Source organism: Eretmochelys imbricata, chromosome 5, assembly GCF_965152235.1.
Source record: "Eretmochelys imbricata isolate rEreImb1 chromosome 5, rEreImb1.hap1, whole genome shotgun sequence".
Classification (NCBI taxonomy): Eukaryota; Metazoa; Chordata; order Testudines; family Cheloniidae; genus Eretmochelys; species Eretmochelys imbricata.
The window spans coordinates 107,659,207-107,731,295 of record NC_135576.1 but is presented as its reverse complement, the minus strand read 5'-3'; the positions used below and the strand labels follow the sequence as shown (position 1 = coordinate 107,731,295).

Here is a 72,089-nt window from a genome sequence, read left to right as displayed (position 1 = left end):
GCAAAGTTTCTTTTGTAAAGACTATGTGTCTATAGCTGCTGCCTGCCCTAATGAGAGGGGAACCTTGCAGGATTTAGTTCCTAAGCCAGCAAGGAGCTTAAACACATGAATAGTTCCCCTGAAGTCAATGAGACTACTCACATGCTTGAAGTTAGGCACATGCTTAAGTACCTAGCAGAATAGAGGGCCCAAGTTTGCAATGGTGGTAGCAAACTGATTTGGAAGGGGCTGGCTGTGAACCAACGTCTTAATGTTTGTTTGGAAGTTTGAATTTCTGAACTCAAAACTCTCTGGCAGCATTCCAGTGGAAGGGTCAATGTATTCACCCAACCGAATTTCACCAAGCCCTATGGGATTAGGAGTGAACAAATAAAACATTATCTAACTAGTCTTCCTTCTTCTTCGGGTAAGAGTAAGACTAAGTTATTGCTGGTGAAAGAAACCTATTAGTGCTCAGTAAAAAGCAAAGGCACCACAGATTTTATTTTCTTCTGGACTTTAATTTTGTCCTACTTGGATCTCAATAAGCAAAGTTGCTGCTGGATGAAACCCACCTACTGGGCACCACTTCTGATCCTGAAACTATAGCGTGGGAGTGCTGATTAATTTACAAAATTTAGTTCATGTTCTTGAGTATTGCATATGTGACCAAGCAAAATAACCCAAGAAGCATGTGGGGAAGTTTCTCATTGTCAATGACTGGCATTTCTTGAAATGAAAGATGAAAGGGGAGGTGCAACCTTTGTTATCCATGATATTTAAATAGAACAATAGAGAATGGAGACCGAAGTCTGTATTTTACAGTTAAATACCAAAACAACATGATCCAACAAATGGATGATGCATTTTTCTAAAACCACTTCGCACAGCTGAAAAAAAGAGAGTGAATAAGCCCTATTCATAGAACAAAAGCAATCTGGTTATCCAAAAATGACACAGCTTTGGAAGCTAAATCTCCAAGAAATTACTTTGGCTTAGTCATAAAAAAAAATAAAACAAACAAAAAACCCCAACCAAACAAAAAATAAACAAACTTGTTAACATTCTTTTATATACAGAAAGGATAGATTATTAAGAACAACTCAGATGAGTTCACTCAACATCTGGACTAGATTTTTGCTTGAGAGATGAAAACCATCAAGTCATTTTCAAGCAGAGAGGCAGCAACGCATTGGGAGGAAAGATGGCCTTATGGTTAAGGCACTCAGCCAGAATACAGGAGATCTGGATTCAATTTCTGGCTTTGACTCAGATTTCCTGTGTTACCTTCAGCAAGTTACTTAATCTCTTTTTGCTTCAGTTCTTCATATTAAAATGGGGTTCTAATACTTGCTGTCTCCCACCCTTTGTTTAGTTTAAACTCTTCAAAGCATGGAGTGTCTTTACTATGTGTGTATAATGCCAGCACAATAGGTGCCCCAAGCTGAGTTGGTGGTGCTACTGAAATACAAATAGAATAATAATAAATAGGGCTGTCAAGAGATTAAATTAATTGTGATTAATCACACGATTAAAAATTATTGAGATTAATTGCATGATTAATTGTGCTGTTAAATAGAATACCATTTATTTAAATATTTTTGGATATTTTCTACAGTTTCAAATATATTGATTTCAATTACAACACAGAATACAAAGTGTACAGTGCTGACTTCATATTTATTTTTATTACAAATATTTGCATTGTAAAAAAAGAAAAGAAATCATATTTTTCAATTCACCTAATACAAGTACTGTAGTGCAGTCTCCATCATGAAAGTTGAACTTACAAAAAATAACTGCATTCAGAAATAAAACAATGTAAAACTTTAAGGCCTACAAGTTCACTCAGTCTTTCAGCCAGTCGCTTCAACAAACAAGTTTTTTTTACATTTGCAGGAAATAATGCTGCCTACTTCTTGTTTACAATGTCACCTGCAAGTGAGAACAGGCGTTCTCATGGCATTGTTGTAGCCGGCATTGCAAGATATTTACGTGCCAGAAGCAATAAAGATTCATATGTCCCTTCATGCGTCAACCACCATTCCAGAGGACATGTGTCCATGCTGATGATGGATTCTGCTTGATAATGATCCAAAGCATGGCAGACTGATGCATGTTCATTTTCATCATCTGAATCAGATGCCACCAACAGAAGGTTGATTTTTTTTTTTTAGTGGTTTGGGTTATGTACTTTCCACATTGGAATGTTGCTCTTTTAAGATTTCTGAAAGCATGCTCCACACCTTGTCCATTCAGATTTTGGAAGGCATTTCAGATTCTTAAACCTTGGGTCGAATGTTGTAGCTATCTTTAGAAATTTCACATTTGTTCCTTCTTTGTGTTTTGTCAGATCTGCAGTGAAAGTGTTCTTAAATCAAACAACATATGCTGGGTCATCAGCTGACACTACCATAACACAAAATATATGGCAGAATGGCAGTAAAACCATGGAGCAGAAGACATACAATTCTCCTCCAAGGAGTTCAGTCACAAATTTAATGAATGCACTTTTTTTTAACAAGCATCATTAGGATGGAAGCATGTCCTCTGGAATGGTGGCTGAAGCATGAAGAGGCATATGAATGTTTAGCATATCTGGCACGTAAATATCTTGCAATGCTACGAAAGTACCATGTGAACGCTTGTTCTCACTTTCAGGTGACATTGTAAATAAGAAGCAGGCAGCATTATATCCCGTAAATATAAACAAACCTATTTCACTTAGTGATTGGCTGAACAAGAAGTAGGACTGAGTGGACTTGTAGGCGCTAAAGTTTTACATTGTTTTGTTATGGAGTGCAGTTATGTAACAAAAGAAATCTACATTTGTAAGTTGTACTTTCACAATAAAGAGATTGCACTATAGTACTTGCATGAGGGGAACTGAAAAATACTATTTCTTTGTCATTTTTACAGTGCAATTACTTGTAATCAAAAATATAAAGTGAGCACCATACACTTTGTATTCTGTGTTGCAATTGAAATAAATATATTTTAAAATGTGGAAAACATCCCCCCAAAATAATAAATTTCAATTGGTGTTCTACTGTTTAACAGTGTGATTAAAACTGTGATTAATCACGATTAATTTTTTTGAGTTAATCTCATGAGCTAACTACGATTAATCAACAGCCCTAATAATAAATAGTAAACTTGTTACTGAATGTTGGAATTATCAGAGCAATATGGCTAGACTTTCACTTCCTCCTCTTGGTTGTCATTATTAATCATTTATAACCATGGTTAAAGTAAAACAAAAATATATTTTTCAGATACAATCGCTCAGTTCCCTGTTCCATTCAAACACGCTCAAAGATGAGTGTTCCAGAGAGATGACTCAAAGTGCTGTAATGATACTGTTGAAACTGTAGTTCTATCAAACACTAATGTATGACTACAATGGTGGTTAGACTGGTTAAATGGGAACAAAAATAAGGCTATCTTCTGAGTCATGGCTGTATTGTATTAGTGTACCCCAGTGGGAAGGTTTTCCACCTCATTTAGCTTACCCAGTTATATAAAGCAAGTATGAGGCAGAGGTGATGGGTCTCAGTAATGGCCAATTCATACCTAAGGGACAGATTGTGCTCTGGTCTATTATGCCTGAGTGGGGGAGGCGGGGTAGAAGGGAGTCCCAACCCTTTCCTCTACATGGCCAAGTTAATGTTGTTAGGATTGCAGCTGTGGGGGGCAGTAAGGAATGCAGGAATTTTTCCTCAGATGCTTCCCGGTCTGAAAGCAAGTGGGATAGCAGAAGGTGGCTGTCAGCAGGAGGGGAAGGGGAGTTTCCTGTGCCCTGGTAAGGGTTCCAATTTAATTCTCTCTCCCCCACAACCTCCCCAGCGTAATGGGCCAGTAGTAGAAGACTGTGCTACACAGTAGTATCTGAGTCACAATGCAGCCCAGTGTGAAGAGCTTTGGGATCCATCAGAACAAAAAATGTGAGATGTTTCAGGATGAATAAATGTGAGTCACTGTCTTGATACTTCCCTCTTTTCATCAGTGTTACTACATTATCCCTTTGGTTTTCAATTTCTATCTGAAACTGACCCTGAACCAGCAGCATCTACTGCAGTTGGCTGAATCACATTGTCTTTTTTCCTCCCCAGCTCCTTACCTTTCTCACAAAACAGCCCCTCCCTTCTCAGGCTCATGCCAATAGCCTCTGAAGTTTTGCATCAGATAATCTGGCACTGATGGAAGTGTGTGTTCTCTTTCCAGGCCTGCTTGTGAGAAAGCTCTGCAAAGAAAGCCACACGTTTATTTCCGAGAACATGGCGTCTGTCCAACAATGTGTCAAAGTGCTCAAAAGTGTCTGACTGAAACCCTTTATTATCATACACTGGTGATTTGCCTGAAGGGGAAATGGAACATTAATAAAGGGAATGAATTGCACATTGTTCAGGGATGCGTGTGCTCATTTAATTTCTTCTGTGTACTGTACATTCCTTCAGCCACTCTAGGTCCTCTACCTGGTCAATAATCATGTGTATCAGATCATAAGAATCACCTTTGGATTGATACAAGTAGGTAATTTCTGAGATATCCCATGGGAAATTACGCCCCACTGAGCCCTTTGAGCTATACCAGAGCACTAGCTAATCCTTACATTGGAAATGATTGTTCAGCATGATGACATGGCATACTAGCAGTGCATGCCCTTTGAACATTCCTATCATAACATTGTATTGAAGAAGAAAGATATCATTTCCTGTTTTGTCTCCTAGCAACTTTAAAACTAGAAATGGCATTTTTGTTCTTGCTCTTGTATGCATGCATGCTCTGACTGCACTGGCATCTGTGGGAGCTGGGCACAGGGATTTGAGGCCAGCATTTGTCTGAATTGTTGCACACATTCCCAGTTGAAAAGACCAAACTATATTTCTTCATTATAGGAACTTTATGTCAATGTCTTGCTAATGTACAAACCTCAGAAACAAGAATTGGATTGGCCCCATTACACAGAGCTTGAACTGAGGAGGAACAAAGTTCCATTGTTTGACATATGTGAGGTTAGTGCTGCAGTGAGAAGGTAAGTTACCCTTGTAAAAGCAAAAGAGTATCTCATTTCAGTATAATGTGATCATCCTAGATTCAGGAATGACCTTGGCAGACTAGTACTGGTGAGGGCCGTGTTTGATTTCCTAGACCAAGCGTGGTTCATATTAAAAGAGAACCAACCCAAGCTATCAACCAAAAAGCAACTTTCATGAACCCTCTCCATTGCCCTACATAAAGCACCAGTTTGTAATCTTTCAGCAGGGCTCCACATGGCCACAAGGATCCACAGCAGCAGATCCTGAGGTAGTACCAGTGCCCTAGTCCGTTAATAGGAAGCATTCTCCTAATATGGGCCCCTTTCTCTCTCGTGTGTTTCAATTCAACCAAGTAACTATATTCCACTATGAGGTTTGTATTCTCTCCACCAGAGGGAAAATGCTAAGCTATATATTACCCTCAAGCAGAGCCCAAAGTTACATTCTAGATTTCAACTCCTTGAAAAAAATCCAACAATTGTTCTAGATTTGTAGTCTTTTTGTCTCTTCCCCTTTCTCCAAATGGTCCAATTAATCAGACAGGCTCTTCATTGATTCACCTTGTAGTCCTGTTAGAAGAATCTTAAGCTCACCGTCAGGCTTGCTTTAGATGCCAAAATAACTTGAGCTGAAGTGCTGAAAAGCAGAAGTGATAAGATCAGAAACTGAAGTCTTAAAGTAAAGACTCTTCCTTTTTAATCTGCTTTTTTTAATCTGCCTTGTCTGACAGTGAGCAGCTGAAGGGGAAATGGTGTTTTACATAAAGTATAACAGTAGTTAGTAGCTTCCCAGCTCAACACTCTGATTCATTCTTGAAATCTCCATGCTAATACCAGCATGTTGAATACCAGCAACTGTGACCCAGCAATGACTTTGAGTGACTTCACAAACTGAAGCAAATATTTACATTACTTCAGGCTGTGGGGTGGTGGATGGCACATTGAAAGCCATATTTGTCCTAAGGATTATGTCACCGTTCAGAACATAGCCTCTCTGTGGAAAAGGCAAAGGAGTATTTTAATTGCCCTTCTCCTCCCCCATCCCCATCATCAAAATATTTTTAAGATTACTCTGCTGAGAAAATCGTGTGATAGCAAATAGTAAGAAAACAAAGGGCACTGTATTCCCAAGGGAAAGAGCAGTTCTCTTCTTGATTAATCATAACACTCATGAATAGAAGAGACATAAATGGGGATTAGGAACACTCCTTAAATTTTTCTTTTTGTGGAATCAAAAAAGTATGAAACAATGTCGCTTAAAGGACTAGTTTTAACAATATCTAATGAATTAGGGAATAGTTCATTTGTCCACAGGAAAAAAACTGGAATTCTAGTTTGAAATAAATAATTTTAAAGAACCATAAGATCATTATTAACTCGACAAACTGAATAAGATGTGGGCCTTAAAAGAAAAAGACAAAAGGAAAAACAAATGACAAATTTCCTTTGTTAAATAGTCTGTAGTCACTTCTGCATTTTTTCCTATGGATTACTGTGGCATTTAATTATGTGTCCAGTTCATCAGGGTACATAAGCAGATGATAGTCCCCCAGATCGAGTCTCAAATAAAGAAATCAAACACTTAATGTTATGCACAATTTTAATTAAAATTAAAATAAAATAAAATAAAATTAAAAATAAAATTAAAAATAAAACATTAAAATAAAAACAACAACATACCAGCCATAGATAGAGCAGAGTGAATAATTTGCAATAAAAAATGTAAATAAGGAATTCAGCCTCCTTTTTTGCTGGTGGAATATCCATGGGCAAATCATGATTTAAGCCCTGATTCTGCAAGCTGGTCTGAGGAGTCAGACCCCTGCACCCACATGGAGCCCTATTGACTTCTGTAGGGCTGCAGGATTTGGATCTTATTCCTTATTCAAACATATTCAATTATTCCCCCCCCCCCCAATGTTTTTCCTTTATCAATAAAATGCCAAACATGATCAAACTGTGTTGCTTAGCTTTTTCAAGCCTCCTGAAATGTCTGTGGATGCTCAGATGCTGCGTAAGTACCTAAATAGCAAAATGTCACTCCACCCCAAAAGGCCATCTGGACAATGATCTGGTCCAAAAGGAAAGCACAAGGGTTTTTTTCTCTATTTACCATATGCTACAGTTAAGTAGCAGATTAATGCTGATGCATAACATAAACATTGTAATCAAAGTTATTCACAGACTTAAGTGTCTGCAAGGTCAGATTCTCAAATGCTCTGAGAGGTACACTGTGGTTCTCTGTTGCACTTTTCCCCTTCACTCTGGTAGTCTTGGTCAGGCCCTGCGATCTGGCAATGCAGGCAGATTGTGAAACTTTATCCCCAATTACCTCTTGCCTATTTCCATGTGACCCCTTGCTTTCCTTCCTACAGTATCTCATTGACACATCAGCATTATTTCTGACAAACAGTCCAAGATGATTTTTAGAGTTTGAGATTGAATGTCATGATTGGTTAGATTCTTCTATTCCTTGATGTTTTTCATAAAATCCCATGATATAATGTATTGTGCTGAAAGGGGGGTTCCATGGAATGCATATGCTGTTAAATATTTTGAAAATTAATTTAAAAAATCATGATTCGGTATGTAGCTCGCTGCCTTATGAATTCCAGGTGGATTTAATTTAGGTTTCTTGAATATTTTTGCTTCCTTGAATATCAGGAAGAGTCAATTAAAAATAAATGAATCCTTTTATCCCCTATGTGTAATGTAAAGAAATAGCTACACTTACGTCTCCCTGTACAACATTTGGCCAATATATGGGGAATTGAAGCAGGGACTTCCAGAGCATGAACTACTATAACTTGAGCTAACAAGCCAAGGCTGTCTGCCTGCAGCTGTAAGAGTCTCATAACTTCTGCAAAGTGGGACCTTTAATGCACATTCTGTGCTAGAGAAAAGGAGTACTTGTGGCACCTTAGAGACTAACCAATTTATTTGAGCATAAGCTTTCGTGAGCTACAGCTCACTTCATTGGATGCTGTAGCTCACGAAAGTTTATGCTCAAATAAATTGGTTAGTCTCTAAGGTGCCACAAGTATTCCTTTTCTTTTGCAAATACAGACTAACATGGCTGCTACTCTGAAACCTGTCATTCTGTGCTAGGTTACATTTCTACTATGATCGTGTATCTTTTGCACCTTTTCTGACACGCCCAATCAAAGACTAGCAGGGTCCAATCCTGTTTTCTTTCCATTTGTGACTATACTCCTCTCAGCTTCTGCATAGGCCAGATCTGTGGTATCTAAAGATTCTCCCAACAAACTGTAGCTGCCACTAGAGGATGGTTGAGGAAGAAGGCAGTCGAAGGAGAGGAAATTCAAGAAGCTGAATGGCGAAACAAAAAGAGAACCAGACGAGAGGAAAAACTAGAGAGTAGAAACTGCTATGAATAGTGCTGTAGTTGGTGGGCCTGGTCTGCATGCATCCTGAATAAACAGAACAATAATCAGTTATCATGGTGGCATGAGCCTAAAGCCTTTAGTACATCCAGTCCTCTGTGCATGGACTCACAGTACCCGCATCTGCTATCAACCACATTAACACAATAGCTGAGAATCACACAAGGTTAGATTTTCCTTTCACTTACACTGATGTGAATTGAATCACTTCCTTGGAGCTACACCAATGTTAGCGTCGTATAAATAGGATCAGAACCAGGCCCACAGCACGTTCTCCTTTCTGCTGATGTGTGAACTATCCATGCATGTACAGAATAGAAAACATCTGTTTTTGCAGACTAATTTGCATTATACAAGTGTGCTAAAGAGCAGGATCTTCACGTTATAATGAGAAAAAATGGAGAACAGACCACCTTACTCTTCCAGAACACAAGAAAACACCTTGATGCTTGCATTTCTAATCTTACAAATCCACCAGCTAAGCCAGTGGCTTTCAAATTGTGGGTTGCGATCCAGTACTGGGTCACGGAATATAAAGCACTGGGTTGTGGTGGCTCTGGTCAGCACTGCCAACTTGGCCATTAAAAGTCCTGTTAGCAGTGCTAAGGCAGGCTAGTCCCTACTTGTTCCGTACCTGAGTCCCGCCCCAAACCCAGAGCCCCCTCCTACATCCCAAACCTCTCATCCCTGCCCCACTCCAGAGCCTGCACCCCCAGCCCAGACCCTTGAGCCCCTCCTGCTCCCCAACCCCCTGCCCCAGCCCAGAGCCCCCTCACACACCCTGAACCCCTCATTCCCATCTCTGCCCCGCAGCCCTCACCCCTGCACCACAACCCTCTGCCCCAGCTCTGAGCCCCTCCCACATCCCCGAACCCTCATCTCCAGCTCCACTGGGTCGCGGGCATCACCAATTTTCTTCAACTGGGTCACCAGAAAAAAAGCTTGAAAACTACTGAGCGAAACCATCTCAAACCCCATTCTGCACAAAGGCATAGGCCTTGGTAATACAATGAGAGCTGTCAGGAGATATTTGAATTATAAAAAGAATTTTGACAAAAAGGAATCCAGGAAGGTCATCATTTTGTTCTTCAGTTAAACTTTCTGGAACAGAAAGTTATAGGAATGGCTTCTGATGTTTGTACAGGGCATTAATAAAGTTTAAAAGGCATCACTGCAGAGGGTCTCTATTTTTGGCAAGTTCTTTCTCTGTGCTTTTGTCACTGTTACCACACAGATCCCATAGTTTTCATGTTGTAAAATATTTGTATGTGCTTTGCCACATGGGGTTTTTCTTACAATATGTACAAGTGGGTGTGTGCATGATAGATAGGATTGCAATAAGAAAATATGTGCAGTACTCAGTCAAAGGTGAAAAGATTAATTAACTTGATGGACTAATCCATAGAGTTAGAAGCAAGAGTCCAATAGAAAGCAGCAGACCAGTCAGTGGGTTTAATGGTACCTGTAGGATAGAATTCCAAAAGGCTGCTACCCTCACTAGGACATCGGATCAGTGCATGGCTACCACAGTGAAGGAGTGGGGTGAGAAAGAGAAACTACAGAGCACAAGGAAACCCCTAATAAAGGACTATATTTTGCCTGGCCCATGTAGGGGGCCAGGCAGAATTGTAGTTCATCTGCTCTGCATCTACTTCCCCAGGACATTAAAAAGTATTAGAATATTTGTAAACATTTTACATTAAAAAATAAACAAATAAAAGTGAAATGCAGCTCTGTACTGGAAGGATCTCCTAGTGTGGAATCCCCAGATAGCTAAAAATATTTTGGTCATACAGGGTTAATACCTCAATGTCTCCAGCACACAAGACACATACATTTTCTTTCTCCCAGTCCCTCCTCACATCTTGTTCCGCACACTCCCTTGGTTTGAAGTTCGAACACTTTGTAATATATTAATGGACTATAAGAACGGACATTCTGGGTCAGACCAATGGTCCATCTAGCACAGTATCCTGTCTTCTGACAGTGGCCAATGCCAAGTGCTTCCGAGGGAATGAACAGAAAAATCAATCATTAGGTGATCCATCCCCTGTCGTCCACTTCCAGCTTCTGGCAGTCAGAGGCTGATGCATGGAGCTTCATTCCTGACCATGGTGGCCAATAGCCATTGATGAACCTATCCTCCATAAACTAATCTAATTCTTTTTTGAACACCATTATAATTTTGGCCTTCACAGCATCCCCTGGCAAGGAATTCCATAGATTGATTGTGTGTTGCATGAAGAAGTACTTCCTTATGTTGGTTTTAAGCCTGCTGCCTATTAATTTCATTGGGTGACTCCTGGTTCTTGTGTTATATGAAGGAGTAAATAACACTTCCATATTCATTTTCTCTATACCATTCATGATTTTATAGACCTCTACCCATATCCCCCCTTAGTCGTCTCTTTTCCAGGATGACAAGTCCAGGGCTTTTTAATCTCTTCTCATATGGAAGCTGTTCTTTTCCCTTAATCCTTTCTGTTGACTTTCTCTGTACTTTTTCCGATTCTAATATATATCTTTTCTTGAGGCGGGATGACTCGAACTGCACACAGTATTCAAGACGTTGGCGTACTATGAATTATATAGTAGCATTATGATATTTTCTGTCTTATTATCTATCCATTTCCTAATAGTTCCTAACATTCTGTTGGGTTTTTTTTTGATTGCCAGTGCACACTGAGTGGATGTTTTCAGAGAACTATCCACAATGACTCTAAGAGCTCTTTCTCGAATGGTAAAAGCTAATTTAGATCCCATCATTTTGTATGTATAGTTGGGATTAGGTTTTTCAATGTGTATTACTTTGCATGTATCAACACTGAATTCTATCTGCCATTTTTTCCCCCAAAGACTAGCAGTCACCCAGTTTTGGGAAATCCCTTTGTAACTCTTCACAGTCTGTCTTGAGTAATTTTGTGTTGTGTGCAAATTTTGCCACCTCACTGTTTACCCCTTTTCTCAGATCATTTATGAATATGTTGAACAGCACTGGTCCCAGAACAGATCCCTAGGGGACACCACTATTTACCAGTCTCCATTCTGAAAACTGACCATTTATTCCTACCCTTTTTTTTTTTTTGTCTTTTAACCAGTTACTGATCCATGAAAGGACTTCCCTCTTATCCCATGACTGTTTTCTTTGCTTAAGAGCCTTTGGTGAGGGACTTCAAAGGCTTTCTGAAAGTCCAAGTACACTATATCTGCTGGCTTGCTCTTGTCCAGATGTTTGCTGACCCCCTCAAAAAATGTGAGGTGTGGTTTCCCATTACAAAACCCATATTTGACTCTTCCCCAACAAATTGTGTTCATCTACACTTCCAGTAATTCTGTTCTTTACTACAGTGTCAACCAATTTGCCTGGTACTGAAGTTAGGCTTACCAGCCTGTAATTACCAGGATTGCCTTGAGAGCCTTTTTTGAAAGTTGGTGTCACATTACCTATCCTCCAGTCACCTGGTATGGAAATGGATTTAAGTGCTGGGTTACATACAACAGTTACATAACTGTATATATTTTCAATGCCACTATCATTATCTGGATATATATAGGAATTAAAAATCAGAGGGATTGGATAGCTCATGGGATTTTACTAGGTTATGCCACCTTTTATCCTAGATAGCTAGTTCAGCTGTGGCTTAGACCAGTAATAAGCATAAGTAGTAAGAAAAAGGTTGTCATCCCATAGCAATTTGGTGACCTGTATGAAATCAGCTGGAAGTGTCAGTAGTTAACAGTCACTAAACCATGACCACAACTGGAGCAAGTTTGCAACTATATCATTGAAGATTGGGATTAAGAGCCTTCTCTAAAACCCATTAAAGTCAAGGGGAGATTTTCCCACTTACTTCAATGGGCATTTGATTAGATCCTGAACAGGGGTGAAAGCAAATGAAATGACACTCATCTTTCTATGGACGAGTTCTCGGGTTTGAGCCACATTAACAGGACATTGTTGAGAAGCTTGCACTGATTCTGTCGATGCTGTAGCTAATCTGTGGATAAACAAAGGACTTCAGTTACCAGAGCTGGAATCTGGTGCTGTATGTCAGCATTAATGTTGCTAAAAAAAAAAAGAAGGAATTAAAAATCACTTAGGAATATCAAAATGAAGCTTTCAGCCAATTTTGGAATACTTTATTTTCATGATGGATTATCTCCAGTTTTCTCTTCAGCTATTCTTGTTGGGTGGTGCCTTTACAGCAACTAAAAAGTATTTTCCTTTTGCAAATTTTCCTTCCAGTATATAGCCAATAAAACAAAACAAAATCACAATTAAAAGGCCAACATTAAAGTATAAATATTCTTTGCTTTTTATGCTATTTTTTGCAAAACCTGCTCCCACTGGTTCCACAAGGGGCTTTTAGCAGATTAACATTATCTCATCATGTAGAAAATTCAGAAAAAGAGAGGATTTTTTATTTTGAAGATGTTTATAATTGCCAGCCAAATCCTAATGCATGTCTGAAGGAAAGGTTAAGTGCAGTCAACATTAATCTCTCTTTTTTTAAATCTACACTCGTGAAAAGTGCCTATTTGTTTTGGGGAAGGATGTCTTTATGTTCTCTGTTGCTATAGTAAGCTCATAAGTATTTTGAGAAAGACATATTTGCGATAACCCAGAACATTTCTTTTAAAGAGAAGTTTCTTTCTATAAAAAGGTGACGGATGTTTCCGACTGATCTCACGTTTGCTGGAAATTTAGTTGTGTGTGTCAAGAACACTTTTCATTTACACTTGTTTTAGAAAAACTTTGGTAACATAAAAATACTAGCACAATCCTTTTCCCGCTATGAAACCTAAAATTACAAAATCAGCCCATGGTACTCCAGCAGATTAAACTGGGTTACGTGGGATACAAGTTTGTGAGGCAAACAGTAATTATTAAACTACTAAGAAAAGAAGTACTTGTGGCACCTTAGAGACTAAAATTTATTTGAGCATAAGCGTTCGTGAGCTACAGCTCACTTCATCGGATGCTGTAGCTCACGAAAGCTTATGCTCAAATAAATTTGTTAGTCTCTAAGGTGCCACAAGTCCTCCTTTTCTTTTTGCGAATACAGACTAACACGGCTGTTACTCTGAAACCTGTCATTATTAAACTACTGACATTTCAAATGCTCTTCACCTTGTTCCATTAACCAGTTCTCCTTTTTGAGAGGCAGTGCTGAGAAATGGTATGAATCCTCAAGCCTTCAAGTAGTGCCCCCCCTGCTTTTTAAAAGCTGGAAAAACTGATACCATTTAGAAACTTTGACACCTCAGTTTTAAGAAAAGCATGGGACTCCTATCTCTTTGTGTTTCTTTTCTCCAAAAGCTTTTTATTTGTGAGGTAACAGGATAGTCTTTCAAAGACAGAGGCCCTGTTTTATAACAGGCCAGAAACAGTGTGCTAACGGATTGGAGGCTATATATTTCCCAGATGTCCTAGTCAAGCGTACACCCTTTCATAGCTTTTGCAACTCAAAAAGACTCAGATCAATACATGACCTGTCACCTAGGTCGGAGATACATTTTATGTTGTGGTTTCCTGAACCTTACCAGTTTAGATGTTCCACAGACTATCTTGCCTGGATCATCTTGGTGGAGTCTCTGAAGCACCCACTTTTCAGATGTGGAGGTTAGTGAGTGGTTTTGTCCATGAACAAAGTCTTTGTGAACCTCTGCCCTGAGATAATTCAGTTGCTGGCTGGTTCCCAGCATTTTTCATAGTGTCTGTCAGTCCTTGTCTTTGATACACACAGCCCTATTCTGGGGTGTTTTTCAAAGAAAGAATTGCAGTAGCTTGGAAAACAGACTAGATAGTGTATAGTACATTGATCTAGTCTTGGAAGTAAAGTCAAAGATTTCCATCTGCCATTTCTGGAAATCATCTGTGAAGGAGTCAGTTCACCACTGGCACCTCCTCATGGCCAGGCATGATGCGTCAGCTTTCCCTCTGCTGAGTCTGCTGCTGTTGTCTGCTCTGGCTTTGCAGCAGCCTGCATCTTCCAGTGACTTGGCCCTCCGACCTGGTCATTTCCATATCCCTCCCCTTCCAGGGTAGTCCAGAAGCAAAAAAGCAAGGGGAATTAGCACCAACTAACTGTGTTGGCAAGAGAGGGGAATATCTCCTTCTCAGGACATATCAGGATCAGGGTCTCCATTCCCTTCCCTTCTGTTGGGGAAGATCCTGCATTCCCCTAGCCCTTTCCTCAGTAGCTGAGGGTTGAAGGTCTGTTCTCTTCCCTGGTTGGCCCACAAGTGAGCTCTTTTGCATCCCTTTTAACTCCTCCTCCAGCCTGTGCATGTCTTGCAGGTATGGCAGGGCAAGGCAGGGCTGGACTGGCTGAGCCCAGAGCAGCACTTTAACCCCTTCTTGTCCAGTATGGGGCTTGTATGCCCTATTACATATTATAGAAGAGAAAAATAAAAGCAGCATAGTTAGAGGAAAGGATTAGGAATTGGGAGAGCTGTTTTCCATTCTCTAGTCCTCCACTGACTTGCTTTACGACAATGCACAAGTCAATGACACTTTGTTCTTTTGTTTTCTGATCTGTAAAATGGGGGAAATACTATTTACTCACCTTTGTAACGTGCTTTGAGATACTTGACAGAAAGGTTTGAAGTCAGTGAAAAGCAGTGTTCTTTATTGTACAATGGATGACAAATCAGAGCCGTATTTCCTGCAATGACAAAATGTACCTGTAGGGAATCCCAGCAGAAGCAGCACATTGCAAAGAGGGCATTGCTAGATGAGGACATTCAGAGGGCTCTTTGATGTAAGAGATCAAGGCATAACAAAATCTAAATGCTAGAAGTTGATGCTAGAAACATTCAAACTGGGAATAAAGTGCAAACTGTTAACAGTGAGGGCAATTAGCCATTAGACTAGCTTGCCAAGAAATGTGGTAGACGCTTGATCACTGGAAGAGTTTAAACTAAGACAGGAAGACTTTCTCAGAGATATCTACAAGTTATTGGGCTCACGTCAGGAATTGGTTGGTGAAGTTTTATGGCCAGGAGATCAGAGTAGATAATTATCATGGTCCCTTCTGTCTTTAAAATCCATTAATGTAATTGGGGATTTTAACTCAGACCCCAAACCTTTCTGTACATTTGAGGTTTTACTCCTGCATAAATCAGAATCGGAGGAAGTTCTGTTCCTGAATTAGACATCACTACCATTATAATTTCTTATAGGAGGTGTGACAAAGTTCCTCCTCTACCTTGGTGGGTCTTGCGCTTATTGGCGGATTTGCTCGCTTTGGAGATTCACAGCAGCCCTTGGTGTGGCCGTTTTCTTGAACCCACAGTCCAGGTCAACTCCTCCTGTGTCTGATCAGGAGTTGGGAGCTTTGGGGGCAACCCGGGCCCGCCCTCTACTCCTGGTTCCAGCCCAGGGCCCTGTGGAATGCAGCTATCTAGAGTGCCTCCTGGAACAGCTGTGTGACAGCTACAACTCCCTGGGCTACTTCCCCATAGCCTCCTCCAAACACCTTCTTTATCCTCACCATAGGACCTTCCTCCTGGTGTCTGATAATGCTTGTACTCCTCAGTCCTCCGGCAATACGCCTTCTCACTCTCAGCTCCTAATGCCTCTTGCTCCCAGCTCCTCACACGCACACCACAAACTGAAGTGAGCTCCTTTTTAAACCCAGGTGCCCTGATTAGCCTGCCTGTCTTAATTGCTTCTGGCAGCTTCTTGATTGGCTGCAGGTGTTCTAATAGGCCTATCTGCCTTAATTGTTTCCAGAAAGTTTGATTGTTCTGGAACCTTCCCTGTTACTTACCCCAGGAAAAGGAACCTACTTAACCTGGGGCTAATATATCTGCCTTCTATCACTCTCCTCGAGCCATCTAGCCTGGCCCTGTCATAGAGGTAGTACATGTGTCCCCTGAAGGCCTTTTTTGTGGGGGTGGGTCACCTAGCCTTTTTCTACCTCTTGGAGGGATAGTAGGAATGAATGTGTCTGGTCACATGTAATTTTTATTTCACCCCTTTTATTAAGGGATCTCCTTCTCCGGCCTGTTTTACTACTAGTGAAATGAACTTTTTAACTGTAATACGATAAATCTATCCATGCAGTAATTACTCTTTATCCATTATTTACATCTATGAGGGGGTGGATGACAGTGCCAGCTCTCTATTTTCCTTGAAGTCATTTCAGCATAACTCTAGGGGACATTCAAGAAGGCAAGTTAATATTTTAGGATTTCCTTCATAGTTGAAGAATGCTATGTTCACCTTGGCCTAATGCCAAAAACTAAATCTGAGAAGACAAAGTCTAAAATTAGCACCTTCATTACATTTAGCAGTGACTATATCATCAAGGCATGCCACTTCTATGCCAAACCCTAGCTGTGGCTTTATTTAAAAAAAAAAAAACAAAAAACAAAAATCCACAGCCCTTTATTAGCTCATTAGCTCTATTACCAAGACCCAAAGGATAATGGAAAAACAAATGCCTTCAAGTCTGCTTATTTCACAGCTGGTACACTATTTTAATGCCATAATGGGAGATACATTGTTTATACTTTTTCCTCAAGACTATCTGCCACCATAAGGAAGTGGTGGATTAAAAGAATCAGAGGGCTTGTCTACATAGAAAATTAGAGCACAGCAATCCAGAGTGTGAATCTACAGTTCACCAGCTTGCTGCACACTGACTTGCCACGTAGATCCTGCTACCATAAACTAAAAGTTCCACAGTATGTTTTGATACAGTTCAAAGAGAAGTGCATAAAAGCATACTATGGAACTTTTGGTGCACAGTTGCAGGGTCCACAAAGCAAGTTAACGCATGGCAAGTTAATGCGCTGTATATTCATACCATTGCTTGCTGTGCACTAGCTGACCGTGTAGACAAGCCCTAAGAATGTCAGTCAGCCTTTCAGTGTCCCCCATTAAGATCCTTATCAATTCCTGTTTAAGTCAGTAGCAAAACTCCCATTGACTTCACAAGTGTTCATAAGAAGTGTGTGCAGTTCTGGTCTCCCATGTTTAAGAAAGATGAATTCAAACTGGAATGGGTGCAGAGAAAGGCTATTAGGATGATACAAGGAATGGAAAACCTACCTTATTGAGAGGAGATTCAAAGAGCTTGGCTTGTTTAGCCTAAGCAAAAGAAGGCTGAGGGAGATATTATTTCTCTCTATTAGAGAGAGAAATAGAAGTTAAGTGCCAATGTGGACACCGGAACAAATGGATATAAACTGGCCATCAACAAATTTAGGCTTGAAATTAGACAAAGTTTCTAACCATCAGAGGAGTGAATTCTGGAACAGCCTTCCCAGGGGAGCAGTGGGGACAAAAACCCTAACTGGCTTCAAGACTGAGCTTGAAAAGTTTATGGAGGGGATAGTGTAGCCATGACATGTAGCCCATCTGCAACTGCTGGCAGCAGACATCTCCAGTGGCTGCTGATGGGACACTAGATGGGGAGAGCACTGAATTACTACAGAGGATTCTCTTCCAGGTGTCTGGCTGGTGGGTCTTGCTCACATGCTCAGGGTCTAATGGATCACCATATTTGGGGTCGGGAAGGAATTGTCCCCCATGTCAGAATGACAGAGACCGTTGTGGGTGTTTGCCTTTCTCTGCAGAATGGGCATGGATCACTTGCAGGTTTAAACTAGTGTCAATGGTGGATTCTCTGTAACTTGAAGTCTTTAAATGGCTTTAAATTACAGGAGTGGGTGGGCGAGGTTCTGTGGCCTGCCATGTGCAGGAGGTCAGACTAGATGATTATGATGGTTCCTTCTGACCTTAAAGTCAATGAGTCTAAGTCTCAAATTTGGTCAAGAGCAAATTTTTCTCTGCTGAAAGGGATGGAAAATATTGCAAGTGTCCTGGTCTAAATAGAGCATTTTCACTAAAAAGATATATTCTCTTGTGAAAAATACATTTGTTTGAACCGAAAACTGGTGGAATTCTAAATGAAGCCACAACATTTTGTTTTTTGACAAAAATTGTTAAAAATGGGACTTTTCCTCTCTGTTTGGTGGCAGTGTGCCTTCCCCTACCTCCCAAGCTCTAGTGTTTGTGAGAAGTAATTTGAGGGTTCCCTCTTCGGCAAAGTTTTTATAGAAAAATGCTGGAAACATCTGTAAAATTGCCTAAAACTAAATCAGCTTCTGCACACCATGTTGCATATTTGCCCTTGTAAAACAGGTTTGCCATAACATGGAATCATAGAAATGAGAGACAGACAGAACCTATTAGGGGATCCTATCATTTCTCTACCAGTGCAGAATTGTTCTTTACTATGCAGTATAATTTCAAGTGCCTCATCCAGTCTAGTCATAAAGTACGGACTTAACTTCCTTTGGGAAACAATTCCTGAGACTAGAGATCTCATATTTGGGAAAAACTTTCCTGATATTTAGTCTAACGTTTCCTTTAGTCTGTTTAATTTTCTCATCTGTGCCTGGTGTTTATACCTTGCAGTTACTTGTGGACAATGCTGTGGCTCCATGTATTCTTTGTTTAGACAATCGTATAATGATTTGAATCTTTCCTCATAATTCAGGCCTTCTTGACTTCTAATATTTTTGTAGACCTTTCCTGAATACATAGAATTTATTAAATGAGTTTTTCCAAGGACTGAGAACAGTCACAAAAAAACAAAAACAAAAAAACAACCAACCAACCAAAGTTATCTGTTGCTCTACTGCTTTGGGGTTCCGTAGGCTACGATAGACTGTGTACTAAGAAGGAGGGGACTACAGAGTTTATGCCAGTCTTGATCCTGCTCTCAGTTAAACCAGTTTTACACCAAGTTAACACTGCTGATGTCAGTGGAGCTACTCCTGATTTACTCCATTGCAAGTGAGAATGGAATCAGATCCATTGTTTTTCCTTCTCTCTACTAACTACATTGTAGACACTAGTAGAAACCGCATCACTAGATTTGTTAATACAAACTTTAGCCTAGGGATACAAACATTCTGAGCATAATTTGAGCCAAAAATGGAATTACATATTTTCAGAAAGGTATTTGAGGACCATGGGTCTGATTCTCGTTTACACTAATGTCCCTTTACACTACTCTGGCAGAGTGAAGGGCCTTAAAGTGGGCATAAATGCCAAAGCATTGTAAAAGGGCCTGGGTGTAAATGAGAATCAGGCCCATTTAGAAACACTCTGTGTTAGCAGCAATGATAGTAAAATACCCCATTCCTGCTTCTGTTGAAATAAGTGACAAGACTGACAGATTAGTTCTTTGTTACTGATCCCAAGCTAAAAATGTTAACCCACTGATTGCTTCATTTAATGGCAATGAGGAAAGTTTAAGAGATTTTTTAAGGCCAGAAAGGTCTGTGTGATCACCCAGTCGGCTCTCCTGCATAGCACAGGCCAGACTTTCACCTAGTTACCCCTGCATTGAGCCCAACAACTTGTGTTTAGCTAATGCATTTCTTCCAGAAAGTCATCCACTCTTATAGATAAACAGAAATGGAGAATACACCACTTTTGTCGGTTGTTTATTCCAATGGCTAATCATTCTCACTTAAAAATTTCTAACTTGAATTTGTCTGGCTTGAACTATTGTTCCAGCCCAGTATCTTGATCCAAGTCATTAGACAGCCATCCACTGAGGCAAACCAACATATATAGTCATGCCAGCTCAAAACTAAAAGGAAAACATTTTATGAAAAAAATAATCTCTTTACCCCTTTCAATTCCCTTTACTGCTGTATGGTTTCCCCTTGTTTCTGTTGCCATGGATCTCTGCCCATCCAGTCTATAGGTTAAAATGGCAGAGCAGAATCTTGATGCTTGGCTGCTTCACCATACTGTATCTCAGTTTAATCAAGAGAATGAAAGTGTTTTTTCTCCCAATGCATTCAGATTGAATCTCTGTATTGAATTTAGCCCTGGAGAATGATACATTACAAAGTAAATACTTGTATTTTAATAGGGGAACCAGCATTAAACAGGAAAAACATTAATTTCCTCCTTTAGAGTTTTAAATGGCTTTATTGGTAATAAGAGCACAGGCAAAATGTGAAGCTTAATACTAGTGAACAAGCATTAACAGATTTTTCTTACTACATATGCTGACCCTGAAATGCACTTTATTTATTCTCCGATTCTTACAAGTAATCCAGCTAAATAATACTCTTTTTATATTAGAGAAGGATAAAATCCATTTTCTTAATGATTCTGAAGCAGTTTAATAAGGGTCTCTCCTCTCCTTCTGTCCATTCTGCACACAGATGAAAGAGCTTTGGAAAGCTGGGAACCTTACAGTTTGTATTTAGTTTTCATTTTTCTTCTAAAATTCTCATTATATGTCTGTAGAGCTGTGCCTCTGAATTGTCTCAAAAAGTGAGGGCAAAAAGGATCTCCCTATTGCAAACAGCAATCTGAATGAAAGAGTGGCAAATGTTTTTTTCACCAGTAATGACAAATTTGGTATTGTGTGTGTGTGTAAAATGACTGGAGGATAGCTAATGTGACTCCAATTTTTAAAAAAAGACTCCAGAGGTGATTCCAGCAGTCATAGGTGCCGACTCCATGGGTGCTCCAGGGCTTCCTGCCCGGCCGCTGCCAAACAACTGTTTGGCGGTGGGCTGGGAGGGAGGGGGAGGAGCAGGAATGTGGCGTGCTCAAGGGAAGAGGCGGGGCCGGGGTGGGGATTTGGGGAAAGAGTTGGAATAGGGGCAGAGAGGGAGTAGGAGGGTGCTGGGCCTTGTGGGAGTGGTGGTGGGGCTGGGGGCAAAGCGGGGGTCGAGCACCCACAGGTGGGAGCAGAAATTGACTCCTATAATATAAACTCTTCTTCAAAGTCTAACTTCCTCATTACCTCTATAGTCCAGAGGAGAACCTCCTGACAATCATTCCGTCACATTGTTTTTAAGCTGTGCTACATGGAAGAATCTTTTAATCTACTTAAGAGCCATTTGATGTTATCCATCATCTATGACTTTAGCTGTTCCCGTGGGAAAGCCAACCACAGGTGCATAAAAAGGGAGGAAAACACCACCAATACATCCTCACTTAAGCTCTCCCTTATCATTCCACTAGCAGGCAGGAGGAAATAGTTTGCCCAGCTTTCATCATAGAAATAGATGACCCAATGGCTTCTGCACAGAACACAAAATCTTTCCACGCAGTGCGCCTGAGTGTCTGCTTCACTTCTAGGGCTTTATCAGACCTCCCTTCCGGTCCCTATCAGTGTGGTTCCATTACAGCCACCCTGCCAGGGCTGCCCCAGGCTCGAACAATGGATGCTGGGAGGGTGAAGCTTCCAGTAATAAGAGCAACCAAAAGCATGGTCTCATTCATATACTGGATTTGCAGTTTTGTTTATTTGCTTTCAGTACCCCGCAATATCTTCCCCTGGGATTTCACCCTGGTGTGGAATACAGATGCCCAACACCCCTGGAAAGTCATGGGAGAATAGGGAGCATAGCCCATGACAATCTGGGGACTCTGGTAAGTCTGCTTTCTCTTTCAAAGAGTGTCTTTCAAAACTTTGAATCTAAAAATCTCAAATTTCTTATAAAAAGTGCAGGAAGACTTGGGAGACTCTAAACAAATTAATAGGCACAAAAATATTTTCATGTGATTTCATGGTTTCTTCATGTGATTTTTCTTTTTTAATTTCAGTGAACATTGTTTTCTTGTTAAATTAAAACACATTTCCCTGCCATGATGGAAACTCCAGCACAAGTTTGTTCTAGGGTTTGAGATCCAGCAAATGAAACGTGACCACAGGAAGTGAAGAGAATTAAACAAACCAGAAGAATTTCCCTGCCCAAGCCAAGGGGAAGGCAAATGTTAAAAGAGAAGGAACCAGCAAAAAAATAGTGAACACTGAATTTCATTTTTTAAAAAAATTGAATTATTTCATCCCAGGGACACACTTGGTAAAATATGCATAACCTCCTTCTGACCATATTGTAAATCCTAGTCATCCATGTGGGTACCTCTCTAGCATGTCTTTCTTACTGTACTAATTGCTCATCCTGTTTTTTGAATTATTCTCAATTTTTCACCAATTGTCAGCTACTTGGAGTGATCAACAGGACATGATATTCACACCTTTCAATTGCATCTATTACTCAGCTCCAGTATGTATATTTAGACCTGGAAATAACAATGAGTTAAGGTTTCATTCTCTCAGAGCACTCTCTCTTGTGGTTTCACAGAAGGAAGATACCGATGATTTGTGCTGTCTAGATTTTAAATGTGCCTTCTAAATCGGAGGAAATGGTTAAAGTTGAGATTTGCCAATATTTTTGGGAGGCCTAACCCTTTCCTCCCACATTTTATTTCCTCCATGCCTAGCAAACTTTAAATATTCCTAAACTATTTCTGTCTCTCAAATGAAAGTGGTTATGAATGGGAAGTGCACTGTCTGATGAATTGAAGGTCTTTTCCACACCACTTTGGAATTGTGGATGACCTTCTTTTATCATACATTAATTTCTATGATTTAACACCTGTATGTATGTGGATTCAAAATGAGTTAACAGGGTTGTGTATTGTCTTGGTGGTCACTTTCACCCCCACCCCGCCAAAAAAAGGGAGATAACATGGTAAAAGAACTAGAAAAAAGAAAAAAAGAAAAACTCTGAAACCTCCAAGAAGGAAAATCTTGTAAATAGAAAATGATCAAAGAAACATTCTCCAGCCAAATACTTAAATTCAGAGACATAAAGGAAAGACACAGCAGTCCACGTAGGACCCTCAAACTCCAGTCTCAAGGTTCCACACAAAGAAAAGGACTGCATAGACATCATCATGACCACCAGGTGTTTGCTGCATGTTTGCCTTGTACTGCTCTTCTCTACTGAACTCGCATGTCAGCTCTGTATCATGCTTCACTTCCAGCAGAACAAAATGAACAAAAATAAGATTGGAGCTTCTGGAGAAAATGAGTGGAAGTTTCCCCTCACAACGCATAAATGAAAGGGCAGCTTTCAAGCCCACCCAGGATGTTGCCCAACTTCCAGTGTCCCAGAAGGAGAATGCCAAGGTGGCAACCCAAAAGATCCTTTAAGAGATCTTCAACATCTTTAGCAAAAACCTCACCCAAAGTGCCTGGGATGGGACTTCCATAGTCAGGTCCAAAGTGCACTTTACCACAAGTTCAGTGGCTGGAGGCATGTTTGAGAGCACAAATGGAGAAGGAATTAACCAACCCGGAAAGTGAGGACCTCCAGCTCACCAGTGGGAGAGTGAAATGATACTTTCAGGGGATAGATGCTTTTCTTTCAGAAAAGCAATACAGCCTGTGTGCCGGGGAGATCATTTGCATGGAAATACCCAGACGTTTTGTACTGATTGACAGCTCACTAGAAGGCTTAGTAACTAAGGTACAGTACAAATCTTTTCCTTGGAGTAAATGAATTAATATTAGTGTCAATTATACAGCTGAACAGAGATAGCGGATATTTTATAACACTGTTTATACAAGGCCTGATCCTTCTTCTACAGGGTCAATGGCCAAATAGTAATTGATTTCCATAGCAGGAGCTTCAGGCTCTTCCCGTCCTCTGCTGGAAATGGATTTGCAAATTACATGGATTTATTTTTCTGTGTTTCTTCTGTTATTTAGGTTTGCGATTCTTCAGAATCTCCTACATAATTGGCGGTCCATGCAACAAAGTACACATATTTGGAATCCTTAGCCACCTCACCAGTACTTTGATCATCAAATAATGATAGTTTCCCTCCACCTGCAAAGTACTCTGACTTCCACATATGTAGTGTGTTTCTATTATGATCATGGTTGCTATTTATTAATCTGTTCTCATCATATTCCACAGCTTGACAAGTTTCCTAGAGACATTTATAAAATATATGAACTGAGCATAAGACTTGTGAGATTATGAAGCATGGAAAGATATTTTCATTTAATGTATTGACATTAATACAATGGAAAATGTATTTTTCCCTTTGTGTTTCAACCAAATCTCATTTCATTCCATCTGAGGATGCAGTGACGGAAGTTAAAACAGTTGGATGAAATTGTACCGTGCGGTGGATTCCCTCCTCTCTACTGATCTTTCCCAAAATGTCTTCTAAGACTCCATAATACTTGACCTTGTATTATGCAATACACTCACTCCATAATGAAATTCCAACATATTACAATTTATGTGATAATACTCTGATTTACTCAAAATTTAAATTGCAAAATGAAGGATATTGATGCAAAAAAGTTACAAGAAAATTAAGGGTTAGACCTTAAACATTGTTGACATTATGTGTTTGCTCTGTATTTCTGTGGTTCAACTCCTCTCTGATCAAATCTCATCTCTGAACCGTAACATGCAGTTTAACCACAGTATAACAATTGTAAACTGGAAAAACTTTCAAAGAAAAAAAAGATGTGCATAATTTCCCTTTAATGTCAGAATGGAGAGAGACATTTCAGGTGGCCCCAAGGGGCTTTCAAGCCTCGAGTGACTCTGAAGAGGAATGGCAAGGTGGCAATCCAGGAAATTTTTCAACATATTTCCTGCCACTTTTGCAAAAAATCTCTCAGAAGCTACCTGAGGTGAGAGTTCCATTCAGAGATTCCAACAGACTCATCAGCAAGTTGGGCATCTGGAGACATGTGTGGTTGCAGTGATGGAAAATGGGACTCTCTGACCAGGAAGAAAGCACCTACAGTTTCCCAGGATGAATGTGAAGAGATAATTATTTCATAAAAGACAAGCCGTTCAGCCTCAGTGCTAGCAGGAGAATCCATATGGAATGATGGGGTTTTCAAATATAGGACATACTCACAAAGAAGTTTAGAAATTTAAATACCAACATTTTTAGAAGTACTAATTGAAATCAAGTAATATTTTACACATGATTTAAAATGAGATGCAGTGGAATTTTAAAAGCTGTTACTATTTATTCTCTGTACCGTCAAAATATTTTCAGATCATTTTACAGTATTTGTAACAGGATATTTATGTCAGTCTATTATTTATTCTTCCTATTTATGTATTTACCATAGATATTTGTTACTTATAAATAAATATTTATTTTATTTAAAATGGCAACCTATAATAGTAATGATTTGAATTAAATACCTATTGAACCAAAAAGAAAAAAGGAGAATAAAAAAAGCCCTGGCATTGTTCAGCCTTAAAAACCCAATTCAAAGAGTACTTATGCAGGTGACTAATTCAAAGTACGTGGACCATCCCACTGATGTTAGTGCTTCCAGTTAGGAACATGCTTAAATACATTGACGAATCAGTGTCCCCATTCACGGTAATTCCATATTAAAAATAATTGTTACTGAATGATAATTAGCCTTTCCATTCAAACAGACCACACACACACCCCACACCTGAAGTCTGCCACCTTTTCCTATTCTGCTTTTTACCAGGTTACTTTTCCCCCAAAAAGCTTGTCAGTTTGGACGTTTGGTGTAGTAGACGGTTGTGTTGGAAGACGCTAGATTGGTCCCCTTTCCCCCACTAAACAAGATTGCATGCACCCCTTAATACACATCAATTTTTAGTTTGTAATTAGCCTGCCCATACCTCATCAAACAGGTTTATGTGCATTCACATAACCTCTCCCCCCACCAAAATCAAATCTGGTTTGTATATATCCAGCGCCTACCCACAATATATTTACTAGCACTTCCCCCAGTATTAAGTCTGTGCTCACATGCACTGGTCAGGTTTGTGGCCCCACCACCTGATCCCATTACCTCTGTGTGTGCCCAGGCTAAATTCATTCTTGGGCGAACACCACAAACAGAATTACATGTGCATAATGAGAGCAGGAACAGACCATTTTGTACTAGGATTATCAAAGTTTCTTTTTGTCACCTCTAAAATGCAGCTCCCCATTTGGTGGCATACATCAGTCAGCTACTACCCAGGAAAAATACGGAATTCTTCTGAAAATGTCTAACCCCAAACCCATTCAGCTCTGGGGGGAAACTATTCCCCTTCATTCCATCACACCTTTAATAAAAAAGGGCCATGCTGAACGGAGTGTTCTGTTGAGCTCTTTGACACTATCACCCAAATCATAACAAGCAGCCATGCCTGTGGGGAATCCCAGCTCGCATTTCAAAAGAGGAAATATTTGTGAATATCTCCCTCTGAGGTTCTCCCACATCCTTTCAATCATGGGCAGGAGGGGCGGGTTCATCTCTCAACTTCCTCATGGAAGTGGCTGTCATTCCATCTCCAGACTCAGCAGATTCTATGGTCTCTCCACTGATCAAAAACGTCTCTCCAGACACAGAGAACTGCATCATCTGTCTCAGCTGTGGTCCCACTAGATTCCCTGTCCCCGTCCTTTCAGTGCCAAATAGTATTTACAGAACTACTATCCACCCACACAAAACTTGATCTGAACCACTAGCAGGGGTATTACTATAATTTTGAATGTTGGATATCGGTAATTTTTAGGCATTGTTCATGTTAATTCTGAAAGTTTATACACTCTGTACACCAAACTGGTTCTTGGTGGCAAGGAGCACACAAGCCTGATTTGGAGGGTGTGGAGGGGTGGCACCAGTCAGTCAGAAAACTGAGCGATAGAATTGCTGACTTGAGTGTACACATGCCTGATTCATATGGCTTGATTTGTTTGTGTGCGGGGAGGTCTGTCTGTAAGACTTGAAAATACTAGTTGACATTCTGAAGTTGTTATGACATTTCCTAATCATAGGACACCAGTTTTGATGTGTATCCACCCTGTTGGACAGGACCTACAGCAGGAACTCACTAGGCTGAGGACACTGGGAAACAATTTTAAAACGATGTTCTAATGACAACATAATTATCCTAAGTAGGGAAGCAGTTTGGCCAAGTTGGTGTTTAGGAGAATGGGGGATAGGAGAGGAAAGTTACTGAAGGTCGACAAAGAGTCAGATGACAAAAACAAAAGGTTCTAAAAGAAATCAACAGGGGAAGACCCACAGGACATTTGGACAACAGGAAGGAAGGGGATGAACTGGCCAAGGTCAGGTCATCTGAGCTGGGAGAGAAGGCTCTGTTTTTGTGCATATAAGTGCTGCATTGCAACAGAAGGATGCTGGATGACCCAAAGTAACCCTGATTGGGGCCCACAGAATGGCCTGGTGTGTTGAGGGAACAGAGGCAGTGAATTTGTTTCAATCTGTGTGACTCACTCGCGGCCATCGGTGGGGGGCCGGCCCCGCTCTGGCCTCGAGGCCATCGGTAATTTATTTACTGGCTTTGAAATCTTGAGAGTGACAAACGCACAAGCAATCCTGAACCATGCAGGTCATGACCTCCTACAGGTAGTGAGCTGGTGAAAAAAAGAGTATTTAAGAAAGCATATAATTACAGGAAAATTTAAATTACAGTTTTTGGAGAGAGTAGCTAGACCAGGGCTAATGAAACTGAGTCGTTTAGACATACATGCATACCTGGTTGGATGGGCTCTACACTATGCTGTTTAAGACACTCTAGCAAGACTTTCCAGACTTTCCTCCAAAAGAGGAAGAGTTGTGATCTTAGATTGAAATAATCCTGGGAAACGTAGTTCAGCAAGCAACTACAATCATTTTAATTAGCTGAATTGCAGCATCTAGTCTGTTCTATTATCCTGAGCTACAATGTCTCGGAACTACTCCGCCGTAAAAGATCCCACATTCCTTCTGCTTTTGAAGAAGAACATAATTAGAGCACTGACAAACATTTAGCATCTGATTTTCAAAAGGCTAGAACGGAGACTAAGCAGGTATGGGTCACTTTTGAAAGTCTGTCCACTTCACTAAAGCACCCAGATGGGAACTGAGCTCTTGAAAATGTGGCAACAAGGGATCAATTCTGCTACAGCACACACTTTTAGTATCTTATTAGTGAAGTTCCCCACTGAAATCAGGGGACGACTCATGGAATAAAAGTACTGCTCAGTGAAAGTAAAGGAGAGAGGAAGCCAGCCCTTAATGCACGGAATGTGCCTTTTCTAGTTTGGAGTTTATTTATTGTTCCAAGGCAGCACAATCTATGTAGAATTAAGAAACAAAAACAAAAAATAAAAATAAACCCACCAACCAAATTTGGGCTAGGCCAGGAGCTAAGTAAATTCTATTCTTAGCATCACAATTATTTATATGACTTACCAGCAATACCTATCCCATCCCAAAAAAAGGAAGTTTCAAGTAGGCAATCTTTGATTTCATTTTGTATGAAATTTCTTCCAAAGGACTTATGGAATATGGAAGTAAAGATTTCAAAAGTAAGTGCAACTTGGAGTGATTCCCCCCACCCCCTTAACCTTGTATCCAATATGGACAAAGTAAATCACTTCATGTTAATTTGCTGCTAAAAGAATCCCTTCTGCAGATAGGGGCCTGGCAGCACATGTACTCACGCAATATAAAAGTGGCCAAGGACAGTCAGCCATTTACTGTTTGCCAAAGGTGCTATCATCAGCAAGCCTGCCTTTGAAGGAAGTAGAGCTGGATGTAGACTAGGGTGGAGATACAGTGCTTGCCATGAGGTGTAGGAAAAGAGAGTGGACAAGGAAAGCTACAAAAATATAGTTGTTTCAGACATGCTGCAGTTAAAGCAATGCAAGAAAAAGCATTGTAACAGGGTTTACTCACTGCTATGCACTTCCTCAGGGCCAGGCCTGGCATCACAGTGTCCTTGTGGGGTAGCAGCCCTTGCCACCAGTCACTCTGGGGCTGTGGTGGTTTCTTTCAGATAACTCATCCCTCCAGCCAGGGCACAGTCTTTAGCCCATTCCTTCCAGGGTCAGCTATCCAAACTAAAGTTCAAAACTATCTGAACAGAAATAAAAAGCATCCACTCTCTCCACAGCTCTTCTTCAGCAAGGTCACATTCAACCTGCAGCTCCCTCGCTGGGCTCAGCTACCCTTGTACACCACTTCCTTGGGGCTGGTAGGGGAATCCAGTCCCAACCTCAATTCTGGGTTACAGCCCAGGGCCCTGTACTGCACAGCTACGTCAAATCCTCTACCCATATTGCAGTTTTCCCTGCACCATTTCCTTCCTCACCTCTTTACTTCCCTTCTAGGTCTCCCAATCTGTTCTCCAGTTATTCAGGGTACCCCCCTGCTCACTCAAGGACCTGCTGGCCCATTTTGACTCCCTGCATTCTCTTTCCTCCAGCCCTTCCTCAGCTGGGCCCACTCAGCAGTTAAACCTGGAATCACCCAATTTCTCTCAGGTGGGGCCCATTCCGTAATCAGGGCTGGCTTAGTTAGGGACTCTCTATTATTATCTCAGAGCTCTGGATGATCTCTGAGTGTTGATCTCTCTCTCTCACTCTCTGTATATATATGAATTTTATTATCAGGCTCTGGCTCTGACCCTCTTGCACCAATCACTGTAACTGACTTCTACTCTGGGTTATCTGGATTCTTCTAATGATATTGGGCCAGCCAATGGTGCCATGCTGCATTCCATGAGCTGAGGATCTGGCCCATCGTTCTCATGTTGGGCCAGATTCTGCCACCCTTAAGTTGACTAGTCCCATACCCCACAAGCAAGGCCCATTGAAATCAGTGTTAGTAGAGGGAGGTATTACTCAGTGTGAGTAGGGGTGGCAGAGTTTTGCCTATTATGTCTAGCTATTCTTTCCACATGTAGCAATGTAAATTAGAAGCTATTTTCTAAATACTACACTTTTAAAAGTAGATTTTCTCCCTGCCTAGTGCAGCTGCCATCTTGTCCTTAAGATGCAGCATGTTACAGTCACTGTGTTTTCTGTCATGGAAAATTTCTATTGTTCAGTCTTTGGGCCCAATTCTGAGAAGTGCTGTGGGCCCACTACTTCAGGTGGAGTTCAGAGTGCCCAGTACCTTGCAGGAAGAGGTTAGTGCCTCTTAGGGTTTAGCCCTTTCTTTGATGTTTTTCTGTGACCTGAAATGAAAACAAATCTAGACTGAAGAGTATGTTTTACTCTGTGAGTAAGAGCATGAAAAACATCGTTCCTGTGACTTGGAGGCACCTTTGCCATAGCTTGTGGAGGTTCTTCACCTTGTATAATATTTTGTGTTTAGGTAACAACTATAGCACCTCTGTCTTATCTATTTATGTCCTTCTGCTTATAGAATCATAGAATCATAGAATATCAGGATTGGAAGGGACCTCAGGAGGTCATCTAGTCCAACCCCCTGCTCAAAAGCAGGACCAATCCCCAATTAAATCATCCCAGCCAGGGCTTTGTCAAGCCTGACCTTAAAAACTTCTAAGGAAGGAGATTCTACCACCTCCCTAGGTAACGCATTCCAGTGTTTCGCCACCCTCCTAGTGAAAAAGTTTTTCCTAATATCCAACCTAAACCTCCCCCACTGCCACTTGAGACCATTACTCCTTGTCCTGTTCTCTTCTACCACTGAGAATAGTCTAGAACCATCCTCTCTGGAACCATCTTTCAGGTAGTTGAAAGCAGCTATCAAATCCCCCCTCATTCTTCTCTTCTGCAGACTAAAAAATCCCAGTTCCCTCAGCCTCTCCTCATAAGTCATGTGTTCCAGACCCCTAATCATTTTTGTTGCCCTTCGCTGGACTCTTTCCAATTTATCCACATCCTTCTTGTAGTGTGGGGCCCAAAACTGGACACAGTACTCCAGATGAGGCCTCACCAATGTCGAATAGAGGGGGACGATCACGTCCCTCGATCTGCTCGCTATGCCCCTACTTATACATCCCAAAATGCCATTGGCCTTCTTGGCAACAAGGGCACACTGCTGACTCATATCCAGCTTCTCGTCCACTATCACCCTTAGGTCCTTTTCTGCAGAACTGCTGCCTAGCCATTCGGTCCCTAGTCTGTAGCTGTGCATTGGGTTCTTCCGTCCTAAGTGCAGGACCCTGCACTTATCCTTATTGAACCTCATCAGATTTCTTTTGGCCCAATCCTCCAATTTGTCTAGGTCCCTCTGTATCCTATCCCTGCCCCCCAGCGTATCTACCACTCCACCCAGTTTAGTATCATCCGCAAATTTGCTGAGAGTGCAATCCACACCATCCTCCAGATCATTTATGAAGATATTGAACAAAACCGGCCCCAGGACCGACCCCTGGGGCACTCCACTTGACACCGGCTGCCAACTAGATATGGAGCCATTGATCACTACCCGTTGAGCCCGACAATCTAGCCAACTTTCTACCCACCTTATAGTGCATTCATCCAGCCCGTACTTCTTTAACTTGCTGACAAGAATACTCTGGGAGACCGTGTCAAAAGCTTTGCTAAAGTCAAGAAACAATACATCCACTGCTTTCCCTTCATCCACAGAACCAGTAATCTCATCACAGAAGGCGATTAGATTAGTCAGGCATGACCTTCCCTTCGTGAATCCATGCTGACTGTTCCTGATCACTTTCCTCTCATGTAAGTGCTTCAGGATTGATTCTTTGAGGACCTGCTCCATGATTTTTCCGGGGACTGAGGTGAGGCTGACTGGCCTGTAGTTCCCAGGATCCTCCTTCTTCCCTTTTTTAAAGATTGGCACTACATTAGCCTTTTTCCAGTCATCCGGGACTTCCCCCGTTCGCCACGAGTTTTCAAAGATAATGGCCAATGGCTCTGCAATCACAGCCGCCAATTCCTTTAGGACTCTCGGATGCAACTCGTCCGGCCCCATGGACTTGTGCACGTCCAGCTTTTCTAAATAGTCCCTAACCACCTCTTTCTCCACAGATGACTGGCCATCTATTCCCCATGTTGTGATGCCCAGCGCAGCAGTCTGGGAGCTGACCTTGTTTGTGAAGACAGAGGCAAAAAAAGCATTGAGTACATTAGCTTTTTCCATATCCTCTGTCACTAGGTTGCCTCCCTCATTCAGTAAGGGGCCCACACTTTCCTTGGCTTTCTTCTTGTTGCTAACATACCTGAAGAAACCCTTCTTGTTACTCTTAACATCTCTCGCTAGCTGCAGCTGCAGGTGCAATTTGGCCCTTATACGTCAGTCTGTGTTGTGATCCTGTGTGTCGTATCAGTGCACTTACATTTTCTTATACATTATACAAAGAAGTATCTGACAGATGTTCAAGGAGCAGATGTATACCACACAGAGTTATACATAGGGAGAATTGATGCATTCTGACTTGTATATTTAGTATATGTTTTTGAAAGTCACAACATTTCAACATAGAAGATCGTTTAACATTTTATTATTTTGCAAATGTCAGTTGCATACATACTGCAACTATATTTGCATTTGACCATCACCCGTATGAATACACAGTCAGGTAATTGAAAACAATCACCCCCACTAGATATGAAATTGTTCTTTTGTGAAAGGAGTTGTGCTGAAGGGTTGCACATTGTCAGAAGTTCAGACGAATACAGCCCAAGATGAGCTTGTCTTTTAGCCAAAAAGCTCCCCAATGTTGGAAAGCCACTCAAGGGAAATCAGGATGAAAGGGGTTTATTTGATGGCCCTTACTAGTTATCTAGCACGGTTTTGGTCTAACAGGGAGATGAAGCTGTCAAGAAAAGGAACAGTACAGGCAACCTTGACACAGACCAAGAGAAAGGAAAAGGAAGAGAAATGATGTGGTAAATATGCCATGAATTTTGTTGTGGTGTCATAATTGTTAGATGAACAGTAGGAGTAAGGGAAATATAGAAGATAATTATTTAGACCTGGTTGGAAGATCTGTTATTTTCTAAAAGCTATTTATGGATGGGACAGCCCAACAGCATTTGGCATTTTATAAAACCTCTAGCTTTGTGAAACAGTTTTTATGATGGTGGTAGGGCAATAAATATAACAGTGTCTAGTAGAATGGAGAAAACATCCTGTCCAAAACAAAAATGGTGGAACAGTAAACTGGGTGCCTTGTATAAATATACAGGGATGAACATGAAGAAAAAAAGACACTAAAAATTGTGATCTCCATCTGCTTTTTCTATCCTTTGCTTTTCCCAGGTTAGTCATTACTGACTGGGAGTTGAGATAAAGTGTCTGAAGATAGTTTGTAAAAGTGAAGAGTTAAAATGGCCTTCTTGAAGAGAGATTACATCAAGTTGCTTCTATGCTTTGGCTGGGCCAATATTTTTCTTGCCCATTCTGTCAAAGTAAAGTATCTACACTTTATATGCTAACCTCCAGTGTTTTCATTAGAGCAATTTTCCCCCTCAGCAGGTCATCCAAGTTCGGGAAATATAGAAAAAACCATGATGCTACTTGTTTGTATTATAGTGTAATACACCACTATTTTCAATTCTGTGTGGCACTTTATCAAATGCAATAAAGTATGGGATCATATCTGGGTTAGCCTCACTCCATATCCATTTTGCAATTTTGACATCAAACCAATTTACCTTGGTGCTTCAGAATAGCTAGCGTGCACTCTGCTTGATCTTTGCTTTAGAGTTAGGCAAGGAAAAGTGGTCAGACAAAAGGATAAAATAAGATGGCAGGGATATGGAATTGACAATTTTGCCATTAGTCAAACAAGCATCATTTTGTTCATGGCCATGCACATACATTGTGCTTCTGTGCAGAAGATGACGACTATGTATTAGCAACTTGGAATGCATTAGCTGGTGCATAGCTTTGCCCCCTTGTTGTTGAACCACATTTCCTTGGGCAATGTAGTAGTGTGGGGTACCTGGACTGCACCTTTTAACATTATCTTGAGCACTAGATTGATACCATGTACTTGGGGAAAGAATCACTACACCTTATTCTGGCCATGTATCTGACTAGTCCTGAGAACTCCCAAGTTATTGCTTTTTGTTAGGTGGAGCACTTGGTTTCCATTACTATGTCTTTAAACTACCCTAATTATCCAAGGATCCAAGATTGTTCATTCTAATCCAATGTGTTCACATAAATTCAAAAAATTTGGTTGAAGGTTGTAAATAAGGATTAAGAACAAATCAATACTCAGGCTTTTTTTTTTTCTTAAGCTTGAGGACATGCTATACATTGTACATCTTAAGTTCGTCAACTGCTGCTTATCTACCACGTCACCACTGCTTATGACATTAGAAACAACTCGCTATGGAAGTTATGAGGTCACAGAAAAGGGAAGATTATGGTATGCAAATATCCTTAGCAAGAAAATGAGGCAAGAAATACAGAACATATGGGGCAAAATGGTGCCACCTCTCAACAAAGCTCAAAAATCTGGCTTTCAGTGGAATATTTTGCCTGCTGGGTTGGCATGGAATAGCTGCACTGGTGCTCTTGTGGTAGAGACAAATGGGGTTCCTATACACCACATACATTGGTTGTCACCTACTGCAGCACAGACCTGTCTAGTGGCTACACCCGCAGCCCTCCATACTGCTGCAAAGAAAGGCATGACAGAGTCCAAGGGGCATAGAGACTTCCCAGCACACACCCTGCTCTCAGCACAGTACAGCTATTCTGCTTGTATTCTGGTTTTGTATATAAACAAAGGGGAGGACAGCACGTGTGACTTAATATAGTGGCTGATTAGTTTCTAAAATGTTTGGGAGGTTTTCTACTCCAGGAGGTGCCAGCTTTCATTCTTTTACACAGCAAAACTGAGCAAAATTGAAGGACATGTCCTCTGACCTTATGAGGTCTTGACCAAGAAAAGCAAGTATGTCTTAGACCACTTCACCTGTTTACATTGTAGAGACAGTCTCCCTTTGTACAGCTTCTAGCAGATCTAGAGTGTTGTATACCCTGAGACGCAGGACTGAAGGAGATAGGCCTGGGACATACTTCTGTAACCACAACACAGTTTCAGTGTGTATATTTTCCTCACATCATGTGCCTGAACCGCTTAAAGCATTTTGCTCAATTTTACATAAGGTGGTTACATCTTGACCAAAAGTGTGTGTGTGGGGGGGGTTACGTATTCAGAAGGGAGGGATAGTTCAGTGGTTTGAGCATTGGCTTGCTAAACCCAGGGTTGTCAGTTCAATCCTTGAGGGGGGCCATTTAGGGATCTGGGGCAAAAATAAGGGACACTATGTGGTCCTGCTGTGAAGGCAGGGGACTGGACTCAATGACCTTTCAAGGTCCCTTCCAGTGCTATGAGATAGGTATATCTCCTTGTTTTTTTTTTTTAAAAGGAAATATGATCTTATAGTCACAATATAGCATATACAATATAAAGTGATGATTCTTGGCCAATGCAATGTTATAACAAATACACACATGTGGCACTCAGTTACGGCTCTAAGAGTGGGAGGGGGAGCTGCACTGCCTGAGTGGTGGAGGCTAAAGGCATTCCTAGTCTTGGGAGCATACTCTCCCAGTGTCCCTCAAGTGGCAATTGCTGCATCTACAGACCAACAATAATATATGCTCTCTTTGGTGTGGGCCTACATACACCCCACCCCACCACCACAGCATGTGCATATAAGGAGTGTGTCTATGGTCATGCTATTCACCCACCAGACACACATGACCCCTTTGTGCGGCTGATGGATACCAACAGTACCTTTCTTGCACTCAGGCCACGTCTACACTATGGGCACTACAGCAGCATAGTTATAATGTTGTAGCTATGCTGCTGTAAGTGTGTAGTGTAGACAGACAATGGCAGTGGAAGGTTTGGGTTTTTTTCCATTGCTATAGGAACACCATCTCTGAGCAATGGTAGCTAGGTGAGCAGAAGCATTCTTCTATTGACCTAGCTGCAGCTACACTGAGGGTTAGGGTGGCATAGCTACAGTGCTCAGGGATATAGCTCTTTCATACCTCAGTGCCATAGTTATGTTGACCTATATTTTTAGTGTAGGCCAAGCCTCAGCTAGTGTAAGCAGACATATTATGGCCGCTCCCTCTACAGAAACTATGGAGAAGGGGTTGCTTTCACACCATTCACCACTAGAAATACCCATGCTGTGTGGAGCTGCTATTGTTACGTAAGGATGAGGGTGTAACTGCAGCGACAGAGGTCATCCTGCCTCGTGAGAGCTGGAACAGCAGACCATAACTGCAGGCCCTGGTTACTGTGTTCCTGGTTACTATGTTTAAATACAAGTAGTTTGTTAAATACAAGCTCTCCCTGCCTTACTGTGCAGTACCCCACAAGCAAAGATTACCATAATTTGGCCCGTATTATTTTGACTAATTATACTTTCATATTAGTTAAACAGCATTTCACCAATGGAGTTGTGTATACTGTTGGGTGAAAACATATCACAATCACAATAAGAGTCCATGAAAATGTTACATTTCTTCTGGGAGGATTAGATCCTCAATATCTGAACACATGTTTATGAAACTTGTGGCCAGAGTTGGCACCGACCCTGTTACATTTCTTCTGGGAGGGTTGCTCTTCAGCCAGACTCTCCCCTTTATCAGCACTTCAGTTGCTTGGTGTGATGATGTCTGTAGATGTAGCTGGAAGAGAGAGGAAGAGCATGGCAAACATCTCTCCCTTTTTTCATGTTCTTTCTTCCCTCTTGGCTTTGTCCCCCCGACCCACTTCAGAGTCAGGTGAGCATTATCTCATCACAGTCCCAAACTGTCCAAAGGAAGGGAGGGGGGGTGGAGGGTTGGGAGTGTGTGACTCACTCGAGAGTCCAACAGATTCTTTTGTTGCTGCCTAGGCCAGCGTCCTTTGTTCCTGTGAGGCTGGGCTGGGTTTGTCCCACACATGCCCTGATGACATGTGAACTGCCTTTCTGTCTTGGAGAGTTTTTGCTTGGGTTTATTTTAAGCCATGAAAACACATTTTCAGCCTCACAACTATATACATGAAATTATAACCTATAACATTGTTGTAACAACAATTACTATAACATCACTATGACCACAATGCTAAGTGCATCATGAGCCTTCCAAAGACACCTGACACAACAAACTTTGCATTAGATACCACACAATCATATTATAAGGATGAACATGGGGGGTCTAGGGTGTTCTCACGAGGTACAGAACGTCACACCATAAAAATGTTACATTTTTTCTGGGAGGATTAGATCCTCAATAGCTGCACACATCTTTATGAAACTTGCGGCCAGTTGGTGCCAGCCAAATGAGAGTCCATGAAAATGTTACATTTATTCTGGGAGGATTAGATCTTCAATAGCTGAACACATCCTTATGAAAATTGCAGCCAGAGGTGGTGCTGGCCCTGGTCTTGTGGCCACGCAAGTCAGTATGTACTGTTTTCCTCTGGGTGTCTTCTTAGGGAAGGGACCCAGAATATCCACAGCTAAATGCTGAAACGAAAACTCAATTATGGGGAGTGGCTGGAGAGGGGCTTTGACCTGGTCATATTGCACCTTGGAGCCATACAAACCATAGGCGTCGACTCTGTGGGTGCTCCGGGGCTGGAGCACCCATGGGGAAAAATTAGTGGGTGCTCTGCACCCACTGGCAGCCAAGCTCTCCCCACATCCGAGCATGCTGCATCCCCACTCCTCCGCCTACCTCCCAGCATTTCCCACCCAGACACTGCCAAACAGCTGTTTGGCAGCATGCTGGGAGGGAGGGGGAGAAGTGGGAAAGTGGTGTGCTAAGGCGGGGAAGAGGCTGGGCCAGGGAGGGGATTTGAGGAAGGAGTTGGAATAGGAGCAGGGAGGGGGTGGAGTTGGGGAGGGGCAGGAGTGGGGGGAGTGGAGGCAGGGCTGGGGGCAGAGAGGGAGGTTGAGCACCCACTGACGGGAGCAAAAGTCTGTGCCTATGCCAGCTATTACAGGCCAGTAAGCCTGACTTCAGGACTGGGCAAACTCGCTGAAACTATATTAAACAACAGAATTGTCAGATACAAAGATGAACATAATTTGTTGGGGAAGAGTCAACATGGTTTTTGTAAAGGGAAATCATGCCTCACCAATCTACTAGAATTATTTGAGGGGGGTCAACAAACATGGAGAAGGGAGATCCAGTAGATACAGTGTACTTAGATTTTCAGAAAGCCTTTGACAAGGTCCCTCACCAACGGCTCTTAAGCAAAATAAGCTGTCAAGTGATAAGAGGGAAGGTCCTCTCATAGATTGGTAATTGGTTAAAAGATGGGAAACAAAGCATGGGAATAAATGGTCAGTTTTCAGAATGGAGAGAGGTGGTGTCCCCTAGGGGTTTGTACAGGGACCAGTCCTATTCAACTTATTCATAAATGATCTGGAAAAAGGGGTAAATGGTGAGGTGGCAAAATTTGCACACAACACAAAATTACTCAAGACAGACTGTGAAGAATTACAAAGGGATTTCACAAAACTGAGTGACAGGGCAAAAAAAATGGCAGATGAAATTCAGTGTTGATACATGCAAAGTAATACACATTGGAAAACCTAATCCCAGCTATACATACAAAATGGGATCTAAATTAGCTGTCGCCACTCAAGAAAGAGACCTTGGAGTCATTGTGGATAGTTCTGTGAAAACATCCTCTCAATTTGTAGCAGGAGTCAAAAAAGCCAGCAGAATGTTGGGAATCATTAAGAAAGGGATAGAAAATAAGACAGAAAATATCATAGTGCCTCTACATAAATCCATGGTATGCCCACATCTTGAATACTGCATGCAGAAGTGGTCACCCCATCTCAAAAAAGATATATTGGAATTGGAAAAGGTTCAGAAAAGGGCAACAAAAATGATTATGGGTATGGAACAGCTTCTGTACGAGGAGAGATGAATAAGACTGGTACTTTTCAGCTTGGAAAAGAGATGACTAAGGGGATATGATAAAGGTCTATAAAATCATGACTGGTGTGGAGAATGGAAATAAGGAAGTGTTATTTACTCCTTCTCATAACACAAGAACTAGGGGTCACCAAATGTAATTGATAGGCAGCAGGTTTGAAACAAATAAAAGTATTTCTTCATACAACACACAGTCAACCTGTGGAACTCTTCGCCAGAGGATGTTGTGAAAGCCAAGACTGTAACAGGGTTCAAAAAAAGGGCTACATAAATTCATGGAGGATAGGTCCATCAATGACTATTTGCCAGGATGGGCAGGGATTGTATCCTGCTGTTAATTGAATTGTCTCGTTAGACTGACCTCACGCTTGGTAAGGCAACTCCCATCTTTTCATGGATTTATACCTGCTCCTGTATTTTCCACTCCATGCATCTGATGAAGTGGGGTCTAGCCCCTGAAAGTTTATGCCCAAATAAATGTATTAGTCTCTAAGGTGCCACAAGGACTCCTCGTTTTTATCCCTAGCATGTTTGTCAGAAGCTGGAAATGGGTGACCGGGGATGGATCACTTGATGACTACCTTTCTGTTGATTCCCTCTGTGGCACCTGGCATTCGCCACTGACAGAAGACAGGATACTAGGATTGATGGACCTTTGGTCTGACCCTGTATGGCCATTCTTATGGAATCACTCTTTTCGAACAAGTCACAGATTGTAAATGTGTCACCGGAATTCACTAAATGCCTATGAGTTCAGGGAAAATAATTTTCTAGGCATTAAAAAAAAGGTTGATTTTAGGTGGCAAATGTCAAATTGTTAAAAAGGAAAATTTTTCTCCACCTGTGGAACCCGTAAGATATCACTGAGGCCAAGGCCTTAGCAAGAATTAAAAAAGGATTGGACAAGGATAACAAGAATAAACAGAACTATAATAGTAAATATTGAAAAAATAAACAAGAGTTTGGGAAAGGATCTAAGTTCTCAAGCTTCAGAGCAAACTAACTAATCAGGGTTAGGAGAGGGCTGCTTAACCCTTAACTGCCTACTCTGGCTGGGATTGGCCACTGTGAGCAATAGGTATATTAGATGGACCTTTGGGTATCATTGAGCAGGGCAATTGCTATATTTCATAGCAACTGAATTACATAGTCGAAGAGTTTAAAAAAATGGATGCCTAAAGTTAGGCTCCTGCATCCATATTTAAGTGTGTAAATATGTGTCGACACTCTCTTCCCTGCTCTGGCAACGATGCCCACGTGTTTTTCCTGAGTTGAGACAGTTAATTTAGAACCCTGCAGCAAATCATATTGCAGTGTATGTATTCCATAGAAAGCAAGGGAGACAGACAAAATATTGGAGAACAGCCCCCCTCCAAAAGCAAGCTAGTACCCAGGTCCTTATAGACTAAAGTTGTAAGAAAGGCAAACAGTCCAGATACCCCAGTAGATACTGTTTTATTGAAGGCAATGTGAGTTTGTCTCAATAAAGGCTAAACCCAAACATTATGTTGAAGTCTAGAATATCTGTTGAGTGAGCGTAAAGTGACAGAAATAGCTTCAAGCATAATGGAGAGCCTTTTTTTTTTTTTTTGAGTATCAGATTCAATCATCATGGATTTGTGGTCTATTACTATCTAATTTTTAAGTCCTCAACCATTTTTGGTCTTTAAAAAACAACACACACACACAATTTTATGAATTGCACCTGTGAGACCGTATCGGCTTTCAGCTACTAGTTTTACATATAAGGGGAACATTTTTCAGCAGGTTTAAACATGTATGCACCATTGACATCACCAACTGAGGATTTAACGCTTACACTTCATCTAAAAAAGGGAACCTCCAACATCACAGCATTTCTTAACTGTGGTACCAGTTTAGTGTTGTCTCAAAGTGAAAGAACCACATACTGACTCATCAATACCATTTCCTCAAACATTTACGTTTTCTTTGGAGGTCTTTCATCCTAATACTTATCCACCCCAAATATGCTTGCTGTGTTATCCTACAAAAACCCATGGTGGAATGGCCTATTTACATTATGGAAATACATGTAAATTCCAGTGTATTTTCTGAAGATTTTCACTCTCTCTAAATCGGGTCACTTGCGTTAGTGTTAAGGGTGCATTTTTGGCCAGCTTGGTGCATCCATGAACTGACAAGTAGGAGAACACAGAACAAGGCCTGAAGAAGGTTAGGATTCCTTCAGGGGTTTCTCCAGCCATATCCCCCTACACATAAAAAGTCTACTGTCTGAGCATGTATCAGAAAAGTTAATTCAGTCCTCTATATTCTATATACTAATAGTCCTGCCGGAAACAAACCAGTGGCACCTATAGCATAGGAGTCTCCTGCAAAGGGATATTTGTGGGCCACTTCAGATGCCCACTAGTTCCAGCATGATTTTTGTGGATTACAATGCACTGGCAGCATTAAACTTCATGACAGGAATTATCCATTGCCATTTTATTAGGCAGTCATGGGCTGATAAACAGGAAAGTTTCTCATCCTGGTAACTTATTGAGATATATCTCTGCTGTAAACTAAAATATCAATATTGAATACCCTTATGCATATGTTTAGCTTTACTCTTGTAAAAAGTCCTACTGTATCCTGTAAAGGATCGAGGACTCCTAATGCCCCTCTACAGCATGTATGAACTCAGGTTTCACAAATCCCTAGAGAAACCACTTTTTTGAGGGGAAAGCCCCAGTTGGGGCTTCTTTATTAGTTTACAGGCTCACAGTCTCACCCCAAACGATAGTCTTAGTGAAAGCTCTACAAGGTACAACTGGTTGTTCATATGGACTCTTAAAAGCTTCGTGCCACTCCTATTCCTTATGCTGGACAATTGGATTCCCATCTCCCTGGAGTCCCCTGGCAAATAAGGAGCTTAAACAGTCCTTCTCATTCCAAGGTTAAACTCATGCCAAACAATTATAACCCACCCCACCTTAACGTCTATCTTCTTCAGGAGATTCTGGCTACAATTTCCAGCCACCCCACCTAAACTTCTACTCCAGGCAGTTGTGCCTCTCAGACCCCACGGAGAGCCTGCAAAGAGCCTCATTTATTCTCCTGAGTGCTGCGTCATACAAAATGCTCCTAGCCATACACCAGCTGAGACTGATAGCTCCAACAGAATTTGTCCCAGGGGTACTCAACTGAGCTACACTGGCCCCACTGAGAAGCAGCTCCCTTGTCTCAGAGGACTAGTCCCAGTCCTTATCAGAAGGAACATGCACCCTGTGACATAGTGAAATGTGGCTACTCACCTGAGTAAAGTTAATCTCTTGCATAGGTGTTAGCAGGTTCAAGGCCAAAGACTAGAGACCCAGAAACCGTAAACTCCTTCAGTTTTGGAAATGAAGACTATTAGTTCCTCAAGCAGATTAACTACAAACTACAGGTATCAGTAGGTGTTTTATTGTCAAACAAATATAAACTGGTACTTTCAATCCCTGATGTCTTGAAGATAAAAGCTTATTTCCTTCATCTTTTTTAAAGTTGTAAATATGGGATTATAAAACAAAACCCAAACCCAGAGCAATAAATTAAGATAAAGAAAAGGAAAAAAAAAAGCTAACAAACTACCCAGAATGAGAAAAGTTAGAAGCAACAGCAAAATTCTAAAGCGGATTCAAAGTAATTTTTCTTTTTAAAAAGGATTTTTTTTTTGCACACAAAATAAAATAGCAGCAAAGAAGGAAGATAAATACAAGTGCACACATGTCCCTCTGGAACTTCTTTTTATTAACCAAAACAGTAGTATTCATCAGACTCAATTTTGGGATGCTTGTGCAGAGTCTGTGAGGCCTCTAGAACAGAAGTATCAGTGAACTGTTCCATATCTGAAGGGGTGTGGTGACCTGGGACATCATCCACCAAAGTGTCCAGGTAACTCCCCACTGATATTCCATCCAGTCCATCACTACAATCTTGTAAACTGTTATAGCTGCCTTGAAGGGAGGTCTCCTGACTTTCCAGCAAGCTGCAAAGGCTGCCACTCAAACTACTACCTCTGCTGATGATGGCTCCCTTCTCTTCAATCACCCACTTTATTGATTCGATGCTTTCGTTGATGATGAGCAGCTGGCGCATGAGCCGGACGTCAGTGGCTCGGAGATTAACCTACACAGTAAAACAACAACAAAAATCAATTTTACTGTATTTTTTAAACAAATGGGTGTGAAACCAATTTAAACCATAGTAGGCTGTGACCAAACGGAGAGGTAAAAAGTAAATGATAGCAGATTTCAAGCATGAAATCTGGATTTGATATTTTTAATAAAGCAGTAGTGGATACTAACATTTGAGAGATATTATTCCATGTCCGTATTCCACTATAATGTACTTACAATCAGTACCTTTGCACTTTGTAATTGTCCTGGGCGATACAATAATATAGGGCCCAATCCAACTCCACCTGAAGTCGATGAGATCCTTTCCATTTACTTCAGTGGGAGTTAAGCCCTTATAGACATTTAATAGAAACTAATCTTACTTCATTTTTAAATTAGTCCACCACAGGACTCATCGGAATACTGGTGAAATGTTATTGGAAGAGCCGCTACCATTTAAAGGAACAGTGTTGAGTGTTTTCATTTCCTTCAGGTCTCAAAGAAACAGGACATAAATTCAACTTTGTACCTGTAAACACACTGAATGTAGGACACATATTATATGTACAAAACTTACATTCTCCTGCACTCTCTTTATCCAGAGCCTCTCTTATTGGTACTGTAACACAGAGTATTGACTGAGTCCTCAACTGTGCATAAGTTGTGAGGAAAGCTTGCAGTACACTGACTCTCAAAGCATATCCGAGTTCAGGTTGCAAGTTTCAGTATAAGTATTTCACAGTTAAAAAGATAGCTTAGCTGGGCTGCAAATCCTAAATTAATTATGTAATCTCAGTTACTGCCACCAGACATGCACAGAAACACATACATATGCCAAAGACAGTACTGTTCTGTGACTTACAAGCAGCCAAGCAAGTTTTAAATAGAGTTGTAAGTTCTGGTGGCCGCAAGAGAACGGAACTAACCAGCTTTGCTGAGTAAAGCAGTAGGGGGAACAAAAATTGAGCAAAGTTTCCTCTGATCATGAAACTTATCACTGAAAAAGAGGCAGTATCGCTCATTGGATAGGGCAGTGCCGACGGATCAGGAGTTCAGGTTCTAATTCCTGGCTCCGCTACTGAACTGCTGCGTGACTTTGGAGCTTGAAGTCATTCTTCCTCTTTATCCTTCAGTTTCCCCTCTCACTTTTTGTCTCTCATCTATTTAGACTGTAAACTCTTGGAGGTAGGAATGGTCTCTTACTACATGTATGTACAGTGCCTAGCACAATGGTGCCCCAACCATGGTTGGGGTCTCTAGGCACCACCGTAACACACACACACACACACACACACACACACACACCAATGCCTAATAATTAACTGAAAGTAAAATAATTACATTGCTGGCATTGCAGATTATTTTTAAAATCAGGTCAGGTGAAGTTTATTAATCCAGCAGCTCACTAGTGATGGATTTAAATAAAGTAAATAAAAAGCCTGCATGGCATCTTATCTACATTCTGACAACAATTTAACTGTATTGGTTGGCACAAACTATTGAAATGTCTGTGACTCGAGCACAATGGACTGCTGTAGTGGTACATTTCAGTGGGAATATCAATGTTTAGTTTCTTTATTTTCTTAAAACCCAATTAAAAGTTACAATTATTGTTTGAATGTGGGAATTTGAGCAATCCAGGGAATAATGATGTAGCACAGGTGTTTATTTGTTGCCTTACCATGAGAGGGCTTGTTAAAAACAAAAATATATTCCTTGCCAGGATTGATCAGAACCAGAATCAGGGTTGCCAAGGTTCTGTGCAGAACTGCAGGATTCTTCTTCACTTAGAAATAATAAAACCACAATTGTCACATGAAAGAAATGCACTGAATATGAGGGTCAGAGAGGCCAACAAGACTTTAGTCTATGTATCCAGCACCTCTAAATTCATGAGCACCTGACGTTATCAGAACAGTCTTTCCTAACTTCCTCTAACAGTGGTACAGTATTTCCCAGATGATACCATGAAGTTGGCCTATACTGATAGGTAATGATATTCACGGTAGGTCAGGTGGAGGGGCAAGAGTATCTGATAGTAACAGTTCCTGGAATTATCAAATATGACAGCAAGGGTTCAGGTTGCACGAGGGTAGGCTGGCAATTTCGGGAATGTCGATGTGCAAATCAATCCTCAGGTGGGAGATGACAATAGTTTTAAAGTGCTACTAATCACAATCTAAATACACCAGTGAGGTGATTCTCTGCTTCCCTAAAATTTGTGTACTTGGAGTTAGAGCTATCATAGAGACCCTGTCTCCAGACCAGTATAAAAAAGGTGTCTGGAGGTAAAGTTCGGTAAAAATTTCTCTATCCTGATTTTTGGCCTCAGTGTCTGTGAAAGATTGAAATAATTGGTTTGTGCAAAGCAGAGAAATCCTCAGTTTCTCCCAATTCCTGTACTAAGGTAATGCAGTGGTGGGCAAACTACAGATGATGGGCTGAGTCTAGCCCATCAGATGTTTTAATCCGGCCCTCAAGCTCCCGCGGGGGGAGCGGGGTCTGGGGCTTGCCCTGGTCTGGTGTTCCAGATGTGGCCCTTGAGCCAAAAAGTTTGCCCACCCGGATGTAATGCATAGTACTTCCCTTGCAAAAAGCCAGTTTTTCCCTGTCAAAGAAACATACATTCTTAAGCTATATTTTAAAATAGTCTTCATATAATGTAAAAATATTCTACTTATAAAAATCACCTCATTTCACGTTATCTGTGAAAGTTTTGTGAGGGTTTAATGGTTCTCAGGATGCCTAGGACTGAGTGTCACCTTGTTACCGCCCTGCCTCCAGTGAGAAGAAGGAGCATTCCCCTGGCACTGCCAGTCCTTCCCAGCCACCCAAACTCTCTTCTCTAGGCTATGCCATCTCTTTCTTTGCCTTGCAGGTTAACAAGTGTACCTCAGTACACAAGCCCCTGTAGTATTCAGCCCTTTATCCATGAACACTCACAGAATTACCAGGTCAGCTGTCCCCAAAAGGAACAACAGCATGGATGCTTTAATTTAGGATCAGCTTCTTGTTCAATATCACAGCATTTAAATATGTTTAAAGTTAAAACAGTAAGTTTATTAACAAAGAACAGAGATTCAAAGATTCAAGTGAGTAGGGATAATGGAAGCAGAAGGGCTAAATATAAACCAAAATCATAAATTTAATCCAGAGAAAATGTGTAAAGTTAAAGAGCTAACCTTCTGTCTAATGAAGTTTTATCTGACCCCAAATGTCTTTTGCAGAGTTTCGAACCAAGGCTGATTTAAAAATTGCTCATGGAGAATTCACCACAACTCTTGGTAAATTGTTCAAATGGTTACTCTTACTGTTAAAAATTTACATCTTGTTTCCACTCTGCATTTATCTAGCTTCCACTCCTGCCATTGGATCATGTTACACCTTTCACTGTTAGACTGAAGAAGCCATTATTAAATATTTGTTCTCCAGGGAAGAACTTGCAGACTATAATCAAGTTGCCCCTTAATTTTTAATTTGTTAAGCTAAATAGACTGAGCTCCTTGAGTCTATGACTCATGGTTTTCTAAACCTTTCTCATGGCTCTTCTCTGAACCCTCTCCAGTTTATCAACATCCTTCTTGAACCGTGGACACCAGAACTGGAGATAGTATTCCAGCAGCAGATATACGAGTACCAAGTACAGAGGTAAAATAACCTGTCTACTCCTACATGAGACTCCTCTGTTTCTTATGCATCCAAGGACGGCATTAGCCCTTTTGGCCACAGCATTGCACTAGGAGCTCATGTTCAGCTGATTATCCACCATGACTCCCCAAATCTTTTTCAGAGTCGCTGTTTCCCAGGATAGAGTCCCCCATTGTGTAAGCGTGGCCTACATTCTTTGTTCCTCGATGCCATATTACATTTTGCCATACTAAAATATATATTGTTTGGTACATAAATGTAAAGTGGGGTTTTCAGAAGCACTCAGCATTGGCCTTACTCTGGTCCCATTAAAGCTGATGGTGAAATTCCCATCAACTTCAGGGGGAGCAGAGTTAAGCTGACGTGAATGCTTCTGAGAATCCCAACCATTGCATACTGCAGATTGAAGATTTGTATATGTATAGCCATATAGGTCCTTGATTCCGGAAACATATGCATGTGTGTAATATTTCGCTCGTGTGTGAGTAGTCCCACTGATTTCAAGTGAACTATTCATGTGGGCACCAGGGCCATAGTGCATAAAATATAATAGACATAAGAATCCTATGCACCTGAAAATATTGGTCTACAAAAATCAAATAAAGGAAAATGTATAAATTATTAGTACATTAATATTTTCTAAATATCTAAATTATGTTTGTCACATGGAGTTTAGTATGTCTATAAATGTATATATTTGTATATAAATATGTCTATATATATTTCAAATATTAATATATTTAGTGAAAATGTACATTTTTTAATACAGTGTAAATGTGTTTGCTCCATATGAGTTAACATGTCAATTTCTGTGATGGTTAATTCCAAAATGATATATACTACTGTAAATGTCTATTTTAAATATGGAGTTTCATTCAACTGAGACATAAAAAAGAAAATGAATAAAATTTGTCATGCCAGGCAACAGGCATTTTATCTTGTTCTCCAAATTCATAAATTTCTGTACAGGAATACCGCATCACCATTGTTAATCCACAACAGCCTGGAAAGGAATTCATACTCTGAGGAATTGAGTGCTTTATCTTATTTTGGCAAGGCTACTTATTGGACTTGATTTTTCCATACATACCGTATTTTTAAATTGCAAATCCTTCAAAATATACTAAATTATATTACCTTGATATAGTTGCTCAAAACCCCCCCTCTTTCAATAAATCCTTGTTCTGTTAGTACAGCAGACATTTCAAAAGCTTCTCTGGATCTTATATCCCTGTATTTCAGAGCCTGTTTAACTCTTATGCATGCCTCCTCTCCCTCCCCCATCTTAGAATGACTTTTGAATTATTCTCACGGCAGTATCACAAGCATTATTAAGTTAACGGATCTGGGACTCTGCAAGGCAATACTGCCAATCACAACTTTAATCATATTTTCCACGCATCATTATTTTTATGTGATGTTTTGAAATCAGAGATTCAGGATTTCCGAGCCCCCCGGCCTAAGCAGCCTCCTCTGCTCCCATCAATAAATTACTGCAAGACATCTGCCTGGACACTGGCCTGCTATTGTGACAGTAGCAAATGACCCCCAATATGTAATGCAAGCTTGTTGAAACTGAGCAAATTTAGGAAACAGGAATTTCCCCGAAGGCTAGTTAAATACAGTGCCAAACAACACTAGCATCAATAAAGTTACTGATGTAATGGTTTCTTCTTGATAAATTAGAAGATTTATGTATTTCAAAACTAGTTAACAGGAAGCCCGTTGTTGCCATAATTACATCCACAGCTTCAGCTCTTGTGCAGAAGAGCCTACTTAGTAGCAATTCTTTGCATTCTTGGTGACTTGCACACGCTCCTTACAAACCACCACTTACTCCCAAGTGGCTCATACCAAGGTTGTACTTTTCCAAAGGCAAACACAAAAGGTGGCCCACACAATACTGTCTTTCCTCAATGGGGTTTATTTCATCAGATAGCACTCTGTTATCTATGGCCTTTTTGCCACTTATATCTACTTTAGTTCAGACATAATCACATTAGTTTGGATGCAGTCATGTGGTTTTAGCCAATGTAACTTTAGTGGTAAACAAATAAAATGCAAGAACATTCAATTAATGTGACTAAAGGAAACATAATCCCATCATGTTTGACAGCTCCATTTATTACAGCGCTGTAACAGATGCATTTCACAGAGACAAACCGAACAGGTTGGATTCATATCTAAAACTACTGTAGAAAAGCTTCTACAGCTGCTCTTATGAGTTAACAGCAGTGCATAGCAGGGGCTGGGAAAAGTTCAGATGAGTAGGTACCAGTTTTCTGGCAAACAGTTGTTGTCTTATCCTCCTCCACAGCATGCAACCGGGGCTACAGGCTGGACCTTATGCCCTGCCACTTAATTTGATGTCATGCCCAGGGAAGGTTCTTCAAATGCTCTCCTAGCTAACTGTAAACATCAACCAACATCAAAACAGATAAATGAGTTGGAGGGAGTGACACAAAATTATGAAAACAATCAGGTGACTCCCTTCCTTTTTCAGTTTAAGCCACTCACGTATAAGATTGTTCTGCAAAGAAAGGTTTTTTTTCAATGAGAAAATATATTTTTAAAGAGTTTATAGTAGAAAACTATTATTTCTCCTGGAGAGTGAGCTACAGTGAGTTAGGGATTGATTCGCATTAGATCAGTTTTAAAATCAAGCTCATAATGTCTATAGCTGCTAGAAAAGGCCACTGGCAATCAATGCTCAGCCTATGGTTTTCTGAATACAGCACACTACAAATTCCCTTCTATACATGGTATTATTAAATCCTTAGAAATATTTTTTGACCTTTTTCAATATTCTACCACTCCTTTATCTTAGTTGATGAAGCGATGTGACTCTCTTTGCCAAGAGCAGAGTTACGGCATTATTAATGGTAGCTATAAGTGTACTTTAATTACAAATAATTTCTTTAATTTTAAATTTCACAACACTGGGCTTTATTGTGTGTGCCCTACAGCATGGATGGCAAGTATATAAAACAGAAGATGGACAAGGAAGTGTGACACGATGTTGCCCTAAAGCCAAATCCTGTGCCCAGAGTGCATCCCAAGTAAAACAGATGAATGCTGGGAAACTTTGTGGAGATATATGGGAAGGAAACCCATCACTGGTCTACAGCTGAATAGTACCAGTCCTGTCCCTTATAATTTTGGAGAGACATCCCACATTTTGTGGAGGGGGAAGGGAAAGATTAGCAAAACATGGTGGCTGCTTAAAAGCAGCTCAAAGGGTTGGAGTGTGAGAAGTAGTTCTGGGGAGAAGGATTAGTGGGCAGAGGGTAGGTAAACTGGCCACAGATGCAATGTTCTTCCATTTTGAGAAATAGTCCCAGTTCCAATGATATTTCCCATTTTATATACAGAGAATCTCAAACCAGTAGAATCTTTCAAAACAGAAGTAATATTTTAAATGCAACCACTGTAGTTACCTCAGCTAAAATATTAGCATTAGTTACTGTAGTTTTCCTTTCATGAGGTGTGTAAAATATGTGAGTCTCAACTTTTTTACCCTAATTGTTCTAGTTCCTCTGTTATTCATATTGAACAATTTTCTGGCACCATCTATGGATATCTCCCTCTTTATTTTTTTCTACTGGGTTAGCCCTGCTTTCCTTGGAATTTAATCTCAATATATTTCAAGTTTACCAAGTCTTTTAAAAAATATTTTAACAATAAATCAACATCGAAAAAGTTACCTTTCTCTGAGCTTTATGAGTCTTCTCCATTTCCTAGCAAAAACAATAAAGCATACTCTGTTTTTCCTGATATTAATTTTCCCACTACAAAAATTCTCATGTGGTAGCAATTTAGTGTAGTTTAGTGAATTCACTAATTTGTCCTTTCTTCTGGGTAACGGAAGAAATCATCTACACCTAAGCAATATATAGATGGCATCATGCTATTTGAAAATATGTGGTCTGACCAGCTAAAAGAGCAACCACAGACAGCGTATCAAACCCACCAACAGCAATACATAGGCCAGTCCTTGGCAGACGACGTATATCACAAATTGAACTCTACAGAAATTAATAGACTCAAGTTCAGACCCAGTGTACGTGAGCACAATTCTGTTGAAGTCACTGGAGTTACATTTGTTTAGAACAGGGATGAATTTGGCCAATAAACCATGAAACCAGCATTCTTCATTTACAAAATGATAACCACAAGCAGGGCACTAAATTCTGTACTTGTAGGTGAATGGACTCCGTGAGCTATTGTTTAATATTTATACTACAATAGTGTCCAGAGGCTCCTGACAGGAGAGGTTTCCCATTGTGCTAGGTGCTGTACAAACACAACCACCACATCCTGTAAAGATTATAGTGTAGGGGGTCTTACATACCTTTCACTGTGATTCTATTACTAATATCTCACTATGTAATATAGTCAGCTGAGTCTTTTTCCCAACAGAACGCTGAGTGCTGCTATTAATATTACCTTGCATTTGTATAGTACATCACATCTGAGGATCTGAAACCACTTCACTATCTTTAACTAATTTAGCCTCACGATGCTCATGGGAGGTAGAGAAATATTATGACCCCTTTTATTACTTATGAAAAAGGTGGCATGGAAATGTTTAAGCATGAAAGTTTGAAAGTTAGTCCCTTAAGTTAGGATACTAGTTACATGAGCAACCTGAATGATTTTCAGAGGAGCTCCTGGAACTCCAGGCCACTTGAGCACATCAGTAGTCTCATTGGCTTTAATGAGATCTTGCTGAATCAAGGTCTTAGTGTTGATTAGTGCACCTAAATTCATACTGATGCACCAAAATCAGAGGCCTAGATTTTCAGGAGCACAGTTCATTTTTAAAAATATCAGCCCATTTATTTAAGTGCAAATATACAAAATTTAGGTGCCTAACCTCTCACCCTGAAGTTTGAAAATGCTCCCCTATGTGATGTTCCCAAGATCATACAGGGATTCTCTGCCAGAGCTACAAACAGAATGTGAAAACCAACCTTCACCACTAGAAGTTAAATTGGTAGTGATTTAGAAAACAAATTTTGCATTTCTTTCTTCTTTGCTTCTGACCTGATCTAGGTTATGTTGCATGGCTAACAGTATTTTTTATTTTCCTATCGCCTTGAGTTTTTTAGATTTACAATGGATCTTATCTCATTTTTGAGGGCTGTAGTTCATACAAATTACATTTTTAGTGAAAGATAGGTGGGAGTTGGAGCTGCTAAACTCTTGGGCATTGTAAATTATCCATTACCAACTGTACTTTTAAACATTTATAATTACTCATATTTAAAATATTTTGGCAAATCGGAGAAGCACATAATCTTTGCATTTTTTATTACTTTCTTTTCATGTAGAAAGAATGATTATGGTGAAAAAATAGCTTAAGAAAATATTGGGAGAAAAAAAGGGAGTTAGCAGCTTCCATTTCTTGCCTTTTAATACCTCTTCTTTCAAGCCTCCAAAGTACCCAAAATGTTAGTTGATGTTACCCAGCATATATCACAATTAGTTTTAAGTCATAGCTCTTTTAAAATGAGCAGTCATTAAGGCTTCACTACTGCTGTCTGAGCCCTTGACCTTGGTTTAGAGGGAGACCACAGCCTTGCGATGATCTCCTTTCAGTCTGCTGCAGTTCAAGAGAAACTATTCATTCAAAGCTCACAACAAAATGTTTTTTTAGGGCTTTTGTAACACGTTGTAGCAACATAATGAAACTTTCCGATGAGCGGCCTTTAAACAGGAGAGAGAGACAGCAAATGCTTTGGCTTCAGTTTATTGAGAGATTTCTTTTTTAAACTGTAAGCAGAAATCCACTTAAAGGCAGAGTAAGAAAACAGAGCACCTGAAAATGGCACAGAATCAAGCACCTGTTATTTTTAATGAGGAAGTGTGCATGGCAGGTCAGACTGACTACTTTTACACTAAGCAGGCAAAGCAACTTGCTCAATGAAGTGTTCTTAAGTGCTCAAAGCATCCCACAAATGGTTCCCAAAACATTTTTGAGGGTGTCTGCAAAATAGTTTTAAGCATGAATATCTTAATAGCATAATTACTCATGGTTTTGATACAGTAGATGAGACTATTAATGATTTATAGTTGTCTTAATATGCTACAGAAACACAAACAAATGTAAAACTTTGTTCATTAAGTGATCCACTTCTGATTTGACAGAAAAGAAACACACACAGTCAAGTTGTGCTGCCATCATGTTAGTTTCTCGAGGTCTCTTCTCCCTCTTAAATTACACTTTATTTATTTGGGTTATTTTACTACAATCTGCTGTTCTCTTTGCCAAATATTTACCAATATTTGTGCTACTCACAAAATGAACCAGTTGTAATCCACAGAAAAATAATTCTGTACTATATCTCCTCAAACTGCATTCTCTATCTTGAAGTTACATATGACAACTAAAACACACATGCCCCAAATATACTGACAATTCTCTATTGTGTGAGAGGAAGAAATAAGAAAAGGAAAAAACCCTCACTATGTCTATGACAGTTATACTGTCTCAGACTGATATATTCATCTTCTGTTCAACAGCTTAACAGTGAGCAATGCAAACCACTAGGAGAGTCAGGTAATCTTAGCCATTTTTTCATGCATTCTACAATAGCGGAAATTAAGTTCTGTGTAAAAGGTTGAACATATGTGGAAATTACCATAAACTAAGGTCTAATTCATCACTTCAAATACTGCAAGACCCAGAATTAAGCGTGATAAAGACAGATGTCTAGCATATGGCACCAGAAGGACCACTGCACCTAGAAGAGCCTCAAATGTTTCTTTTTTATGTTCTAGGGAAACAATAGTGTATGGAGGTGAGAGGAGTGGAAAGCTTCATTGCTGTCCTGACTTATGATAGCCCAGATTTTTCTAAACCCCTTTAAGTATGCAGATGCTGCCCTTTATAAAAACAACTTTTGATGTTATAAACATGTCTCACATCACATGGAGGTGAAACAAAATGTTCAGAAAGTTGATGTGGACCCAAATATGTTGGCAGACATGATAATACAAGTGCAAACATTTAGGTCAACAGCCAGTGGCAAGAAATGGCTGCTGGTGTCAGCAAGTGTTAGAGCAGATGGTACAGGATAGAGTTATTATCATATGCTCTGGACATCTGGCTCAGCAGCAACACACAGCTTCACTTCTCCCCCTCCCTCTCCATCAGATGGCATCCTGGCTCAATAACATACATAGTTTTTTTCACTGAATTTCAAATATGGCACAGTTAAGTCTCTGCATTATCCCTGCCTGTCTTGACATAAGCCTATTTAACTAGTGTAGTACTGGGTGCCTGAATGGGAAAACATTTGCTCACTTCTGAGTTTGCTAAGTAAGTGCTGATTCCTGTTCTGCTGATCCCTCTTAATCTAATGGGCTTAGATCCAAACACTGTGTACAGTCAAAAACTTAAGAGTGCAAAAGAAAAGAAATTGAAAGATCATCTTTAGTATGCAGTATGGATTTATACAAATCTGAAGCTGTTGCTTGGATTTCACCATGAAAGACTGTAGTGCGCCATATGGTCAAAAGTAACTCTCAAACTAAGGCAATTTTTTAAAATACATATACATTAAAGGTATATATTGAGAGTATAATATGATATAATATCCACTTCAGAGTCCAAAAGTTAAGAACTGGAATTGGATCCAAATCTCAAACTTTCTTGAAGTACTAGTGTGTTCATATTTGATTTCACAGTACAACTAATTAAAAAGATGCATGTGAGATGCAAAATTAAAATCAGGGTCTGACATTCCCAGAAGTTTCTATCGGGTGTTTGGCATCCATTTTAAATTATATTGCATTAGAAGTATGCAAGTTTTTGAATACGGTATTTGTGTTTCATAAAGACAGAGGGAATCAGGCAACTTTTCAAATTCAACATTTTTTTTGTTTTGTTTTGTTTTTTAAAGTAACCACAAACTGAAAACTTTTCAGTTTAAAGCCAAAAGTTTTTGGCTTTCAAGTTTTAATTTTTTCAGCAGAAACATTTTTTTTTCAGTTTTGTTTACATTTTTCCATGGGACAAAGTTTCCCCAACCCGGTGCTACTCACTCCTCTACCAGCTTATTGTCCATGTGTGTTTCATGGGCTTTGCTCCATGCCATGAGTATTAGTAAACTTTAGCTCTTCCAGACACAAAAGGGAAGTGAATTTCCTGATTTGAAGGCTTTTCAATGAGAATGCCCTGCCAGTAGCTCTTTCAGGTATTTAAATCTATAAATAGTTAGCTCAAGCACCTTAGTTGATCTCAGCTGGTGTGGCTGAGCACAGATCACCTCTTTCCCTCTCAAACAGCCAGCAGCCAAATGACATGTGGGTCCTTTGGTCAGTGTCTTCACTTTTAATTGCATCCAGAAGCAAATGGGAAGCTAGTTTAGTTTTGACAGGCTGGTGCAAAATGCTGCCTTAGACCAACACCAATAACCAAGAGAGCTGCTGAATTCTACACCAGCTGTAGCTTTTAAGTTCTCTTCACAGGTAGTCCCAGAGCTCATTAAAGTAATCCATTCTGGAGGACACAGAAGCATGACTTTCTAGACAAACTCTACATCAGTGAAACACTGTCACAGTCATTGTGCGAAGCACAGATAAAAAAACAAACCAAAACAAACCAAAAACCCAGACACACACACTACTGGCCAATGATGTCTCCTGGGAGACTAGCATCAATCAAAGATCCTGTCGTAATTAGTTTGCTAACTTTGAGGGCACAAGATGAGCACATAGGCTAAAGATATCAACCTTTCTATATTCTCTGGTTGCTTCTGCTAACCCGCCAGCACGACACCTTCTTATCTGGAATACGCCACAGCCAGCTTGCCCTAACTATGCCCCTATCTTACTGTCCCTTTATTGGACAGTTTTACCCCCAAGCAGTAGCCTTTTACAAAAAAGGGTACAAGCAAGCATGGTCTGGTCCTGGTTCAGCATGGAACATCAACATCATTGGAGATACAGGGCTGTGAAGGATGTCTGGAAATCACAGGCTAGGCTAAAAAAGGGCAGGGGGAAGGGCTGACGACTGTTTGGATTTTTTGTTTTGCTCTAAGACTCTTGTTGCATTCAGCTGGAGGGCTGAATCCCAAAACACGATACCCATCAGGGAAGGCCATTGTTGACTCAGGGGGAGGGAAGGGGCGGGAGGGATACTGAGGCAGCAGCCGTGTCTCCATTCCAGGGACTACTAAACTGCTTTTATAGCTAAACACTAAAGGCTTTGTCTACACTGCCAATTGAATGACAAAACTTTTGTTGTTCACAGGTGCTTAAAGAGGCCCCCCTCGCCCCGAAAGACAGAAGTTTTGCCATGGCGAGTGGCAGTGTAAACGGCTCGTTGTTGGCAGGAGCGCTCTCCTGTCGACAAGGTGAGCTCCATTTGTAGCGGGTGGAAGTGCTGACAAACAAACAGTGTTTACACTGCCCGACTTTTAGCGACACAGCCATGTCGACGTGGCTGTGTCACTAAGAGCTGGGTAGTGTAGACAAAGCCTATGAAAGCATGGACAATACTTTCTAGATTTGATAGAAAATGGAGTGTGAAGTTGTGCGTTATTTACATGCACTGATTCTACTCTTCTCTTGCCAGTACACAAAAAAGGCTTCCCTTTTCACTCCTGCATTCCTTAAAATTTCTCTTCTGACCTGAAATATTTACTATGCACATAGTACTAATTCCAGGGACCCACACCAAATAGTCGATTGTGTGCTAAATATTTCCACTGGAAGCCGGAATTCTCCCCACTAGGCCAAGGAGCAAGCTACATAGTCACTGTAGGGAGGCTGCTTCACTCTGGTGGCTGAAGTAGCCCTCTGCATGTGCAATGCACCCCCTGCTATGAATTAGGAGGACTGGAGGATTCTTGCAGCAGTTCTGGTCGCACTCCAGCCCCAATCCCACCTGCCCATTTTGTGCTGCTATCCAAGGAGACCCTGTGGGCTGTGGACTGTGCACCCTCTTCTTGTGTAGCTGAACCACACAGATCCAGTTATTAGGAAGACCTCTCTGACCATGGAGGGAGTTGCTGGATTTGGTCCTTCCGTAATCCCAAACTATAAAAAAAGCACTCATCATCATTCTGTCCTCACCCACACCTTGCTCTCAGCACACACATCAGTTGGCTTCATCTTCTGGAGATGGTGGACTGCAACAGAACAGTAATTAAAACAGAGAAATAATCACACTAGATACAGAAAGTCAGATAGGGGACGGGAGGAAGGTCATGCATTTAAGGATTAATAACAAGGATTTTTGTTATAAATTGGGGACGCATCACTTGGAAGTAACAGAGAAGGAGAAGGACCTCGGAATATTGGTTGATCATAGGATGACTATGGGCTGCCAATTTGATATGGCCGTGAGAAAAGCTAATGCCATCTTGGGATGCATCAGGCGAGGTATTTCCAGTAGAGATAAGGAGGTGTTAGTACCATTATACAAGGCACTGGTGAGGCCTCATCTGGAATATTGTGTGCAGTTCTGGTCTCCCATGTTTAAGAAGGATGAATTCAAACTGGAACAGGTACAGTGAAGGGCTACTGAGGAATGGAACACCTGTCTTATGAAAGGGTGGGTGAGATTCTGTGGCCAACAGAATCAGCGTGAACAGCTGATTTGCGGGAAGCGGCGCGGGGCGGAAAAGCAGAGTAGGGTGGCGTGTTCAGGGGAGGAGGCGGAACGGAGGTGAGTGAGCTGGGGCCGGGCGCAGAGCCAAATGGCTCTGTAGGACTTAATTAAAAAGCCTGGGAAACTAAATATAAAGCTAGTATTAATCCAAACTGAGGCATGATTCACAGCACAATTCACATGTTTAAGTCCATAGGTATGTGGGGAGTGGGTGAAGGATAGGTGGAGTTTTAGCCCCACTCACCAATATGCAGCTGAGTTGGCATGGAGCTGGAAATTAGGTACCTAAATACATTTTCCAATTTCTGCCTCAGCCCCTCTGCCTTCCTTACTCTTAGAGTACCACATTCCTTCTTCTATTATCCCACTTGCCACATAACAGATGAAGTTTCCCCTCTCTCTCTTCTTTAGATGGTAGGGAGCTATTTATGCAACTAATGAGCACTCTCATGACGATCAAGAGTGTGCGTGATTGTCACCTGGAAACCAGCTAAAGGCTGAAGAGTCGAGGATCTAACTCATTTTGTGAGGGTTACAAGAAGACTTCCTCATTTCCTATCCATCTGAATTACTATATTTAAAAATAAATTAGTGACATAGCTCACTCCTTCAACCCATCACATTTATTATATATTTTGAGTTTCAGGATAGTTGCAAAGAGTTCTTTTTAGCCTAGTTGGTCATATCCATCCTGACCAGTGGTGAGCTGGAGCTGGTTCGCACCGGTTTGCTGGAACCGGTTGTTAAATTTAGAAGCCCTTTTAAATTTAACAACTGGCCAGAAGTGGTGCCTTCAGCACTGACTCCATGGGTGCTCCAGGGCTGGAGCACCCATGGGGAAAATTTGGTGGGTAGCTCCCCGCCCGGCCCCAGCTCACCTCAAATCCACCTCCTTCCCTGAACGCCCCCGCCCCCAACGGCTTCCCATAAATCAGCTGTTCACGTGGGAAGCCTGGGAGGGCTGAGAAGCAAGTGGCGGCTTCGCACTCAGGCCCACAGAGGCGGAGAGGAACGGAGGTGAGCTGGGGTGGGGGGACTCAAGGAGGGCTGCCCGCGCTGCAGCAGGTAACCTGGGGGTGTGCAGGGGAACCGCTCCCCGCCCCAGATCACCTCTGCCTCCCTAGGCCTGAGCGCGGAGCCGCCGCTTGCTTCTCGGCCCACCCAGGCTTCCCGTGTGAACAGCTGATTCGCAGGAAGCGAGGTGGGGTGGGGCGGGGCGGAGAAGCAGAGTGGGGCGGCGCGTTTAGGGGAGGAGGCGGAACGGAGGTGAGGTGAGGTGAGCTGGGGCTGGGTGCGGAGCTGCTGGTGGGGGCTCTGCACCCACCAAATTTTCCCCATGGGTGCTCCAGCCCCAGAGCACCCACGGAGTTGGTGTCTAAGGCGCCACTTTTGATGTGATCAGTGGGGGAGTAGCCGCTCCCCCTACTTTCCCCCTAGCTATGCTAGCCTGCCCCTAGGAGCCAGAGGGACCTGCCGGATGCTTCCTGGGAGCTGCCCCAGGTAAGCACCGCTGGGACTCCCCACCTTGCCCCTCGGCATGTCCCTCTGGCTCTTAGGGGTGGGATGGGCACCCACTACGGTGGCCCACAAGACCCTCCTGCCCGGTTCTGGGGGCGGTCAGGGGACAGGGGTGGATGGGGCAGGGGTCCCGGGGGTTGGGGGGAGCATCAAGGAACGCTAGGGGGTTGGATGGGGCAGGAGTCCTGGGGGGTGGGGGTGGGCCACGACCCCCTCGTGGGGTGAGGAGGGAACCGGTTGTTAAGATTTTGGCAGCTCATCACTGATCCTGACCAAATTCTGCATCTATACTGTATGCAAATTTCCTCAATAAATTGAAAGTCTATTTATTTTGTGACCTCATTTGGGATTTGAAAAAAGCTTTTGGGATTCACGCACAAGCTTTAGAGATCTGAGGATAATATATTTTGTGCACAGTATAACATTCCTTTGAATAACCCTAGGACTGATAGCAATGTCGGATTAAAACAGCTCTGATGCCAAAATGCTTCCTCCACGCAGTCAGACAATAATAATCATGGAAGAAAGTCACATGTCTTTATCTATGTAAATTGTTTTAAACATTAAATGCTATAGGAACCTCCAATACAGTTCAGAAGCTACTTTCTTTGGGAGTACAACCAGAATTCAAAGCATGGTGAAGTGCTTGATGTACTCATTTGAATACCAATATCTAGAAGCATTTCTACCTCAAATTTTTTATAGTGATGCTATTGGCTAACGCAGTGGTTTTAAGAACAGCTGGTCTACAGGCTGGAAGCAGAGGTTTGGGTATGCAAGTGGATTTCACAAATGCTTGTCCATATTGTTCGTTAATAGAGTTTTGGAGGCAGCAGGAGTCTTAGGGCTTGTCTACACTACCCGCCAGATCGGCAGGCAGCGATCGATCCAGCGGGGGTTCATTTATCACATCTAGTATAGATGTGATAAATTGACCGCTGAGCGCTCTCCAGTCGACTCCGGTACTCCACCAGAGCAAGAAGCGCAAGCGGAATCGACGGGAGAGCATCAGCTGTCGATTTACCGCAGTGAAGACATCGCAGTAACTAGATTTAAGTACGTCAACTTAAGCTATGCTATTCACATAGCTGAAGTTGCATATCTTAGCTCGACCTCGATCAGTAGTGTAGACAAGCCCTTATAAGCAGTAGGGGTGAGGAACTTGACTATGTTGTACAACAAGTAGGATATGTATGTGTGTGTGTGTGGGTCTATATGTATATATGAGATAATGTTTTCCCTGTGGAGTGTTCTGTGCATCCTTGTCAGATGTGAGGATCTCTATACTGGTTCCCCAAACCTACGTACCTTCCACCTCAAGACTACAAGCTCCTCATCACAGCTACATTCCTGCTGGCAAAGAAGACCCAGACATAGTGGAGACAGCGTGGGCTAGCAGATAAGGTGCTGGTCTGGGAATCAAGAGGCCTATGATTCCATTCCTGGCTCTGTCAGTGAACTATTGTGTGACCTTGGGCAAGTTACTTCACCTCTGTTCCATCTCCCTGTAATACAAATAATTATTAAGACAAGTGAGTGAGGTAGTAATTTTCTATTGGACCGACTTCTGTTAGTGAGGGACAAGCTTTCAAGCTCATATAGAGCCATTCTTCAGAACCTGAAGCTTGTCTCTCTCACCTACAGAAGTTGGGCCAATAAAAGATCTTGCCTCACCCCCCTTGTCTCAGGACTAATATTCTCCAACCAGCACAGCTACAACACTGCAGACCTGAAGAAAAGCTCTGCTGTGTAAGCTCAAAAGCTTCTCTCTCTCTCAGCAACAAAAGTTGGTTCAATAAAAAACATATTACCTCATCTTGTCTCTCTAATATCCTGGGACCAACATGGCTACAATAACACTGCATACAAATAATTAACAACAACAACTCATTGCGGTTGCTCATCGGTGGAATGAAGGTGAAGCAGCCCCTCCTACCCAGACTTAAGACTGCGTCAGTTGGCTATTTTATTTACAGTCAAATTTTAACCAAAAAATTCTAATAACCAACATAATAGAAAATCAGCACTTAGCTTTGTGATGCTGTGTACACATGCTGGGCCGTATCTCCACTGAAGATGATGAAAGTTCTAATTAGCAAACACCATTATAAAGGGGCTAGACTGTGTCTATAATTAGGTGACATGGGGTGTTTCAACTCATGTTAGCTCAATTTTAAAAAGCACCTTTTTTACTCATTAGACAGACCCTAACTTTGTCCCACTTAGTATGACAATAAGTGACACTGAAGTTGGAATAATCAATATACTAATGGCTAGATGGGAAAAGTTAAGCAACTAATACAAAGGTGTAACAGGAAAGTTAAAGCAGCCCTGCCCCTAACCTTCTTTATCTTACACATTCTCAAAGCTTCTCAACCTGAGAGAAAACAGGAGAAGGAAAGGAGATGGAACTCCAGGAGCAGGAAGGGCTAGGTTATGAAAATGAATATATTTGCCTACTGAATTCCAGCAGGTGGCAAGACTAATAGCTCTCCTTCATTTTGACTTGGAAGACCTAGATAAAGTATCAACCATCACAATTAACCTCATAATTTAAAAAAGAATAAACTAGAAGAGAACATCTCAAACTGTGGTCTGTATACAACACCAGTGGTCTGCAACCCACTTAGTAGCTGGGCATGCGTGTACATAGGTTATGCATCTAACTCCTGTAATGTCTTACACACCACTTCTGAATGTGTCCCCCACCCTGTCTGTACTGTCTACATCTCAAATAGTTTATTGGGCAACCCCAAAATTCTCTCCACTTCTTTATCCCTTCCTTCCAAAAAGCACTGCATATTGGACATCCAGGGTTGGCTGGGCTAAGCTTGTAAATATCATCCTTAAATAAGCCATGAGAGACCACTGTTAAGTGCAATATACACTCCCAACATTACTAGCCTGCCTTGTCTTCTCCAAAAAAATGCTAGGGCTACTGCCTTTGTCGTGTTCCCTTGAAAAATTAAAAAGGATCCCATTATTTTACTGATGCATATTGCACATACTGTAGACACAGCCAAGGCAAAATACTCCTCAACCTGTCTTGTCTGATTTTTTTTTCTTGTTTTGCTTCTAAGATACAAGAAATTTGATTTTTGCAGGGTCTCCACTAAGAATCTCTTTGCTTATTTTTACTCCTCTCATGTGTTTTAAGATCATGTTTTCCCTGGTTAATTATGTGTGATTATTGTGAGAAGAGAAACAAGGCTTTTGAGGAAAGCAATATTTTATAATTGCTTACAATAGCAGTTAGGGTCTGGGAATTAATCCTGGCTATTTATTGCAGTATACTGCTATTGAGGCTGTATTCGAAGGGAAAGAAGGCTGAATAATCAAGAATAAAAAGGTGCCCAGTTAGTATTTAGTGCCTGGCTCTGCCCTTAGTTTTGATCTCCTGAACACAGATCCTCCCCAGATCATTTGTGTATAGAGTACATGGATTACTACTGTGGTGCTGGATGTTCCCTGAACTATATTTTCTTTTAGTGATTGATGTAGACGGAAAAGTCTTCACAGTCCTGGAGATCAAAGCCCTCCAATTAACAGAGCAGGTGACTCATGGACATCAGTAATGCAAGCTTCCTCACACTCTCACCAATGGGCCTCAACTCTGAGCAGCCCAGGCAACCTCTAGTGTGTGAGAAAACAACTCTGTGCCCATGGCCTTAACCAATCCTTGGCCACTTTTCCTAGAGTGTCAACAATAGTCAATTTGCAAAGATTACACTGGTTCACTAAGAAGGGGACTGAGATCACTAGAAGCCACTGTTCAGCTATTGGGTTGTAATAACTTTGTTGAGTACTGACTTGGGATGGATATGAATCAGCAGCGTAACACGGAAAGTTCTCTTTTTATGTTACTATATAAGAATAATCTTAGTGTTCAATATGTTTTATACAAAACTACAGAGAGCCTCCAAGGAGATTTTATATAGGAACATAAATGGGCCAGTACATGCCAGTATGCCACAACACTGAAGGAATGATTAGAGAGGTTGGAGGAGAACAAAGAGAGGACCGTTATGGAAGGCAAGGGAGGCCAAAATTCCAAGAAGAGGAGCATGGTCAATAGTGTCAAAGGCAGCTGACATGTCAAGGAGGATGAGGATGGTATACTAGTTCTGACTTTGGCTAGGAAACAGCCATTACAGACTTTGGTGAGAGTGGTTTCAGTGGATGCCTTGGCCCTGGATTGGAGAGAGTCCAGGGTGGAACTGGAGGAGAGGAACTCCAGACAAGATTGCAGACAGCATGATCAATGAATGTAGAAATGAAGGGGTGATGGGCAATAACAGAAGAGGCAAGAGGGGTCAAGTTTTTGTTTTTTGTTTTAAATGGAGAGATTAAAGCATGTTTGTATAGTGAGGGGAAAGAGTCAGGAGAGTGAGAGGTTAAGCAAAAGAATTAGAGGGAATGAGAGCAGGCACAGGAGAAAGAGCAGTGGAGGGGACTGGATGGGGGGGTCAGTGGACAAGCAGAGGGGTGGAGGACCCTGTGCGTGTGTATCTGTGACAGAATAGGTGCTGGAACTAGGGGTTCCTCTGCACCCCCCGGCTTGAAGTGGTCTCCATTATATACAGATTTACAGTTTGGTTTAACGGCTCTCAGCACACCCATTATACAAACTGTTCCAGCATCAGTGTGTGACAGGGGAGGAGGGGAAGGGGATGGTCACATTGTATCTTACTCCCCTATCTGGCCCTATTCATGCCACTAGGCAGGAGTATTTTCATAGCCATGCACCAGCACTCACTAATGCCAAATTAGCTTCCTCTGTAACCTACTTTATCTTGCCCTAACACAGCACATGCATGACTCCGTAACTGTGCTGTGCTAGACTGAAACTTTGGTTTGCATCTTTAAGTACCACATAACAAATAAACCTAATGAACTTCTAAAGTAACAATTTGACACCATTACCTTCATAGAGTGATCATTACAGTAAGTATCAAGACTGGTTTAGGTGAATACTTTGTATAAACCATATTCAATGAGGTATAAAAGCAAGAGTGATAGCTCTAGATATGAAATGGCCATTCTTAAAATTTAGGTTGTCCGGCTACAGAATAGGCATCTGAGTTGTCGCTAGCTCTCAGTAAATTAAGCCTTGTTTTTTCCTCCCCAAACCAGATGCTTCATTCCAGCCCACCCCCATCAATGAATACTACATACAAAAAGCATACCATGTGGTGGATTATAAAAGTAGTATCAGCATAAGTTTGAGACTGCAATGTTACCCATGGGTAAGGATGCGAGTTTGTCATGGAGGTCACGGATTCTGTGACTTTCTGTGACCTCTGTGATTTCTGCAGGGGCCAGCGCGACTGGCCCAGGGGCCGGCTGAGGAGCTTGGGCAGCCCCTGGGCCAGCCGCACTGGCTGCTGCTGGGACAGTCTTGGGCCACCGTGCCCCTCTCCCACAGCAGCAGCAGGAGTTTTGGTGTGGGAGGAGGCTCAGGGCTGGGGGTTGGGGTATGGGAGGGGGTGAGGGTGCTGGGCAGAGCTTACCTCAGGGGGTTTCCCAGAAGCAGCACCATCCCTCAACTCCCAGCAGACAGCTCTGCGTACTGCCTCCGATTGCAGGCACCACCACCGCAGCTCCCATTGGCCATGGTTCATGGCCAACGGGAGCTGCAGAGCTAGTGTTTGGGGCGGAGACAGTACACGGAGCCTTCTGGCCGCACCTCCGCCTGGGGAGAGCCATGAGGAGCCAGGTAGGGAGCCTGCCAGCCCCGCCACACCCCCCCCCCCTGCACCAGTGGGATCATGGGCTGCTTCCCCCAGAGCACCCGCAGGACCCCCTGGGCCGTTCCCGCCCCCCACCCCCAATCACATGTAGCACCCACGGGCCGCCTGTCCTTCCCCCACCCCCCACCCCCCCAAGATTTAGTCAGGGGTACAAGTCATAGTACAAGTCATGGACTGGTCACAGGGCCATGAATTTTTGTTTACTGCCCGTGACTTTTACTAAAAATACCCGTGACTGAAACATAGCCTTACCCATGAGTAGCAGAACCCCGTGTTATTTATGCAGCTCACCCAAATGGGAGTCCACAAAGCCATCATATCACACCACACTATTGGCTACTATAGAGTTTATATTAAAACTGTATGAGAAGTGCTATAGAGAGTTACTACAAAATGTATTGGTGTATTTTCATATGCCTGTAAAGCCAGGTTCCCTTAATACCCGCTGTCTACACACTTCTGAGTTACTCTACACTTACACTGATGTAACAGAGATCAGAATCTGACTACTAGTGATAATGCATGCTGTTCACTAGGTGCTCACTGTGAATTTCATGGTAGGACAGCCTATTTTAAGTGAAACCTGCATTTTACTTAAAAAACAAATCAAAACAACAGTTGCTTAACAGAGTTGGTCTTCTAATGAAAAACAGACTTAACCCAGTACATAACACTTAGCATAATATAGCTGGACCATTTACATAAGAGTTGAGTTAAAATATGAATAAATATTGCATGGTCCAATGGCAGACCACAGACAAACAGCCACTTTGCCAAATTAGAAATGGGTTTTTTATGGAAGCATACAGAGATTCCAGTATACTCAGTTTAGAAATAAATAGACCTCAGAAGTTTAGTCTTATAAACTGAATGACTGATGGCAGGACAATTTTTAGGAGTAAAGAGCTCACATCCTTTTAGAAAAGTATTAGTCACATTAAAATGGAGTATTTGTATAGATTTACAATAAATAGAATTCAGGGCATTATCTTAAATGTTTACCAATATGCTAACATACCCCAGACATCAGAAGTTATCACTCAGAGGACTAAAATCTACCTAAACACCACTGGCTGTCAGTTTTCTTCATTCTGCCAGCTAATCGTATGAGGTACATATATCCTGGAAGTCATGGAGTTGGAAAGCCTCTTGAGCAGGTGAGAAACCTGCTCACTGCCACTTTGGTGACATTATGCAATTGTGACCACAGCATGGAGGTAGGAGTTGCTTTGACTGTGCATGGATTATAACAACTTTTGTTATACATGATCTTTTCCTAGATTCTAAAGCCAGATGGGACCACTGTGATCATCTAGTCTGATCTGTTTAGCACAGGCCATAGAACATTCCCAAAAGCATTCCTAGAGCATATCTTTGAGGGGGAAAAATCCCATCTTGAGTAAAGAATCATCAGTGATGGAGTACCCACAACACTTGGTGCATTGTTCCAGTGATTAATTACTCCCACCTTTAAAAATGTATGCCTTATTGCATAGACTCTGAATATGTCTAGCTTCAACTTCCAGCCATTGGATTGTGTTATACTCATCTGTGCTAGACTGAAGAACCCATTATTAAATATCTGTTCTGCATATAGGTACTTAAAGACTGTAATCAAGACACCCCTTAATCTTTTCTTTGTTAAACTAAATAGACTGAGCACCTTGAGTCTATCACTATGGTTCCTTAAGGGGCCATATTCACATGGGATTAGGAAACCATCAATGAAGTGTGTAAGGGGCGTGGCTAGACATTGCTAAAGATTCTGAAAGATAATAGTGGCTCCCTTTCTAGAAAGGGAGCGGGGAATGTATTTAGCTGCTCTCCTTTGGCCTAGCAGGAACAGGGCTGTTTTCAGAATTGGTTTTGTGTGGGTAGGCAGTGATGGAAATTAATTGCACAGGGGCCTAGAGATCAGCAGCACTTCTCCCTACCAGGAAATGGGGGAGTTCAGCAAAGTATGTGGAGCAGATCATACCAGATTGTATTTTTTTTTTTTTTACAAGAATTCAAGGAGCAACAGGGCAAGGATAGGAGTTGTCAGTTAGTTAAGTCTGAACTGTAAAGTATCTCAAGGGCCACCAAGGGAACACCCATTATTTAGCGCCGTCCATAATCCACTCAAAGCGCCACCGATGCGTGTGCAATGGAGAGACCCCAGAGGGCTCTCTCGCCCCGCTTGTCAGCAGAGGTGTGGGGGTGCGGAAGAAGGCATTCAGTGGCACCCTCTCACACTGCGCACGCTCACAGGCACGGGGCTGGCGAAAAGGGAATGGTGGCCGAGCAAAGTCCAGGGTGAGCGGCGCACGGGTTGGTTTGCCAGCCGCTGGCACGGGGCAGAGAGACGCGGGGCGCAGCAGGGTGAAGGGGACTCCAGCCGCCCGCGCCCGCTCCCGCTCCCGCCGTGTGCAGCGCGCACCCCCGGGCGCGGTGCCAGACTCACCATCTCCTGCTTGAGGAGGTGAAGTTTGGTCTCCAGTCTCGCCAGGGCACTGGCGCTGCTGCTGAGCCGGGAGGCCCCAGGGGCTGAAGCAGGGCAGAAGCCGCTGCCCCCTCCGCCGCTCCGGTCCCGGGCAGCGGGCTCCTCCCCGCGCAGGGAGCGCGCCAGGCTCTCGGGCACTTTGCGCCCCAGCTTCAGCTCGACGTCTCGCAGGTCTGGCAGGGGACCCTCTTCCATGGCTGGTGCGCAGCAAGGCTTTCCGGACTGAGGGCGGTGCAAGGCGCAGCGGACGAGCCAGCACTAGCCGCAGTGGCCCGGGCTCACCAACCTCTCCATGTCAGCAGCGTCTCTGTGATCCACCGCAGCAGCGCCGAGAGGGGCGGACAAGCCGGGCAGGTGACCCGCGGGAGACATGAGGAGTAGCTGGTCGCCAGCAGCATTGTTTGATTGGCAAACCACTTCTGCCTCTCTCTCTCTCCCTCCCCTTTCCCCCCGGGCGCGCACGCTGTCACCAGCTGCAAAGCAAGAAACTGCGGAAGCAAAAAAACCGCTTTGCCCAGCAGAGAGGCTGCCCCTTCCTCCTTTTGCTTGTTGCTTTAGCTGGTGAATTGCGGCGGGCTGTTCATTGCATATAATCTGTCCTTCTGGAAGGAGTCAAGTCCAGGGGCAGCAGACTCCCAGGTTGGCTGTTTTCTCTCCCCCCATGTAGTCATGTGTCTGCTGCTTCCTTAATGGCTTTGGCTTCTAGGATACACGCTGAGCAGCTTACAGCCTGTCATGTGCGGGCCTACGGAGCTGTCTCTCCATGTTCTCCCAATATAGCTACAGTTTATCCACTTCCCTGATGAAATCAGACTTTCTCTCCAGGCAGTTTGATCCAAGTCATTGTATTTCCCGATGGGCTGAAACTTTAAACCCCAGTGGCAGGTGGACCAGCTGAGGGCCAACCCTTGTACCGTAATGCACAGAGAAGAGACTCACTCTGATTGCCCAGCCCAGTCTCTTAATGATGCATGCATGCTGTCGCTTTTAGACTAAAGGAGGGAGGGGGGCACAAACTAGATTTTTGTGCATTCATTTAATGTCTCCGCTGTTGAAATACTTAGCATATATTATATTCAGAGGACAAAGTGCTTAAGGTTCTGACAGGAGCTAATAAAAGCAAGGAAGTTCAAAGTAAAGGGACATTAAAGAACTCTCCATTGTTCATAAAAATTCACTGGAAGCTGAAATCTGCTTATTGATGTGTGCAGGTGTTTGTGCATATAACCATGATGTATAGTTATTCATGTTTATATACACTAGGATTTTTTAAATCATACAATTGCTCATATGTGCAGGATTACAGGCACTGAATTTTGTTTAAAGAAAAAAACCCCAGAAGCATTCAAAAGTTGACAATCACATGAACTTTGAACAAAAGAAAACAGTCTGTCAAATTTGGAGCCCAGAAAGAGTGGCAATGCCACTTTGCTTTTTGCCGCTCAGGATAGCAGCACATATGCCCTTTGATTTTAGAAAGGCTTTTGAACATAGTCCCACAACATTCTAACAAGCAAGCTAGGGAAATGCAGTCTAGATGAAATTAATATAAGGTGGGTTCACAACTGGTTGAAAGAATGTACTTAAAGAGTAGGAGTATGCTCAAATAAATTGGTTAGTCTCTAAGGTGCCACTAGTACTCCTTTTCTTTTTGAGAATACAGACTAACATGGCTGCTACTCTGAAACCTACTTAAAGAGTAGTTATCAAACTGGGAGGGTGTATCTAGTGGGGTCCCACAGGGGTCAGTCCTGGGACCAGTACTATTCAATATTTCCATTAATAATTTGGATAACAAAGTGGTGAATATGCTTATAAAATTTGCAGCTAACACCAAACCGGGAGGGTTACAAGCACTTTGGACGTTAGAATTAGTATCTCCCAAGGTAGTTTTGAATTCTATTGACCTGAAAATTCAAAGCTATTATCGTTCATAATGGAAAACTGTATTTGGATATTTTACCATACATATACGTATCCAATAAAATTAAAAAGGACTTTTAAACAATATTACATTTTGTTTTTTAAGTGGTTTATTCTCCTTTTGGTGTCTAACAGTGCATAAATTTCATGGACACTAATAGAAGTTGTGTACATTAATTTGAGCGTAGACCCCATATTATGTATTTAATAACTGTTTAGCCTCAAAACCCTTTAGGTTTGAAATGGTTTTTAATGGCAGTATCTCTCATGTCTGCCACAAATGTGTATATAGCTCCCATGCAGAAGTCTTTGGGTATGCAGAGAAGACATTTCTAAATTTAAAAAAGTTATCAAGGTGAGTAGCCTGCAAGTTATCAACAACAACAAAAAAAGTCAGTTTTAGTTTTATGGGAATATAAAAATAAATTTAAAGCTACTGACCAGTCTATATTAATTATCCTCCACAATTTTGGAGAACTGATCTGCTCTATAGTAAGTATCAGACTGGAGGATATTTTCTGGAAATTATCCATTTCAGCAAGTAGACTTTATTAAGAGTGTGACACAACTTTAAGTATAGCATTGCTGGTATAATATCTTTGTATCTGAGAGTTGAATTTGGCCCACAGAAGGTAGTTTCATTATGATGTCTTCACATATGACACTGCATAGGATATCATGCTTCAGCATCACATTCAACCGGTTTTCATATAATACAAGAAAAATCAAATCTTAAAACTTGACAGATGGTTTGCTTTCAGTATGCCTCCATATTTTGGTTCCAAAGAAGTAAGTTTTTAAACAAACCTAGGATCAATGTAAATATTCACAAACTTTTGTCAATTCCAAATTAAGCAGTTTAGGAAAGACAGAAACAAATAAACATTCCTGTACAAGTTTGCCTTTCAAACACTGCTGCCAACTGATAAAAGTGAAACCATCTCTTTTCATTGTCCAAACTGAGTGAAATGCAGAAAGTAAACAAGCTACGTAAATAAAAGTAAATTAGTTATTAAAGATTTTCAGTTTTAATAATCTAAAACGTCATTCATGTATACATAAACATGATTAAGGAAATGTGGGGGAGTTTTTCAAATTATAGTGGGCCTTATTCTGATCTCCCACAGTTTTACATCAGTGTAACTTCACAGAAGTTAATGGAGTTACTCCTGAACTACTCTGGTGCAAGTAATAACACAATTAGGCCCATTATTGTAAAATGGTTGTTCTCCAATTCTGGATGACAATCTGCTCTGGTAAAAAACAACAACAGCCTCACAAGAAAATAGTTTATTCCTTAAATAAGGAACAATAATACATGCAGGCTAGGGATGCATTTTTACTACATTTAAAAAGTATCTGGTTATATTTTTCCCCTGTTAAAGGGTTCTTCTATGTTATTTTCAGAAACTAGTGAATTGGTCCATGTTGTCCACCCTCTTCTCCTCCCCTGGCTTTGAACTATCCACACTTGAGGCCTAATCCCAAATCCAGTGAATTAACTGAAGACACTCCCATTAACTTCAGTGGGCTTGGGATCAGGCCCCTGGGGCCTCACTTTGCAGTCACAATTTTTTTACAGGTAGAAGTAACAAGACTTTTTTCAGAGCCTGTCAGTGCCACTCCTTGTTTGGCAAAGGGATTGTTGTTGAATGACACATAGCACTGTCCCCACCCCAAAGTCTCAGACAACAATCCTGCAAAGTGCCAAGTCCTTTCAACTCCTATTGAATAAAGTGGGAGTTGAGGGCAATCAGTACCTTGCAGGGCTGAGCACTGCATGAGCATTATTTCTGGTCTCCTGTCTATACTGGGTCTGAGGAGTGAGCGTCTGGGAGCAGCCCGCATTACCATACAAAGCAGTACCACTAGGCCACCATGAACAGAACCAACCACTCTAACATGTGATCCCTTCTCTAATTATTTTAAGTGTACTGGAGTTATTATAACAAGCTGTTCTACTCTATGGTTTTCCTTGGTGCCCTAGCAACCTACCCAGATCTGGAACATGATATTCCCTTTGTCACAGAGGATAGTATAGTTGTAAACAAAGACATCATGAGGCTGCTAGCCCCTTTATATAATTGAGACCTGGATTTTCACAGATCACATTGTCAAAGTGATTTAAAATGTTTCAAGGCACATAATTTAGCAAACTCACAACTCTTTATCCCTTAAGAGAACTACCAACAAATTAAGGGGGTTATCTTCAACTTTGGCTCTTAAATGATTGCTCAAGCTAATCTTGCAGGAGATATCTGGGTACAAGTCATTAGACTAAGAGGAGGACAATTACTGACAATGGAGCACACATAAGTTTTGTTCTTATTATTCACACACTCCCAGCAGACTTTGCACAGAAGAAAGAATAGAGGTTGTTAAGTAAGAGGGGATTGAAATAGGATTACAGCAAATGAATGGCAAAAGAACTCCCCTCCCCCCCTCGCAATATAGCACAATAGCAATGAAATGAAATTTTCTGCAAAAGACTTTAATTTGTATAATAAACAACATACTATCAAAACGTTAATAGCAGTATGAGAATTGCAGTTATTCTAAGTTTCTATCACCATTGAAGTCCAATAATTAAAAACAAAAACAAAAAAATCTAAAACAATCTTGGAGGCTGAACTTGCAAACACTTCCTACTGGTGACAGTTAGGACCTAAAAAGAAAAGGAGTACTCGTGGCACCTTAGAGACTAACCAATTTATTTGAGCATAAGCTTTCGTGAGCTACAGCTCACTTCATAAGCTTTCGTGAGCTACAGCTCACTTCATCGGATGAAGTGAGCTGTAGCTCACGAAAGCTTATGCTCAAATAAATTGGTTAGTCTCTAAGGTGCCACAAGTACTCCTTTTCTTTTTGCGAATACAGACTAACACGGCTGCTACTCTGAAACCTGTAAGTTAGGACCTAGTGAGTAATCCCACTTACTACTCAATATGTTACTCCAGGTGGGAATGTTTGCAAGATTGGACCCGTACACATGTAGACGACTTGATACCACAAATCCTCCTGTGTAGCACTCTTGTTGAAGTCAGGTAGAGTTCTATGCAAAGAGGGTTTGTAAGGTCAGGCCCTTCTTTAGTCCAGTGAGGCAAT

At 41.5% G+C, this 72,089-nt stretch overlaps 1 protein-coding gene and 1 pseudogene across 1 annotated transcript; one reads left to right on the top strand and one right to left on the bottom strand.

Annotated features, from left to right (window-relative positions):
* The first annotated feature begins 23,158 nt into the window (after nucleotides 1–23,158).
* Nucleotides 23,159–24,611, top strand: LOC144265389 (interferon beta-like; annotated as a pseudogene).
* Nucleotides 24,612–42,673: 18,062 nt separating this feature from the next.
* Nucleotides 42,674–67,497, bottom strand: LURAP1L (leucine rich adaptor protein 1 like). The gene is made up of 2 exons (XM_077816432.1): nucleotides 67,023–67,497; nucleotides 42,674–43,052 (listed from the first exon to the last, which is right to left on the bottom strand). The coding sequence occupies exons 1-2, from the start codon at nucleotides 67,254–67,256 to the stop codon at nucleotides 42,675–42,677; spliced, it is 612 nt and encodes a 203-aa protein (XP_077672558.1). The 5' UTR covers nucleotides 67,257–67,497; the 3' UTR covers nucleotide 42,674.
* Between the last annotated feature and the right edge of the window lie 4,592 nt (nucleotides 67,498–72,089).

What these genes read in the sequence shown, in the direction of transcription:
- LURAP1L (XM_077816432.1), bottom strand. Translation starts at nt 67,256, where the DNA reads ATGGAAGAGGGTCCCCTGCCAGACCTGCGAGACGTCGAGCTGAAGCTG. An exon ending in ACCTCCTCAAGCAGGAGATG is followed by an intron (nt 43,053 to 67,022) that starts GTGAGTCTGGCA and finishes TTTACTGTGTAG; the next exon opens with GTTAATCTCCGAGCCACTGA.